General features: G+C 46.9%; 1 protein-coding gene across 2 annotated transcripts; it reads left to right on the forward strand.

The window, feature by feature from the left end:
* Positions 1 to 2576: 2576 nt before the first annotated feature.
* CDC42EP3 (CDC42 effector protein 3) lies at positions 2577 to 26725 on the forward strand. 2 transcript variants are annotated; one of them, XM_026479086.4, is made up of 2 exons: positions 2577 to 3204; positions 24706 to 26725. In XM_026479086.4, the coding sequence occupies exon 2, from the start codon at positions 24946 to 24948 to the stop codon at positions 25708 to 25710; it is 765 nt and encodes a 254-aa protein (XP_026334871.1). In that variant the 5' UTR covers positions 2577 to 3204; positions 24706 to 24945; the 3' UTR covers positions 25711 to 26725. The 2 variants fall into 2 exon arrangements, with proteins under 2 accessions (XP_026334871.1, XP_026334866.1); XM_026479081.4 differs by lacking the exon at positions 2577 to 3204 and adding an exon at positions 3567 to 3873.
* Positions 26726 to 71774: the final 45049 nt, after the last annotated feature.

A 71774-nucleotide genomic window follows, 5' to 3' on the forward strand; every position in this document is an offset into this window, starting at 1 on the left:
ACTACGTGCCAGGGCCCGTTTTAGGTATGAAAGATACAAGAACCAAGTCCACACATCAGAGGAAACAGGCCATAAATGAATCTATAAGTAAATATAATGTAATGTCAGGTAATGAAGAAGTTCTTGCTTTAATTAAGCCCAGGATGGGAATGTGGGTGGGGCTGCTATTTTAGAGAAAAAGACACTCCCCTGAAGTCTCATTTAAATAAAGACCTTAATGGTTATCTGGGGAAGTGTCGGAGCAGATGGAGTGCCCCAGGCACCGCTGGCCTTCCTGGAAAAGCCTGAAGGCCACGTGGAGCGAGTGAGAGGGATGGCTAGTAATCGGAAATGAGGTCTTACAGGAAACCATATGTCATTGGGTTCCTGGTGTCCCCGAAGTGAAAGGGCCACCGAGCCCGGTTTCATTTCCTGGAGCTTCAAACGATGATAATCAATGACAGGGAGAGCCCTCTACCAAACTGCAGTCTCCTCATTAAGTTTCCCCTTACTGCATGCAAAAATGGATGTTTGCTGTTTTATCTCCTGGGCCCACTTATCTCTGCATTTCTCCCGCCCGAAATGCCCCCTTGACTCCTCTCCCTATTTAATTTCTCCCGCATTCCAAAGCATAATTTAAGCTCTGCCTGCTGGAAGGATGCCTCCCTCACTGGGGACGCTGGGGCTGACAGTGAGAGTGGTTCTTCTCCTGCAAAAACTGGAGGCTTTTACTGAGGACTTCCTCACCACCCCCAGTCTGGTGTTCAGGACAACTGGGAAGTTGAGGGTGGAAGCGTTGGTAGGTAGTTCCCTGTGTGTCTTTCTCTGACAAGGGTATTCCTAAGTCCCATGAGATTTTAAAATGACTCTCATTTAAAAAGATTGAGAACCACTACACTTCCCAGTGCTTCTCAAACGTCAAACGTGCACACGAACCACTGACGTTTCATTAAGATGAAGACTGCATTCAGTAGCCCTAGCCTGAGGCTTGGTGCTGCTGGTCCCAGGGTCCCATGGCCACACTGGGTGGCAAAAAGCTAGAATAGTCTAGCCAGCACTTGCTTGCATACACTGGCATGTGGCTCTGCCCCTTAAGGAGACTGCAGGTTTCTGGACAGCAAGGGAAGCGCTGACACTTCTTGGCTCTTCTCCCGCAGTTGGGACTAATAGAAAAAGACCCACCATCGGGCCTGCCAGATGCCTGCTCTCTACAGATATGAGTGCACTAATTGAGCCTGATTAGAACATCTTCTCCATGCCCGCTTTCTTAGTCTCACTTAGGCCTCTAAGGTTACCCCCAAGTGTTCAAGGCTAAACTTTCCCATAATTCAGAGAAGAATCCCAGAACCCCTAACCTCTTCCTCAGGCAAACCTTTTCTCTCCCCATAAATGAAATAAAAATCCGCCAAGCCTAAAAGCCTTCAGAGTTACTACATGGAATGTACTCATTCGGAAGGATAATTCACTGTCTGTATGAGGGCACTCGCCCTCCCTGAGGTTGTTCAGTATCGAAAAGACCGCCCGGACAAAAAGTGTGGAGGATCGAAGAGACCAGATACATCAAACCAGCACCACCAGCCCTAGAAGGAAGGGGCAGGTTCTGGATCAACTATTTTGAGCCCGGAAGGGCAGAGAGGGAAAGTTTCTAGAAGGTGAGGAATGGTGTAGAAAAGTGAAAATGGGGTTTTGGAATAAAATGGCTACCCCAAACAACCTGCCACTCTATATTTGCACAAGCTATAAAAAAAGCTATTTACTCAGTCATGTGGGGGGAAAAAGTGTTTTCAGCAGCAGCTAACTACAGAGCAAATGAAAAAAAATTTTTACACGTAAGACATGTGTAAAGAATGTCTTTGTGTGTGCAAAAGGAATTTTTCATGTGGTATTTAATAAATATATACACATATTATTTGTACTTATAAAAATACCACATGCAATGAAAGCTATGCATAAATATTTATAAAAATCCCTTTATCTAAGTAGGCCAGTAACATTTAATATTTTTCAATAAATCCATACATAAAATATATACATTCGTGCCAAATGGAACATATATTTTGAAATATGAACCCCAAGCAAAACTCTGAGGAATCTGGAGTAAAATCCAGGTATCTGCCAAAGGAAACTTTGGAGCCGTTGTCATTTGAAGAAAAGAAACAACGCTGGGTCTCTTATCTTCCTGGACTGTTTTGCTGGTCAGATTTCTAACATCTCTTCAGCTGAGTTTTGTATTTGACTTCAGCCTGACGTCCATTTGACCTGCCAACTAGTATTTTCTTTGAGGGTTTTACCACTCCACCCAAGTCTTCTGCTCTCCAGAGCAGTTGTGTGCGTTTCCTTTTTCCTTTTCACTTCACCTTAACGTCAGCCGAGGCTTACAACGCCGGCTCATTGTGCCTCCTGAAGGTTTCAGACCCGGGGGGCGTTGCGGTGAGGACCTGAAGCTGATGGCGCTGGGGAAAGTCAAGGTCCTCCGCAGGGTATCTGCTTTGTGCCAGGATTTCCGTCCAACCCGAGAGTCCCAGGGCCCGGGCCAGGCCCGGAGCGCCCGACTCCCCCCCGCCCCCCCGCCCCGGGGTTCCAGCCGCCTCCCCAGGCCGACCGTGCAGGCTGGGACCTCGCAGCCGGAAAACGCCGCCCTTTCCTGTCGCCTACTCATTAACCCAGGCGGAGGACTCGAGAAGGAAGAGACGGAGACGGATTAAGAAAATTAATTAACCGGGTCCAAGCTGGGCCTCCGGGCGGAGGGGCGGGGCGTGCCCCGGCGGTCGCGGGAATGACCGGCGGGCGCAGGTGCCTCCAAGGACGGAATTTTAGGCTCCCGGGCCCGCAGCTGCGCCACTTGCGCCTCGTCGCGCGTCGGGGACCGCCGCCACCCGCCTGCCCCAGCTTCAGGCAAGTCTCGTTAGGGACCCCGCGGGAGAGGAAACACCTCCCCCTGGACTGGAAAAACCTGCAGCGTCGGCTGTTCGCGTGCCCACTCGCTCGGCTCGCAGCCCCGGGCGTCTCCAGTGCACCAAATCCACTCTCCGGGTTTTGGCAGCAGCTCCAAAGGGAGCGAGCTGGAAACTGACAAAACACGACCTTTCCCCTGAGCCGGGGCCACGAGTGGCTGGGGGACCCGGGGCAGGGTCGGCGCGGTCAGGTGGCCGCCTTCCTCGAGAGTCACCCGTCCGCGGCGCCCGAGCCTCGCCGGGCTAGATCGGCTTGTTGGGACCAGGAGAGGTGGGCGCAAGAGGTTTAGTGCAGGTGTCCGGGTGCGGGCGGAGTCCCTTTGTCCTCAGGCACCCAAGGCGCTAGCACCCCGGCGTCCCTCTTTGAACCGAGTGTCTCCCGCGACCTCTCTTTGTGCCGAGGGAGCTGAACGCTGCGGCTCGGATCAAAGCCGCATCCCTAAAGGTGGCGCCAGGGCGGTAACGATGGGTGCCCATTGTACTCTGGGGGCCCGCAGGCGCTGTAGCGGCTGACCCCCGCCCGCTCTGCCCGGCCCGGGCACAGGTACCGCGGCGGGGTGGGTCTTCGGGGCCGCGCGCACCCTCCGGCCCGCCCAGGCCCGCCCCCTGCGCCGTCGGCCCCGCCCCCAGCGGCCCCGCCCTTCACAGGTTCAGGCTCAGCGTCCCGTCGCTGCGCGCTCAGTCTGGCTCGCACCTTCCCTCCCGAGTGTGGCCGGAGCGGTTTAAGGAGCCCAGCGGCGGGGCTGGAGCGCGGGCGGAGCCTGGAGACCCGCGGCCTTGGGGGCCTTCACGCCGACTCGGAGTGGATAGTGCTGTGAGGTGCCGCGCGGCCGAGCCGGCTGAATCTGCGGGTAACGGACCGGGACGGCGTGTGCCCTCGGGAGGCGTCCGTGTGGGGCGTCCCGCCGTGGGGCAGCGGCTGGGTTCGTCGGGGTGGCTGGTGAGTTGCTGCCTGCCCAGGGCTCCTTCCTCTTTGCTTGTGAGTCTGTCCGATCCGCGGTAGTGGCCGCTTCCGGCGTGCGCCGGGTACTAGGCTTGGAAACGCTTAGGGAGCGGGGATACCGAGAACATCGCCTTCCCAGCTGGTGTCCAAAGGACCAAGGGAGACCATAAAGCAAACCGGGAGGGGTTCGGGTGGCATGACCAGGACGCAGAGCTCCACCATTTGTGCCCACCACTTTTCAGGGTGGAGCTGCACGGCTACGCTGCACCCTCCGAGCTATTGACAGCCATTCTGGGCGCGTATTGCATTTTTCCATCCGAGAACAAACCGCACATGGCTACCGCTCCCCTCCCATCATGGGTTGGCACCAGGGCCGCACATGGGTGCACCGTGCGGATCTGCGGTGGCAGTACCCGCCGGGTGCCCTCTCCTCCCTTGACAGAGGGCATTGTGGCTGGAGCTCCAACCTGCAGATCTGGCAGTTTATAATGGGTTTTTTTTGTTTTGTCTTGTTTTGTTTTACTGTGGTTTCTGAACAGCTGAAGCGTTTTCAAGATTTTTTTTCTCCTTGAAACTGTCTTGACACAGACGAGTATCAGACATGTGAGGACGAATGGATCTGGCCAGTCATTTTTTTGTTATGAATTATTGTACTCCATCCCCCTCTCGACTTTGGGAGGCATGTGTTTCATCTTATAAATAGAAAGTAGCATATTTTTTGGCAGGACCTCCTTTATACTGTACAGTCTAGGAGAGGTCAGTTTAAAAATAAATATGCACTTGAATGTTGAATTACCGAGAGCCAGGCTGTGGCTGGGACAAGCTGCGTGGACAGCAGCATCAAAGCCCGGAGCGCAGCTGTGTTGAAAAGAGTAAAAGCCCCAGAGTGCAGCCCAGGCTGACAGTCAAGTAATTACATTTTGTTTAAAAAAAAAAAAAAAGTGAGTGAATTAAAATGAGGGCGGGAATAGGAATGTCAGGAGGGTATTGCAACATGAATCCTTCCAGCCGTGGTATATTTGGGGGAGTCGCTGCTTGTGTATACTGAGGGTGTGTGTGGGGGGGGGGTTCTAGGGAGGGAGGTGCTGGGAAGGGTGAGGGAATTGATGACTGTGTTAGGGAGACAAAGATTTCCTCCCAACCCCCAACTTTTAGGCCTCACAATATTCAAGAGTTTCTTGGGGGTGCTGCCTTTTAGAAAGAACAAGAAATTAAGGGTGCAGCAGATGTCCGTATTTGAATAGCAAAGCCAGTCTTGGAGACTTCCCCTTCACATCATAGGGAGACAAAAGGCTCCACGGGAAGCTGTGATGATGCCCCAGGGGTATCTCAAAGGCAATTTAAAAGACTCCTGTAATGTTCTAACTTAGAAAAGATCTTGCATGTAACAACCAAGAAACGCAACTTCTCCTTTTTTCTGGACACTTCTAGAGGTCTTTGACACCACCTGTAATTTGTATGAGCCCTGATTGGCAGTTCAAGAATCAGCTAGACTGTAGGTGTGTGACACGAACCCTTTTCCGAAGAGATTTAAACACTCAGGAGATGAGTTGGGGCAGCTGTGAAATGTTCAGCATTGTCACATGTGGAATCAGGGATTGGGCGTATTTGTATAGTCGAGGAATGGTGGAAAGTTCTTCATTAAGTCTCCCAAAGAATGTCGATTTCCCAATGGGCCTCGCTCACTGAACGCGACACTTGAGTACCAGCCTCTGGGCTCGCAGATAAGAACTTTACAGAAATTTGGAAGTGTTTCTGGGTCCATGGCAGTTTCTGTTTTCCAGTGGTATCATCTGCAAGAGATTTACATTATGAATTCCATGATTGGAACACGGCGCTGTGGCCGTGGCAGCGGCTACAGACATGAAATAAGATGAGCTCCCCCTTCCCTCCCAATCTGAGCAGGGAAATTCTGTTTTCTATCTGAACTTAACATGTAAAGACAGCTAAAGTAATGAGTGTTGCACTTTATTTTTCTTTTCATTGTAAATATAAATGTGCAAGAAGAGTAAATACAAAGCCCTAAAAATTATCGCGGAAGTGCTCACATGCGCTGGTTTGTCTGTCTGCTGTCCAGCTTTTCCTTTAATGTGGTGTTTTGTTTTATGTCCAGCATGCTCACAAAAGCTGCCCTTTTTTGCTTCTAGAATTCGTGGTATTCAACAGCAGTGGGGACAAAGTTGTTTTAACCCATATCACCCCCAAATTTTTACCAGGCCATCAATTTTTCACCAGCTCTGTGCCCAGTAGCCACGGTGTTTATCCAGTGCGTGAAGTACAGTTCATAACCTGAAGAGACCCTCCAGAAAGACCCCTCTGATGTTTTCTTTTTAATTATTAAAATTCTTATTTTTGGTCCAATTTCATTTCAGCCTGGCCTAATTCTTTCTAGCCAGAATCCTGCGAACCTGATTATTCATTGATTGAAGAAGAACTTCAGTCTATTTTTAAATGCAGCATGTTTGCCAGAGAACAAGGATAGTCATTTGAAACTGGTAGATTCAGCCAGATACAAAATCTCCTTTAGCAAGCACTGAAGTCCAAGAATTCTGCTAATATATCACTTGTTCAGGACTTAGGATGATAAAGGTACTTCCTACATGGAGCCTGTCCTGAATGCCAAGCAATCTTCTCGGCCCTTTACCTCGATGTAACTCACTTATTTCTAGCAATCATGCCGTGGAGGAAAACTGGTCATATCCCCATTTTACAGATGTGGAAGCTGAGGGCAGACCTGTTTTATACTTGCCCAAAATTACACTGAAAGGAGCAAACCTAAATATGCCTATGCAATGTAATTGGCATGCAGGAGTGGCTAATCCCGCCTGAGTGTCAGCACCTCTCCGGGGTAGGGCGATGGGGAAAAAGCCCTGAGGTTAAGAAGCCTCTCTGAGGCTGCCCTGGGCTCATAGCCTTGCTCTGGCACTTAATACCTATGAGACTTTGAGCAAATTACTTAGCCTGCATACCACAGCTTAGCAATGATAAAATAGGGATAATAATATTAACTCTGAGAATGAAATGAGTTAAAAAAAAAAAAAAAGTGATGCATTCCGAACAGTGCCCAGTCCAGAGTAAGCACAACAAAAGGTTGATGCTTTCATTGTTGCTTGTATTTTTTTCCTAGGTGCCTAATACTGGCTCTCTTGTTTAATATCCATAACTACCCTTTGAGGTAGATAGTATTGTTCTTATTTTCCGGATGAGAGCACAGCCTCAGAAAGGTTTGGTAATTTGGCCAAGGTCACACAGCTGAGTAAGTAGCAGAATCAGGTTTGAATTCAGGTCTAGTTGAGCTTGTACTGAACACCACACCCCCACCACTAGGGAGGAGCGGCGGGGAGGCTGTTCCATATGACTCTTGTGAGGGTTTTGGAACTCCTTTCGTAGTGCTCCATATTCAAAGGAAGCTGGCAGTAATTGCCAGCCTTGGGGATACCATGTGAACGATTTCAGTTTTGAAGATGGTCTCACTGGTATGGCAACAGTCTTCTCCTGCAGTGGATCCATCATCAAAGTGCTAAGAGTTAACCTGAGCATTTAATTTATACCATAAATGAACAGATGTGCCACGTGAAAATGTAGGATTCAGAAGTGAAAAGGGGAAAGAAAAGCCCGAGACATCCAGGAACGAGCCCAGGATGAAGTGGAGCTTAAGGTGGACCACATCCTCGCGTTGAAGTTCTGAGAAGCCAGGGGTTCCAGTGTCCCATAACCAGTCTGGATGGTCACCTCCTTCAGGCCAGTGACCACACCCACAGTGCCGGGCCCTTCAATCCCGTGGCACCCAGTGGACGTTTAATACATGTTTCGTAAGGACACTGCTTCAGGAGGGGCTAAGCAAGAGGCAGGAGCCACCAGTAAGCTGGGCAGGAAGGTTCTGTCCTTGGCGGAAGTCGGGTGGCATTAACAGTTCCAAGTTCTACACATGCCTGGGGCCCTGCCAGATAAGCTTCTGGTGTGACAGAGAGAGGAAGGGGGCTTGGGAAACCCACTAGAGGTGCCCTGGATAACCTGGGGGGGGGGCAGCCTGGCCTCCGCTGCCTTGGACTTACGGGATTGTGAGTAGCTGGGGGAGGCTGCTCAGACCCAAGTAGGGGTTCTAGAAAGCATAGCTCGAAATAACTCAGGTTGCCTCAAAACCAGGAGCAGTAGCCTTCCAGTTGTCTGCCTCCATTTGGAATCTGCCCTTCTCCTGCCCCACTCTTTTAAAGGTTACAAAAGGAAACAGCACCCCACAAACCAGAATAAATAATATAAGTAGCCAAATAGTTTTACAGCAACAGTTGGGTATGTTTCTTTCCCTACCAAAAAAAAAAAAAAAAAATAGCCTTCCTTGGCCTTGATACATTTCTTCAATGCCAAGTTCACCAGTGTCTCATGATGATGGTCTGAGTTCAACAGTACCTCTGGTGGAAAAGCCATTTTTAAAATGAAACCACAGTTTTATAATATGAATCATGATATTGATATTTTAAAAGTTCTCTGTTTCTGAATAGCCAGGCAAACTTGGAAGCTGGTGCATTCCAAAATAGTATATGTTGAATCCTTGTTGCTTGCCCAAGTCATGGATTAATAGTAGAATCCTCCTCGAGTCTCAGATTTGAAATTAAAAGAACCTGATTTTCAGTGATTTCAGTTTTGTTTGCATATTTGAAAAAGTCATTATTCACCTTCTAGGCTTCGGTTCTTTGTTACACCATGTTGCAGTGATAACAGTCTGCAGTTAGCTAGGACAGCACCACCTACCTCGTACCCCGAGATAGGAATAGCATCAGGAAAGGATTCTTTGGGAAACTAGCTTGATTAAGGTCCCTTTCTGCAGGACTTTTCAGAGCATTTAATATGTCACTGTGTTTAGTGAATCTCCACAGGGAGACGGTGTCCAGAGTCTCTGAAATCATTAGCCCACAGAGCAGCTGGCAGGTTTAGTCGGGCAGGAAACACACTCTGGGAGCCATCGAGCCAGAGGCAGAAGCCACACACCGCAGTCTGCCCTGCAGAGCTGAAGGAACCCAAGGACTTTTTAGAGAACCACAGGGTTAGAGCCAGCCACAAGGACACACCGGAAGGTGTGAGCACACCTGTCATTCTGCTATTTGATCAAATTAGTGCAAGACTGATGAGAACAATCACAGAGGTACTCGACGTGCAGCAGCAGGGTCTGGCCTTAGCTTTGATCCAGATGAATGGACTCCAGGGTCTTTTTCTCATCTCTTCGATGAGGCGTTTGGTGCTAGATCACCTCTAGCTGCAGAGTCCAGTGAGCCCGGAGCAGTGACACTTATCAGCATAGCTCTCTTACTGCTAATATTGTAAAACCCTGGGTGAAAAAACAGACCAGTGCGGATCTGCAGCGAGGCAGCCTGAGCCAGCGTGCAGGGCAGAGAACTTCAAAGTCAGGCCTCTATTTAGACAGCTTACACACTCGGGAATCTGTCATGTTCTGGTGACAACTCGAAGGTCATATTTGTGGACACATCATGCCAATGATAAATCGCTGTGTGTTTAGTTGAAAAAGACCTGTTCTGTTCAAATTCATTACAATCATTTAGGCTGCACACATTTTTTAAACAAGGCATTTTTGGTTTAATGTGGCTTTGCCATTTCAGGATGTATTTGATTTCTTACCCTTTTTATTTATTTATTTATTTTTTAATTTTTTGGAGTTTTTCTTTTTTCTTTCTTTCTTTCTTTTTTTTTTTTTTCTGCCAAGGGTCAGTTCAGGCATCTAACGTTGATTTTAACACAGCAGGAGACGAGGCTCGACTGGCCAGCTGTGTCACAAGGCAAACCCCAGCCCTTCTCTGGGTAGGCTCTGCCCCCTCATCTGTGAAGCCATGGAAGGGGAGGGATGGGGGTGCAGAGGAAGCAGATGGATGCTTTTCGGGCTGTAGAGTACTGTCATTCTCTGACTCTTCCTCCCCCTTGTATCCGCGGCAGTTCCGCAGTGTCTTAACCTTGTGTTGTGACACTTCATTTAAGTGATCAGTTACTGACCCTCCTGGCTACCTAGCCAGCCTGCTGGCTCCCTGAAGGTAGGGCGGAAGCTCGTTTATAGCAGCTTTCATCTTTTTTTAACAACAGAACCTAACGGAAAAGCAGACAATCTAGCCCCAGCCTGTGGCATGATTCTGCCTCTGGCACCGTCTTCTCTCAGTGTTGTCGGGCCAGAGGTCAGGTTCACTTAGCAGCTTGTTCAAATCCTGCCCTAGGAACGTTACTGTTTCCCAGGCGACAGAACACGCACGTTCAAAGGGAGGCCACCTCCGGTCCTTTCGGTTCTAGAGGTAAGGAGCCCACAAGCCAGCCCCAGACCTTGCTGCTCGTCTTCTCGGCTGGGCAGCTGTCGGTGGATGCGAGTGACTAGCCAGGGGCTGGATGAAGGCAGGTGACCTCTCAGTCCATCCCCTCAAGCCGCGTGCGTGCCTGTCATAGCTCCAAACTGTCTTTCTTGCCCTCAGATGGCTTCAGAGTGAAGGGTCTTCCACAGTAATGTTGATTTTTTGGCTTCATGTAATTTTAGTCTAAGTTTCTGTTCATGGGTGGGTTTTGTTCTGTCTTCTCGTGGCGAAGCCTTCAGCCGTGGGCTCCCCTGTGGGACAGGTGGGGTGGGGCGCTGCCGACATGTCCCCGGGGCAGTGCGGGGAGGGAAAGGGTGACTTCTTTCCAACTCCAGTTTTTTTTTCAGAATGAGGAATTACGCTTGGAACCAGAACATGTGGGGTTTTTTTCACACAATTTAAAACAATCAGTTTATGCATGTGGCCAAATCCCAAGGTTTAAAAGAAATAAGGTTGGAGAAAAATCCTACCAGGGAACTTCTGGCCTGTTGTTACTTATGCAGCTCTGGTTTCTTGGAATAATTAGTAATAGTTGCCTCTTCCACTGATTAGTCAGCTCATTGCCTAACAGAACTTTGTCAAGCCCTTGACGTGTGTTGTCTCCTAAGAAGATACTGTTACTGTCCCCACTGTGCAGATGAGCAAACTGAGGCTCCCGGAGAAAATTACTGGCATTGCTTTGTACCTTTAATTTGGTACTAGGAAGGATGGGAAAAGATGAACGTTTTATAAGCTGGTAACCAATATTTTGATTCTAAGGATGCTCTTAACTTCATTAAAAAATATTCCATTTTTTCCTTAGAATTCCCTGGGAACTAGATGCTTCTGCAGAGGTAGAATCACAGACCCTAACATTTCACAGATAGAAGGATCCTTATTTCGGCCCTCCTCCCTCATTCTGACAAGATAAAACTAAGGCCCTAAGAGTTGAGAGACAGAAAACAAGTCCCCCTTCTTGGCCCAGTTCTCTTTCAAACTTTTTTTTTTCCTAGCCAAAGCAAAGAAAGAAATATAAACCCAGTCTACGAACAGATTTTAGAATTTTTTTAGTGGAAGAGGAGGAAGGAACGGGTAGGGAAGTTGGCCCTACTTTTCTCAGCCTCCCTTCCCTTCACCAGTGACCAGAGGTGACTTCCTTGAGCTCTGAGCGTTCCGGGGGACACGGGGTGAAGAACCACCATCATAAGGTACTTGTAATACTAAGGATAGATAAATCTTACACCCAGGTCTATGATTAGATCATCTCTGCGTGTCCGTAGCTTGCATGCACTTGCCAGGGACGGCTCCTCTCAGGGGCCTGGCCTAGAGGGTACGTACCCTAACTTCCCCAGGCAGGAATGCTTCCTCTCTCCCTCCCCTCTGGAATCCCCACTTGGGAACTCAGACTCAGCGGGAAAGCCTCTCCCTTTCTTCAAGCTGATTAACTCAAGTTGTCCTAGACTTCTTCCTCAGACACGGCCCCACCTGGCCTCGCCATGAACTTTTATCACATGGCTCCTTCTGTCCCTGGGACCATAGAGATTCCCTCTCACCTGACAGCGTACCAGATATTTAAGAAAATAACTAGAGGCCCTCACATTTTTCTTTACGTGATCAATAACGGTTGATTGTAATTTGCCCAACTCCCAAGAAGTCCCCTTCGCTCTCAAGGCTGGGAGAATTGTACCTGGAGAGAAAGGATGCGTGTACATTTGTAGGGGAAGTTGGCGTCCTCTGAGCAAGCTGGAGGTGGGAGTTGCAGTTGTGCAGAAGGTTCACACAGCGGACACGACCATTTTCTTGATGACCGCTACAGACAATGAAGGAGAAAGTGAAAGTCGTTATTTTGTCAATAGAATGCTTCCTTCCTGCATGTTGAATCTAGGAGATGCTCTGGTTTTTAGTTTGGTGTAAAGATGATGCTTGGTGTTTGCATAGCTCTCAGCTCTTATAAGCACCTTTAAGAGAAGCGGGTTTGGGGTAATTATGTCCATTTACGCAGAAGGCAACTGGCACCCACGTGTGTCCGGAGTTCTGCAAGGAGTTCTGCAAGGAGCCTGCGAGCCCAGCTCCAAGTTTTAGCCCAGGTGTCTTCTCCCCTAAGGCCTAGAACCGCAGTGAGAGCTCTGTCTACTGTTGTGTTTGCCAATATGTTCCTTCATTCGATAGGCGTTTTTCTTAAGTACCTGCCCTGTGCTGGTCCCACATTGCTATTCAAAGCAGCCATTTTCTGTAGAATGTCCATTACAGTTTCTAGAGGTTTCTTTGTACCTCTTGGGCCAAATAATCCAAATTTCCCCTTAACCCATTTCCTTTTGAAAGGAAAGGTCTGGAGAGCGAGCTCATTGTTTCTCCAGGGCCTCATTCTTTAAGATTGACTTAAATAAAACTAGCGAGTCTGCAGTCAGGGGAATGTATTGTCAATTTATTCTTGAGTCTTGCCTGTCTCTCTGAGACGCTATTTGCACGTTGCAGTCGAGGATAGAAGCCCTTTCCCTTTCAAATAGCACGATGACAAATATTCTCTGCCTTAATCCCAAAGATCTGTAAGAGCCTGTAGAATTACAGGAGCTTGCATGGCTAGCCTGTAAGATCTTACCCTGTGTGGATAGAGAAAGGTTAAAATGTCTTACAGATGGAAAAAGGAAAGAAAGCCTTTGCCACAAGAGGCCACAGCTCTGTCGTTCAATGATTTTATTTATTTTTTTTTCCCCATAGGGGTCCTAGAAAAACTCCATCTTGCATTTTCAACAGGACAGGCAGGGAAGGAAGTCAAGGCAATCTCATTTGTACATTCATTCAACAAACATTTGTTCAGTGCCAACTATGAATTAAATCTAGTTGTCTCCGCAGAAGGCAGCCCAGTGGGAGACCCAGTAGTGATTGCAGCCAAGTGTGATAGCTGGTGGGTTTGAGGGATAAACAAGGTACAGTAGAGGCTCGGAGTAAGAGGTCTTGGGGGGGCTGGCAGGAAATATTAGCTGCAAGAGTGGGCAGGACCCTGACCGCTAAAGTGGGCCTCACACGAGTTTTATGTCCAGGCTAAAAGGGTGGGCCAGCCTTTGAAGACCAAGAGTGACACGGTCACTTGGGCATTGTAGCTGGCTCACTCGAGGAGATGAGGTTGGAGGCAGGGAGACAGGTGGGGAAGCAAATGCTCTCGTGCAGGAGAGCGATCTGGAGGCCTAGGAAAGGCTGAGGCCTTGGGGTTAATCAGGGGCGACAGCAGTGGGCCTTGATGTGGAGAATGAGGCAGGGGAAGAAGTTGGGGGTAAGAGCCGCGTTTTGGATTTGGGTGACTTCCTGCCATTTACCGAGAGGAAAGTACGGGAGGCTTGTGCTAGGGAGGCAGAGAAAGGTGGCACATTCGTGTGGAACAAGTTCAACAGGAAGTGCCTGGGGGGAGCCAGCTGAAGTCTCAAAAGACTGGGGGGTAAAAGTCCGATGCTGTCTGTGCAGGAGCGGTGTTTTCTTCATGTCTGCTTTAGAATTTCCAATCCACTGTAGACTGGTACTAGCAGTGTGCACGAGTACCTCGGGCCCACACCCAGCTCCCAAACGTGTCAATAGCCCATCCAAGGAGAAAAAGCCACTGGTCCTGTCCTCGATGGTTACGGCAATGTCAAAAGTTTCTAGTAGCTCACTCTTGATTTCTTTACTCATCTTTTCATCCACTGGCCGTGGTCTGCAGAGCTATCTTGAGTAGTAACTTGAGACTATGTTATGTGTGGGCTGAAGACACTGATTTGGAAGTTATTGTTGGAGGGGATAGTTGAAGCCACAGGCAGGGTTGTCATTGCAGGGGGATTGTTAAGGTTTGGGGGATGAACAACAACCATCGAACCCTGTGGAAATGCCATAGCTAAGGCAGGGGCTCAGACTTTTTCTGTAAAGGGTCAGTTCATATCTTAGACCTAGAGGGCCACATAGCCTGTCCACAGCTACTCGGCTCTGACCTTGTCATGTGAAAGCAGCTCTACCAGGGTTTCCCAACCCCAGCACTACTGAGAATTGGAGCCAGATAATTCTTTGTTGTGGGGGCTGTTCTGTGCATTGTAGAATGTTTAGCATTTCCCCGAGCCCCACCCACTAAATGCCAGTAGCGCCACCACCCCCAGTCATGAGAATCAAAAACATCTCTGGACATTGCCAAATGTCGCCTGGGTGGGGGTGTGAAATCACCCTCAGTGGAGAACTACTGAGCTGGAGACAACATATAAAAGAATGGGCATACATGTGTTCTAATAAAACTTTATTTACACAAACAGGCCAATGTCTGGATTTGGCCCACTGAATATAACCTGCAGACGCAGGGACTAAGGGATGGACAGAGGGAAAACTAAAAGGGTTTCTTCAGTAACATTTGAGGGCCTCTGGTGTTCATTGCCCAGAAGGAGGCTGTCGGGAATCCATCATAAAGAGGAGATTTGTATCCGCAGTGGCTCTTACTCATGGCACGGTTGCCTACCTCCTTCTTACTGAGCTTAGCCCCTACCTGGAGATGCGGGACATAAAATCACAAAACAAAATAACAGAAACAAAATAATCAGAAAACAAAAATAACAAATAATAGCCTCGTTAGAGTCCTCAGAAAGCCTCTGCGAGTGCAATACTGAGCCTGGATTACGTGAGGTGACTGAGGGAATTTTCTCTGGGAAGGAAGTGACTAAAGCGGATCTTGGGGGATGTTATAAGGAGGGGTTGATGGTAAGAAGGTGGGAGGACATTCCATGTAAGGAACACAGGGTTCTTAGTTTCAGAAAGTTGCGGGGGAAGTGAAGCGTCCCCAGTGAGGGAAGGGAGCCATTGTCCCCAGCGAAAGCCGTGTGGTGGCCGGTGCACGTGCTTCCTCTGGGAAGAGTTAACGGCACTGAAATGAACGCTGTTTTCTAGAACAGGATGTTTGTTTTTCTCCTCCAGCCTCAGGGGGCTTTTATAACTGCAAAATTTTAATCTTTTGGCTTTTCTTTTACATCAAGTCAAATTCCTTTTGAGATTCTTTTTGACAAAATTCTTTCAGCTGGTGTCTAGGACCATTTTATTCATTCTTGTTTCCTAACAAGGTGCAGTTACCCTCTCTGCCTCTCATTGATGTTGAGATAGTGTGTGGTTTCTTCTTTGTCCTGTCAGACCTGGAGGCAGGTAGCCTGCAGTGGCCACTCCATTCTAAACTCACTTGCGTGCCAGTTGTCACGTTAGCCATCCAGCAGCAAGTAAGAGCACAGACTGTGGAGTCCGGTGGTGGCTGAAATCCTGGCTCCTCCACGGCTTTGGCTGATTGACCTGAGATACGGGCTTAATCTAAGATTGTTTCCTAAGAGGTGTGTTGTAGTGCCCGCCTGGCCCAGGGCAAACACTCACCTGTTAGCCATTCATAGTCACAAGTGTAAATTCTCCAGAGAAACAGGCATTTCAAACTTGCCACTTCCTTGCGGAGCCCCTGGAGACTTGGACTGGGGCTTGGCACTCGGGAGCAAACCAACTCATCCCTCATGATGGAAGGGGTCGCAGGGGTTATGGATTTAAAACCTTCTTGGCTTGATGTTCCCTGCGTGCTGTGTGTAGTGGGAGGCAAAAAGAGAAGAGCCCGTTTGTGTCCGTAGAAGAGCTCTCAGCCTGGTCTGAGGGGACGTTCATTCATTTATTGAACAAATATTTGTGTACAGATATTTCTGTACAAATAACACAGGGGAGCCTGCCTTGAAAGTGGGTGGAGAATGGAATGGCCACTGCCGCTTCCAAATATACCCAGTGCTGGTATGAGGCGGAGAAGCCATGTGTCAGCCCATCCAATGAGAATGAATGATTATCAAGGGCTGGAGTAGGTTGGGAGAATAACGTGGAAAATCCCATATCTGTCCTTTTACCCTATTAGAGAAATAGAGTAATCAAGGGACCTAACCTTTGGGGGCCAAATTCTCTTTCTGTATTGATAATGTCGTTGCAGCTTTGCAGATCAGGTGGGATCCATTAGTTATGGAAGCACGCGAGTAGTTCACGGTAATGGGGTCATGTGATTCGCATCCCCCAAACTAGAGTGCTGCCTTGGTCCTTCCAGCCCTGAGACTGGGCCCCATGCAAAACTAGCTGTGATGAGTGAGTCAGGAGAACCTGTCCTCCTCCTGCCTTGCTACAGCACCCAGGGATCCATGTCCATGTTGCGTCCTCCCCAGTAACGGATTTTAATAGGGAGACAGGGTGTGTAATGGCCCATCTTCAAAAGTGGGGACTTTCGAGGTGGAGGTGCCGTCTCCCAATTTGGCTTCTAAAAAATCTTTCAACTAGTACAATTAGATGCTATAAATGTGAGGTGTGTACACGAGTTAGCAGTGAGTCTCCCATATGGTATTTTGTGGGTTTCTACAAAGCAGGTCATAAAAGAAAAATAAATACAAGCTGTTGCTGAATCATAAACGGGAAGTCCATTTATAAATAAGCGAAGGTGAAATGCATCAGGCTTTTTGAGTGGGTCCGTAAAATAGAGTCTGCTCAGTCTGGCTGTGAGGCCCTTTGCACGAGAGCTGAGCCGCTGGGGCTGGAGCTCGTGGAGTGCCCCAGCCTTGCAGCGGAGAGCTGTGTTGTCCTCAGTTTGGATGATACGGGAGAGGATAAGAATCTAAAAATAGAAACGGCATCTTCTTATCTTCTCATGGGTGGAGTAAATAGAATAAAAATATGAAAAGCATCTCTTCAGGATGCCATTCATTGGGTGTTCCTCTGCTTACATTTTTTTTTTTTTCTGTCTTAGATTTTGATTGAAGTTCAATGTGAAGCTTCTAATACTATGACTTTTTTCCCATGAATTTCACATTCTTTGTCTGATTCAGAGAAGCCCTCCTACGGAGGTTTGCGAAAGGACTGGCATGAGTGCCCACACTGTGGTAATATTTTAGTGTTTCTGATCCAGGAGGTTGGCTTGTCATCCCTAGATTAGTAAAAACATGGCCATCTTCAAATGGAAAGTCTTCTAGCTAAAGTCCAGGAGCGTTTTCACAGGCGAATGTGACAGGAGGTCATGAGGAAATTGGCAGTAATAGTATCCCTGGGTAGGAGACTGAGAAGGAGCAGGGACCTGCCATGCACCACCGAGGAGGCCTGGGATCAGGGCTGCTCCCTGGGACGTCCCCAGACCTCGATCACACACCCCCAGCCACCTACTCCATCTTTGAGAAAACTGTCTTTTCCAAAATCTAGGTCCTTGTAGCTTCTGCCCAGTAATCCTAGGGCCTCAGAGAACAAATTAATCCCTTTTCTATTACAGTTAAATGAATCCTTCAGATTCCTAAAGATCTGTTTTCCCTCCGTCTGGAGTTTTTGTTCAGCTGCTCCCCTCCTTCAGCTTCTCACATGTCATGACCAAGTTCTTTGTCTCCCTGTTGGACTCCTCAGAACATACAGGAACATGTTTCAGGTAACGCTTATCCCTTCTAAAGTGTGGAGTCCATGGGGCACCTGGGTGGCTCAGTCGGCTGAGTGTCCAACTCTTGGTTTCAGCTCGGGTCGTGATCTCAGGGTCAGGAGATCCAGCCCCGCGTTGGGCTCCGCACTTCGCTCAGAGTCTGCTTGGGACCCTCTCTCCCTCTCCCTTTGGCCCTCCCCCCTGCTCTCTCTCTCTCTCTCTCTCAAATAAATAAATAGATATTTTTATCAATCAATGAATGGAGTCCAGGGTCAAATACAGTTTTCTGGGACTTATCACAGTAGTGTTATCTTCTTGTTGGCGGCAGAGAGAAGTGCCCTGAAGATGGCTGGGGTTGGAGAGGTTCTTAACTGGTTATCATCCGTCCCTGGGACTGATGGTTCTGGCTTGAAGGAGGACCTGTTTCATATTTCTGCTTGGGGCCCGGGTGGTGCAGCAGTGCTGGGTCTGGATGCTAGGAAGAAGGGAGGCAGGGTGAAAAGTGATCAGAAGCTAGGATGTCCTTGAAGGATGTGACAATGAAGCAAGCAAGGGGAAGTCCGCGCACACTGACTTCCCGAAAGCAGAAGAAAGGAAAAAGCCCGAAGGTCCCTCGGGATGGTTTCCCCACCCCCCACCTGCCCCTGTTTTTATACGTGTGTGTTTCAAATTAACATTGCAACCTGTTTCGTAGGATGCAAGAACTTTTTTACCCTCTCTCTCCACCAAGAATTACTCTAAAAATAATTAGTGGACTAACCAAACATTTCCTTTCTTAAAATAAATGGGATTTTTAAAATCTAAAGCTCTTTGTTCTTTTCAGATGAGTTGCCAGTCCCGTCAACTCTCAAGTGATTCAGGAACTGATTCGTTCATGTGTCACTTCTTAATGAACCCTGTCTTTGCCCACCTCCTGGCCACTGCCCTGCTTTGGTCTTTTTGGCATCATTCTATTTACCAAAAGGATGGTAAGGAAATGAATCAAAGGGCTGCTTCGGGGTTTTTGTTTTTTGTTTTTGTTTTCCATTGACTTATCCCTGCTGCGATGATTTCTCTTACTAACACTATCACTTATGCTTCATTCAGTCACCGGAAAATGAAATGGGCTAGCCTAGTGCTGGAAGGACGCCCCGACACTTGGCCGTTCTTATCAAAACCGTGACTTTAACTTCCCCTCAAGCCCTATTGAATCCTGGAACCCTTGGATTTCTCATAAATCCCTGGAAGCTGGGGCCTGTGCATTTGCAGCTGGGCTGTGTGCGGCCACATCTGCCGGACGTTCTCTCTCACCTTGATAGAGGGTGACAAGCCACTGACCAGGGAGTTGACCCCTTTCGTTGGCGAATCTATCCTCTTCCAGTGCCCAGGGACTGGGACCTTCGTTTTCTAAGGGATCTAATTTCCCAGATGAATATTATCTCAAGTGTCATCGAAGGGGAGAAAGAGGAGCAAATAGTGACCCAAGAGCGCACAGGTAGGGATTAGCGATCGTGGAGAGTTGAGATTTCAGGGTCAAGAGGAGGGTTTTTGAGAAAAGGCTCCACATGGGAAGATTTCTTTCTGTTTTCTGCTCTTTTTCTTTCTTGCCTTCCTGCCTTCCTTCCCTCTGACTTTCTGTCTTTGGATTTGAGGAAGACGGTGGGAGTAGGGGAATGATGGCAATACAAGAAAGCTGGAGAGCCGGGAGAGCCCCCAGGTGTGGGGGGGCAGCATCCTGTGGGTGGTCCTGTACCAGGGGGTCACGATGGTTGGTAGAGTCTTGCCTGATAGAAAAAGGCTAGCAGTTCTCTTCATTTGGCCTATGGAACACCCAGAGGGCCTGCTCCCCAGTCCTGGTGGAGTAGTTCACATCCGGCCTGTAAGCCCCTCCTTCCTCTCTCCCACCCCATCCTACATCCCCTCCCAAGCGATCCCACTTCCTTCTGGGCAGAGGGCAAAGCCTCTCCAGTGTCAGCCTGACTCAGGCTCTCCCCCTGGGATTCGCCCATGCTCTGCCGACTGCCCCACCGGTCAGCTGCCAGCAGCCTCCCGGAGCCCAGGTCTCCTTTTCTGAAAATGGTGAGCAGGGATGGGGTTTCGGGTTGGGCATGTAGAACCATCCCGTCGTAGAGCAGTGTCTGTGTCGCTAGCCGCCGTCTGGACAGGAACCGTATGCCCAAGCCCCAGGCCTCTTCCTGCCCATCCTCCTTCCACATGGACACTGGCTGCATCCTTATGTCTCTTGCCTCTTCTCATTTCTTTCTGACTAAAAACCTTTTCTTGTGAGATCTTTTCCATTCTGCCAGATAACATTGGTGCTGCCTCTTGAACGCGACTGCCTGGTCCCTGCAGGAGGGGGTGGTTTGTCCCTGGGCCACGCCCCGGCGAGACAGGGTCAGCCCTCTCATGAGGTCTCACCCACATGCCACCACCCTAGATTTTGGCTTTTGTTTTTTTGGTTTTTTTTTTTTAAGATTTTATTTATTTATTTGACAGAGAGATAGACAGCCAACGAGAGAGGGAACACAGGCAGGGGGAGTGGGAGAGGAAGAAGCAGGCTCATAGCAGAGGAGCCTGATGTGGGGCTCGATCCCGCAACGCTGGGATCACACCCTGAGCCGAAGGCAGACGCTTAACGACTGAGCCACCCAGGCACCCCTAGATTTTGGCTTTTGAACACAATCGCCACAGAAACATTTGCGTTAGGGTCCAGTTGGCCAGACGCAGTAGGCTTTCTGGGACCTGTATATAAAATTCGCTCCAACGTGCAGCCTCAGCCCTAAGCAGCACTTTTTTTTCCTTTTTTTTTAAATAGCTAATTGCTAATTCATTCACATGGTTCAAAAACCCAAAATCATAAAAGGATATACAGTGAGAAGTTTCTCGCCCGCCCTCGTCTGTCGTATTCCGTCCACTTCGCCCCGTGGGCGGCCCCATGCTTAGCTTCCTGTGTAGCTTGTGGAGAGGTTTTACAGACCTGCCAGCCCAGACAAGTGTGTCTGTATACTTCGGCACCTGTTTTCCCCTCGAAGATAGAGATCTTTGAGCTCTTTCTATATCGGCATACAAGGAACTGCTTCGTCCTTTCTAAGACCTGTGTGATATTCATTTGTACGGGGTGCGCCTTAATTCAGTGTAACCCGTCCTCTGTCAGTGGACAGTTAGGTCATTCCAGCTCCAGACCGTTGGAAGTTCCTGCGTGGACGGTCTTGTGCAGGTATTATTTCCCACATGGGTAAACCGGGTAAATCTCTGCCAGTGGAATTCTGGTGTCGAAGGCACGGGCCTTGCAGTCTTGATAGATACTGTCAAACCACCTGCCACCCAGCTGGGGTCCTTTGGGGCTCCCACCACGGTGTATGCAGGGCCTGACCTCCCCCTCATCAGCCCAGGGTGTTAGCACACATTTGTATCTTCAGCAGGCTCTGGGATGCACCCCCTTCCTAACTGGGCCGCCGACGGAACTCCCGGCAAGTATGCTCACTCAGCGTCGAGACCTTCAACTCTGGAGCCCGGCCGCTCGGCTCGGAGCCTCGGAGCCACGTAGCCTTGGCAGAGGGACTCAAGACCCATCGTCCGTACCGCAGAGCCTCATTTGTAAAATGGGGCTCCTAACGGTAGCAGCCTGGTGGGCTCTGGTGCAGGGGCTGCGTTGGAACCGTGCCCGGAACACAGAGATGCCGTCAGTGACGCCCACTGGTGGCTCCCAGGGGCGCGAGCGTGCCCTCCCCGGGCCCCGCTGCTTTGTGACCGCTGAGGAAACCGCCCTTCGGTTTCCGTACTAGCGAGGGCAGAGGAGATGCGGAGAGAATAGTCCGGCCGGGAAGGGAAAGGGGCCATGGACGTACATCGGCGAGAAGCCCGGGAGCCCAGAGTACCCGAAAAGGAGGGGAGGAAGCAGCCAGTGTAAGACAGGCTCCTCACCAGATAGTGATCTGCGGGATGAAGCGTGGGTGCCCCTGAGCTGGAGAAGGACGGAGAAGATAGGGGCATGGGGTCAGAGCCCCATTTCCCCAGCATTCCGTCGCAAATAGCTACTCATCTAAAGTTGTAAAACTGACATTTTCGTCCAAAATTCCTTAAAAAAAAAAAAACCCAAAAAACAATTTCCAGTGTATTTGGGAGCTCGTAGCACTGGCACATGGTAAAAATTCAATACAAATTATTGTTTGCAAAGTCCTGGAAGCCTACGTCCCTGTCAGGCAGTAAACACTGTGTAAATATTTATAGAAAGGAAAAGGCCTTTTACGGTATCTTCTCTCTCTCCCACTCCCGTCCCACTGCCCGCAGCTTCTGTGGCCCTCACTCACCAACCCTTTCCTTACTTTTTGTTGCCTCCTTCCCACCTTTGTGTCCATGCCACTGACCTAAAACCCAGCTTTGACCAGGCCGAGCTAGCCTCTGGCGAGGGGCTTGCAGTGCCCGTGGCAGTGGCCGTGGTCGTGGCCGTGGCCAGGGAGGGAGGGCTAGGCGTTCCTCACCTGAGCCTTCCGGGTGCAAGCGTTTCCCTTGTCCCCAGCTCACGCCGTCCTTGTTCCAGTGCAGGGCGATGGTGCGGGATCCCGTCAGCAGGGCGGCGACCCGTTCGCTTGGCTGCGTCTTCTTGGTATTTTTCTGCATAGTTTGAAGTGCTCTGCCTCGGTTTCTGGCCTCGCATGACCCTGACTCCACCAGCTGACCACGGGCAGCCCTCGCTTGCCCCTGAGTTGTGGTGGACACACTGTATCTTTCCATGGCAGCTGTCCTCCTGGCCGTGTGTGCTGAGGACACCGCGCCAGTGGGCAGCTGTCCCTCGGGGCTGTCTCCCACCTTCTGTGGGCTCGGCGCCCCGGCGGCTCCTGCAGGCTCTCGTCCACCACGCTGTGCCCAGAAGCGCAGGAAGGCAACGCCCGCTACCCTGGGTGACAGGGGCCCTGGGGTGTTAGACCCTTACCAGGAAGTTCTGATGTTGGGATCCAAGACTTTAGATTTGTAACATTGGTGACTGCCACCAGACTCAAATTCGAGTGAAAATTGAGAGAACATCTGGACCCACCAGCCTGGCTTCTTACACACACAGTGTCCCCTTCTTCGGTATCAAGCCCCTCTGTGAGTGACACAGTGTTTCCTTGGGATCCTCACCTCAAGTGGGAAGCAGAACCTCGGGACACCCTTGTGTGGCCATAACAGCAGCACCTCGGGGAGCTTGTTGGAGCCAGGGCCTTAGTCGGGACTGAAGAGAGGGAGAGATGGCAAGTGTGTGGTCCCAGGTGGCAGCTTCAAGGTCAGCTAACTCCGGGTGCAAATCCCCTCGTGCTGTCTGGGCCTCCTCCCCACACACAAAGCCAGGGCACGGTGGGCCTCTCCAGCTCATTGCTCCCTGCCTTGTCGAGCCTGGGTGCAAGCCAGTTCCCAAACAGAGCTAGTTGGTACCTCGCCAGTGGGTGCCAGGGCACAGTGCCTTCCACCTGCCACGGGGAAATGAATTTAAAACTCTCGCCAAAAGGAAAGAAGTATGCAGCAGATACGTACGGCCTCCGGCTGCTACAAAGCACATGTGGCTGGCTCTCTTCAAGCCACCACCCAACTCAGCCCTTGGAGTATTTACTTATTTATTTATTTATTTGCTCTGCTGCCAGTGGGAGGGGTGCCCGATGGGAGAGGTCTCACCGAGCCATTTCAGGAATTCCTGCAGTGGGAAAGGTTTTACCTTCCCCACATCAGCTGATGTGATTGAAGAGTTAGAGGGTTATTCTTAAGAGATGAAGAGTTTCTCTTCTGTAAGATGAGAACCTGGAGCCCCACACCACCTAGCTTAGCATGTGCAAGGGGGGTGTGTGAGTTTTCCATGCTGGTAACACACGACCACAAGCTTGGTGGCTCACACCACCATCTAGTAATTGTCCCACAGTTTCTGTGGGTTGGGAGTGCAGGCAGGGCTTTGCTCCAGGGTCTCATCAGGCTGTGAGCCAGCTGTCAGGGCTGCGGTCTCATCAGAGGCTCAACTGGGGGGGGGATCACTTTGCCAGTTCCCTCAGGTTATTGGCAGAATTCATCTCCATCGGCCCTCCCTCAGCGCGGCAGCTTACCTTTTCAAGGCCGTTGAAGGAGTCTTTCTCAGTCTGCTAAGATGGACTCTTTCATAATATAACCTAACCAAGGGGGGCCATCCCATCCTCTTTGCCATATTCTGTAGGTTAGAAGAAGGTCTTAGGCTTTGCCCACAAAGGCATTAACACAAGGAGCCACATCATGGAGGTTTCCTTGGGGTTCCTTCCACTCGAGGGAGAGGATTTGAGCTTTATCAGTAAATGTTTCAGAAGTATTCCCAAGTGAAGACCCAGCCTGTTATAGGTGATCACACTTTTTTTTCTGTGAAAAGAAGCAGTTTAGTTCTTTTCCTTCCATCTCAGAATGCCTCAAGTCTTGAAACCCTTGACAGCCTTGCTCTCTGTGCCACAACCTGATTCCAGCTACAGCTCTTCTGGCTCTTACAGCTCTCTTACTGGCTGGAGGTGACTGAGAAAGGGCGATTTATTTTTTGATGACCAAATCCCTGTTTTCTAATGTGTGCGAATGCAGTTTGCTAAGATTTTGTTGACCAGTGTCACTTAGTAAATATTTCCAGTCCCTTTGCTTTTATAGGACTATTCACTATGTTGCATTAATTTTATTTGGACACGGAACTCAACAACAAAATACTATCAGTCTTGCTAGTATGAACACCAAACAAAAGAGAAAACACATTTTAAAGCAAATCCTCTTGTATCTAAGGAGCTGAAATCACTCTGGTCATGTGCTGACAGCAGTTCTTATAATAGAGGAAAAATCTAAAATCTTAGACATGTGCAGAAAATTGTGTCCATGGCCATATTTAGAAAGTGCTGACGTCATAGGTATGAGGTTTCTCATCTCTTTCTTTCCTTTTTTTCTTTTCTCCCCCTGAAATAAGACTAAGATTAGTGGACCCCTAGTGAAAGACCCGAAGATTAAAGTTTTTATCCCACTTGATGGAGGGAGAAGACAAAATCAGGCTTGGCTCTGGATGGAACTGGGCCTGCCATTATATATAGGCTCTTGTGGAAAAGGCAGGCCCCAGTGACCCCCGCAGGGCCAGCTAACTATAACCTGCTTTGGTTTCCTTTCCAGGTTTCTCCCCATCGTGGAAGGGGTTGGATGATATGCCTGGCTCTCCAGGACACCGCACTTGGCTGTAACTTCAGGAAGGCCTCTTAAACCCCAGCTCATTTCAGAGACCACTTCTGGAAGCTACTTGAGAAAAAAAAATGATGTGACAGATCCTATCAGAAGAGGCTTTTCGGAAACAGAACAGCTGTGAAGAAAGTGGCCCTTTTCCCTGTCGCAAAGTAGACATTCTCCAATTCCAAAATGCCAGCCAAAACCCCAATTTACCTAAAAGCTGCCAATAACAAGAAAGGCAAGAAATTCAAACTGAGGGACATTTTGTCCCCCGATATGATCAGCCCTCCCCTCGGAGACTTCCGCCACACCATTCACATCGGCAAAGAGGGCCAGCACGACGTGTTCGGCGACATCTCCTTCCTGCAGGGGAACTACGAGCTGCTGCCCGGGAACCCGGAGAAGGCGCGCCTGGGCCCGTTCCCGGGGCACAGCGAGTTCTTGCGGGCCAACAGCACCTCCGACTCCATGTTCACCGAAACGCCCTCCCCGGTGCTCAAAAACGCCATCTCCCTCCCGACCATCGGAGGGTCCCAGGCGCTCATGCTGCCCTTGCTGTCGCCCGTGACGTTTAATTCCAAACAGGAGTCCTTTGGGCCGGCCAGGCTGCCCCGGCTTAGCTGTGAGCCCGTCGTGGAGGAGAAGGCCCCGGAGAAGAGCAGCCTGTTGGAGAACGGGACGGGCCACCAGGGGGACGTCTCGTGGGGCTCCAGCGGCTCCGCGTCGCAGTCCAGCCAGGGCAGGGACAGCCACTCCTCCAGCCTCTCCGAACAGTACCCCGACTGGCCGGCCGAGGACCTGTTTGACCACCCTGCCCCGTGCCAGCTCGTCAAGGAGAAGACGAAGTCGGAGGAGTCCCTCTCTGACCTCACGGGGTCCCTCCTGTCCCTGCAGCTCGACCTGGGGCCCTCCTTTTTGGATGAGGTGCTGAATGTCATGGATAAAAATAAGTAACAGACACCGCCCACTCTTGTCCTTTGGGGTAAAAGGTATCAAAAAATAAAAACTAAACCACAGTCGAAGAGAAGAGCTTCGCTGGCTATGTGTGCAGTTGTGTGTGATGGGTTTTCTAAACTAAGGTTCCTACGAAATATTTTTTGTACCTGTTATGCCCTGTTTGCAAAAACAATTAGGGAAAAAAACAAAACAAAACAAAAAAACAACCGTCCTGGCAGAAAGGAAGTGAGTCAGTCCGAACCCATTTTCGGCGGGTATTGCTTATGTTCAGCTCACCTTTTTTGTTTCCGGGCACGTAAGAACTCTGGCTCGGCCGGGATTGGCACTAGCTACGAAGGGCTGCACAAGTCACGTTAAAGAACTTGACAGAACTCCAGCGTTTTCTGAGCAAGAAGAAGTCAGAATTTATTTAACACCTAAGCCTTTTTTCTAGACTCTTTTCTATGTTACATTATTTGGGCTCACCGTAGCAAATTCTTCAGTGTTTAAACTGTTCTCTGTTTTCACATTTGAACAACTTGATGGGTTCGGGGGATTTTCTCGTAGCTCTTATATATCCCTACATATTATATCTATCTCGTGAAATTTTGACCGTCGGCTACATGTTGGTAAGACACGAGCAAAGTATTACTGTAACTAAGTTATTTTTAAAGTTAAAATATATTTTTATGTGCCTTTGGCTTTTTATTGCAGAGTCTACATTTTATAGATATTACATCAAATGTTGTCATTTGACTTGTTTCCATTGGGTTCCATTGTAAGCTGCGTCTGTATATGTTTGGAAAAGTGTATTCATACTTAGCTTTATTTCTTTTCCTTCGTCTGTTAGCATACTTTTCACAGCACTCAACAATGGATTGTAAAGCATAAAGGCACAGGTTACTCACGATGCTTCTGCAGAGACTGTGGGCTACACCATATAATGTTATTTGGAAATATAGGTATTTTAGTACAGTACATACTTGCATTACGTAGGTACTTCATGCGACACAATAAAGAGTAAATGTTAAAATGAAGTTGCTTGTTTATAGTAATAAACAAAAGTGTAAGAGAATAATAATATTTTACTTAAGTCCAGGGCTAGAAAAATTGCTTCTCTAAAGTGTACGTGAGCCTTTAAAATAAGAGATGATTTCCATCCACTCTGCAATTTGGACCTTTGCCCAAAGGTTTGAGATTCCAGAAACAGGCCCCTTCAGTTTTAGGAAAAATGAACATGTGAGATCAGAATTTCTAAGTCAACGCTGGTGCCAGCCTCTCAAAACTCATTTCTGTGAATCTCCTAACCCTTACATTAACACAGTCTGTAGCAAACTCTTGTAGCCCCAGTCCCATCCCTGTTGGACGGAGTTTCCTTGCTGCAGGTGCCATGTAAACAAGGGGAAGGAGGCTAAAAAGAGGGCAGTGGAGAACACTCCCCCCGCCAAGGAGAGTTGCCTGGGGACGTCAGTTAAGGAAACAGGAAGAGGAAATGTACACAGCAGTTCCTGTCCTGCTGTCAACCACCCTTCCCCCCTTCAAAGTCAAACACTTGCACAGAATAACTTTCATTTCTCCTAGAACTATAGCCCTGAAATGACTTCCTCTCCCAAGTACGTCAATGACTGCCCCACCTGGTTTGGAGTTGTTGCAATTCTATCATCCGATGGCCTGAAACAACCTCTGCACTTCGTGGGGGAAACACAAGACAACTCACCAAGTAGAAGAGGAAACCAGTTTCCCTGGAGCACCGAGTGTCTGCCTTAACTTCCCAGCTGCATTTCTATCCCATGGTTTTCCAGCATTCTTTTTCTGTTCAACCAGACCCTTTCAACACTTTCCCCATCTTCATTAGCGGTCACGTTTATTGTCATTTTACTCTCCATCTGCAACATGACCTCAAGGAAAAGATTAAAGTATTAGGTGAAACAGTAATGTTTGCATATTTCCTCCACTTGGGTTTGTTTGATAGAATCTAAGTAATAAGGTACCCTCACAGGTATTTAACTATCGCACATTCTCTGGCCCCCTCACATGAGGCCTCCAGTTAGGTTAGGTGTAATTGAGAAGGCACAAGCATGCCCCTATTAGAGAGGAAACAGCCACATCCTGCTTATGATTTTAAGTCCTTTCTCCTGGGGCAGCCCTTCTGATACCTGGTTCCTTCTCCAAGGAGCAGGTGCAGAGCTGGTGGTGGCTTTTTGCAAAAAGGCACTTTCAACTTGCACCTGCTGAGAGCTGAATTGACGTTCTCAGCCTGAACGTTCTCCCACTTTTAACCTAATTTATCAAGATGCACTTAATTTGCAAACTCAGAATGGTGAGCCACCTGTGACCCAACAACCAGAAAAGAGACCAGCAGTTTGTGAAAGTAGCGACTCTTTGTGTCGTAGGCAAGGTTCTTGGAGGTGATCTTTTCCCTGGGCAATGAGACCTAACAAAGGACACGATACATTATTTCTGCCTCAAAATATTTGCTTAAAAAAAAAAAATCAAAACATCAGAGTACTTAGCTCTTCACAAACATAAAGTCATTACGTAGCACATTTCAGTGAGTCAGGTCACTGTCAACAAACACAGAAGACTAAACCGGTCGGACAGAAACCGAGGTCTCCAGAATCACAGTCTTTATATTATTCAAAATTACAATTTTTCAGGTCTCCTCACAAAACCCTTGAAGTCATGAAATGGAGGAAGTCATGAATCCATTAACTTGATACATGTTTTTAAACAGACAAAAGTCTACACTCCATGATGGCTTTGCTCCTTCTAATACGAAGGCTGGTGAGACTGGATCATTTTACTGTGAAACAAACAATAAAACAAGTCGGCATGATGGTTTCTCTCCAATAAGAGCTTCTCCTTTGGAAACTGTTGCCAACCTAGTCCCTAATTTAGCAGTTCTAATAAATAAAGTCCTCGGACTTTAGAATTAGTCTACCACACTAATATGAATGATTGACTTTTTTTTTTTTTGATAAGTCAATAAGCCACATACATAATTAGGTTTTTGGCTGATGCCCTGTGACTCCACCCATACTTTTCGGCCAGATCCAGCCACATAAGAAAATTTTCCAGATGCTAAATGATAAGCTAGCATTGACTCAGATGGGTCACCTTCTGGTTTATTTGGCTGTATGGGGCTTGAGAATGTCACAATACCCAAAACGATACTCACACATTAACTTATGTGTGGCTAAGCAATACGATTATTTTCTAAAGAAGAAAATGATCTCCCTGGTTGGTTGCTTGCTTGACGTGTTTCCTGATGATAGCTGGAGAGTTGCGTGCTTCGTTGGGATAGATAGCACGTGATTTCATCCAGTCAGTCTTCCATCCGAGAACATTGAATTCTCCTTATTCTTAGAGCAAGCGATTAGTAAGAAGTAGGCCTAACCATTTCTTACTTGAGTTGTAAGGGAGTCCTCGTTCTGTGGTAAAATGCTGCAAAGAAAGTCATGTGGAAGAATGGGAACCACGCTTATTCTGTGAATAGATGTATAACAGGGAAGTCTGTGTCACTACAGTAGTCCCTGTTATCCGCGGTTTCAGTTACCCATGGCCATCCGGCCTGGAAGCAGATGAACTTCCTGACCAATCGCCAAAAGGTCAACACTAGCCTAACGCTCTGTCACAATGCCTATCCACCTTACTTCATCTCGTTCTGTCGGCATTTTATCATCACACATCACAAGAAGGGTGACTACAGGATAATAAGGTGCTTTGAGAGAGAGAGACCACATTCACAGAACTTGTATTACAGTATGTTGTTATAATTGTGCTATTTTAGTATTAGTTATTGTTGTTAATCTTACTGTGCTTAATTTAGAAACTAAACTTTATGGATGTTTTGGAAAACATACATAGGGTTTGGTACTGTCTGTGGTTTTAGGCATCCGCTGGGGGTCTCGAAACGTATCCCTGTGGATGAGGGGACAACTGTGATATACTGCTTTTAATTGTCCGCCATTTGTACTTAAAGCAAATCTGATCGTGAATTCACTTCCATTGGCTTCCAAATGAGGTCAGTAATCTTTATACTTTGAAGGTCAGCTAAATGTCCTTCATGGAAAGCAGATCAACACTGGTGACAGATACGTAAAACATCTGCCCAAATCAAAGCCACTTTGCTGAATACAGTTAATATTCTAGAGTCTCCTTGTGCAGACAGAGATGCCTGCCATACATCAAAATTAGGGAGGTTGAATAAGGAAAGTAGGTATTATGTTTGCCATAAAGCAATTACTGGAGTAAGTCATAAGATGTGTGTGATTCATTGCCAAAGGTCATTGGGGAAAAAAAGACCTTTGAGTTCTGGGGAGGGAAAGATCTGGATGGCTTCACAGAAGAGGAGGACCCAGATAGATTTGTTTTTCAGGAGAGGGAGAATACTCAGGAGAGAGAAGATTATGAGCAAACTACAGGATACACTGCATCCTAGAAGGCTCTCTACTCAAAACAGTCCAGGAACAAGGATCAAAGTAGGAGATGCTCAGGTTCAGGCCTGGAAGAATTGGGCCCGTGCCTGAGAAGGGTCTCCCAGTGGAATAAGAAGACTCTGGAATCTGAGATTGCTGAACAGGTAGCTCCCAAGGTTAGAAATTTATATACAATAAGCCACCATCTTGTGAAAGCTCATGTCCAGTTTACAGTGCCTACACTATGACCCGAAGCCCAGCCTGGGGACACTTCAACCGTGAGGCCAGTGAGTGTTCAGGGAAAGTCATTCATGATGATGGAAGAAGCAGAAGGGGCAAAGTATCTCCTGAAATGGCACAAGATGAAACAAGTTCTTACAGTCCCTGGACTGAACCAACTTGGGCAGCTGTCCCACCAGCAGAACCTCCAGGTTGCTTCTTCAAGACCCTCTTAACCATCTTTTCCCAGCGGGGTTGCAATTTCTGGTTGAACATCCCCAAGATTAAGGGATAAAGCTCCTCAGGAAATAGAAAAGTTTAAATGTCATTGAAGAGTCTCGGCTGAGAGGAAAACCAGCTCAATGGAGTAGAAGCAAACAGCCCCTGACATTCTCACAAATTCCTTGAAGTCCACACTCACAGAACTGAGGCCCAGAAAGAGGCAGAAGTCCTGGACACCCAGACTCAGGATTCCTGTCAGTACCTGCCTCTTCCCAGCTGTGACTTCTGGGCTGCCCGCCCCTCAGGGAAGACCACATTCACTCATTGGATTAACCCTAACCCTACAAGGTACATCAGAAAAACAGTCATCTCAGCACAGCCCAAAGTCCCCAACATGTACACCACAAATAACCACCAGTGAGAAGTGGGAAGATCTTTCCATTACATTTGGGTCTTGAACAAAGACACCCTTGAGGTACTGTTTCCATGGAAAATTCCATCTTTAATTTGAGTCACAAAAAATGTGGATTCAAACCCCCAAAGGATGTGTTGTCCCCATACCCATGACCAGAGTTGTTTGTAAGTGAAATAGGCAGAACTCGAGTGACCCCAGAAAGACAATCCCGCTCAAAACAACTTCTCCTTTATGTAGCTACTGCAGGGCCCAAAATTCGGCCATTGGAGATGGGTTCTTTCAGATGAGGCATTACGCTAGGCAAGGAGTCCCCCTCGAATACTCCCTGGAGAATCAGCATCTTAAAGCCTTTAACAATGGGGTGTGAACTTGTTTATCAGCCATCTACTCTGGGAACACGAACCTCTAGCAAATGGACTGGGGCAAGGGACACACAGAGTTAAGAGGCACCGGGGGGGAAAAGCATGAAGAGGGAGTTCACTTAATGCAGAATTTTGCCTGGAACCCAATAAAAGAGGGGGTGGGGAGACAGGCTTTTCTAAGATATATACCTGTCACGAAATGTGGCCTTCACCAGAAGAGGTAATAAAGGTTGGCTGGTCTCCCTGGTGCTAGAGAAGTAAATGCAACCACTGCAATTAAATCTCATTTTGAATCAACACAAATTAGTTAGTACAGGAAGAGATGAAAGTAAAGCTCTCGGTGATTGACATGGTTCCACTCACCCTACAGGCTACAAGGCATTAATGCCTTGATGCCGAGTGTGGATATTTCTGAATCACTGTCTGCTCTTCCCTCCGCCTTTCCCCTCTTGCCCCTAAACAACGGCTCTTTAGTGATGTGGCTTCTTTAAGGAGATCATGGTTTTCTCCGTAGTCTCCTTTACGATACTTTTTCTGCATTCTGAGGTCAACCATTAGCAATGCTCCAGAAACACATGAAACTTTGAAAAGCCTGGAACAACATTAAAATTACATATTGAATTTTTCAGAGTAAGCAGGAACGTTCAAACATTTCTCTGTAAAGTAAGCAGAGGCGTTGTTAAACACAGGATAAGAAAATTGCTAATTGTCTTCTAACCCCTACTCCCACTGCATGAAAATGAACTTGGGATGAGACTAGACGCAAGAAGGAAAACATTTACAGTGTTCTGGCCTCGGATTTTTTTTACCATAAATGGCCAGAAGGAAGAGCAGACAAACATGAGCTTAGATAGGATATTAGCACCCTCGTAGCGGACCACGGGTCCTGTGACCAAATACAGCACTGTTTGTGAACATTCACTCCACGGTAACCCCCTTCTTAAAAAAAAAAAAAAAAAAAGCGGTGGCTTCACTGTTAGTAAAATTGCCAATTTTCAACACAGCTGGCCCTCTGGACTTCATAAGCACATTGAAAATTGATCAGGTGTTTTAGGTAATTAAGAGGGGAAATTGTGTCCTGATAGGAGAACAGAGAGGAGGGGTATCATGGTCTTCCTAGTGGAGAATCCACTCTCAGAGATGGCTTGAACCCGAAGTGAACAAAGTACTACAAGTGAAACAGCCCACCGTTCTAAGCATGAAACGGGGTTGCAGAGAAGACACTCTCCTTCCTTCCTACCCCTGGTCATCTGAGTGTTTCCTCTCCAGGGACACCCCCACCCAGCTCCCAGTCCCCAGCCCTCCCTTCAGATCCCCTGAGAAGGCTATGGGAGAGGACAGAGCCAGCTGTCTGGAGGATGCTTTGCAGGGTGTGATGTCGCCTGGACATGCCCAAGAAAGACATGTTCGGGTCTCTTGTCCTTCCAACAAAGGCTCCTCTCATAGACCGACTCCCCTCTGAAAACACTAAATGATGGCCTACGAACAGTATACCTGGGGTAGGCTGAATAATGGCCCACGAAGATATCAGGTCCTAATCCCTAGAACCTGAAAATGTTACCTTATTCGGAAAAGGGATCTTTACCCATATGATGAAGTTTAGGGTCTTGAGATGGGGAGTTATCCTGGATTATCCAGGTGGTCCTGAAATGCAATCACAATTGTCTTTATAAGAAAGAGATGAAAAGGTGACACACAGAAGAGGAGGAGACAATGTGACTACAGAGGCGGAGATTGGGGTGATGTGGTCACAAGTCAAGGGATGGTGGGAGAGGCAAGGGGCAGATTCTCCCCTAGCGCTCAGAGCTTCTGGAAGGAGTGTGATCCTGTTGACAGCTTGATGTCAGCCCAGGGATACTGGTTTCAGACTTCTGTGCTCTAGAACTGTGAGAGAATAAATTGCCACTGTTTAAGCCACCAAGTCGATAGAAATGTATCAAGGCAGCATGGGAATGTAACACCCGAGCACTGGACGGAAGGCAGAACAAGGGAGTGTGTCGAGGACAGAGCAGGCTAGGGACTGAATTGTGTTTCCCCTTAAATTCCTATGTGGAAGCCTTAACCCCCATGTGACTGTATTTGGAAAATAGGGCCTTTAAGAGATACTTAAGGTTAAATGAGGCCATAAGCGTGGACTCTAGCCTGCCAAGATGGGTGGATTTACAAGGAGAGGATGAGAGAAAGATCTCCACCTCGCCACACCCCCCGTCTCTCCACCCACATACACAGGGCAAAAGTCATGTGAAGACACAAGAGGAAGCTGCCATCTGCAGGGCAAGGAGAGAGACCTCTGGTGAAAATAGCCCCGCCGGCACCCTGATCTTGGACTTCAGTCTCCGGACAGTGAGAAAATTAATTCCTGTTGTGTAAGCTGCCGTGTGTGATGTTTGCTGTGGTGGTCCACGCAGACCAATAGAGAGTTAACAAAAAAGACTCCCTTTAAGAGGGCTTCTTTAAGAGGAGAAGGCCAAGCATGACCCCATCTCCCTGGACCACAGTCTCACCATAAGATGAGGATTTTACGCCGACTCAGGGGTGCTCTGGCTGGTGGTGAACAAGGGGAGAACATTCCAGGCAGGAGATCAGCGGGAGCACAGTCTAGTCCTGCGTTACCATTTCCAGAAAGCTCCCCCGCAAGTGCAGAGAAAGCTGCTTTCATGTGCCACATGTGTAGACGGGTAACACGGTGTCTAATCAGACCCAGGTGTGATGCCTTGGCCCGTGGGGCCACGGCGGCTACCTTCAGGAGTGTCACTGTCGCTCCCAATTGATTGTTGCTGTGTGACGTAAGTCAAGCGTGTGCTTGGTGGGCAGATTTGGGGGAGAGGGGGAGAAATAAAGGATTTAAAACATGTTTTGAGGCTTGTTTCCAGGCCAGACAGTAGTTGATGTGGGCAGGGGCCAGATTACCCCTGTCATCCAGACAACAACAAAAGGGGAGCAGAGAACACCTCAGAGGGGCGCTCGGGTGCTGATAGGGACATATCCTTCAGTAGCTCTTGGCCTAAGACGTGTTGCTTCCCGCACGAATGCAGGCAAACATAACTAGGCCTTCCCAGTCTGCAGAGAGCAAACCTAGGAAGAGGCCAGAGAGCTCACGGAAACCCGGGGGTGCAAACACTCTCCAGGGAGCCGACTGGCACAGAGCCAGCCAGACTGCTGGAGGCGGAGCCCCTTGGGCCAGCGCTTCCCACAACATGGCGCACAAAGGAAACGGAGGCATTCGAAGGACACCCTGGGGAATGAAAGGACTATTACAGCTGAGGCAGGCCCCACCTGCCGCCACAGGGGCTGTGGGTTCAATGTCTCAGCACCCTGGTAGCACCTGGACACCCAACAATGGTATTGTGGGAAGTCCCACCCCAGAGAACCTGTCATTCCACTGACCCCTCTGACTATGGGACCACCCTGAGCTCTTCATTGGACTCCAAGACTTGGGACCTGTGTGTGGCCCCAGCAGATGAAAGAGAAAGGTGACCCTAGAGGGATACCGAACATGGCGTGCCATGTGGTGGTGGTGGCAGTGGGGACACGGCAAACCCTTCACCTGTAACAGGACAGGACAGGGAGCCCAGGAGCTGAGCCCAGGGTGTTGAAGAAAAGATCTAAAGAGCAAAAAACCTTCCATCTGGTGATGGGAGAAGCAGCTCTGAGTCTGCCTGTGACTTCCCGTGGCTGAAACAGCTCATCCACGTCATCGACCACTGGAGAATGAGATGGAGACCACGCTCAATTCTCACTCTGAAAACCAAACAGCCCCACCTCGAAACTGACCCACTCTCACAGCCTCGAGAGGGTGGTTTGCACCCTTGACCCCATTCCTCACCTCATGTTCACTGAAGCCACTGTCCTCTGGCTTCCACCACCATACTCCACCCAAATGGCCTCAACCCCCTCACCAGTGAACTCTGTTCCTAAAGTCATAGGCATTTCCTATCCCACCTTCCTTCCTTCTCTGCAGCATTGGACTCAGCTGCTCCCCTGCTTGTTCTCTCCCCTTTTCTCTCCACTCCACTCTGGGTCTTTTCTGGTCCCTCTTCCTCGACTGCCCCGTTGTCAGCGAGCCCTCTTTCTCCACTATAGATCTCAACAGTCAAACCTGGAAATAGACAAGACCGCTTAATTCGTGCTCTAAAACCCAGTGTGCTTATTTCTGATTGCACTTTCTTGAGATATTGACATTTTTCAATGACCAGAACATTCCAACTACCAGACCAGAAAAGCCCTAATAGCAACAGAATGCCCAGAAGCCCACAGCCCACACATCCCCTTGTCTGCCCAAGATCATGAGTTGAACACCTACTGCCCCCCAGAGTGCTTTCTGCCTGCTCTATCGCCATTACCCCCCTGAACCTCTCCTATAAAACTCCAATGTCCATCTTGCAGGTGGAGAGGTTGGTGGTTAAACCTTGCACTTGCCACCTCCCAGGGCTGCTGGCACCTGAAATAAATTTCTCCCTTTCTCTTCTCCAAACCCTCATCTCTTGAGTTATGGCTTCTATTGCAACGAGCTTATCTGAGTTTGTTTGGCCACAGCATTGGCAAGTCCAGCCAGGAGCTCTGTTTCTGATTTGTCCAGCCCCCTTGGGATTCCCCAGGAGGAACAGGAGGTCCCAGCAGGGCCAGGGCTCACCATTCCTTTCCTGAGTTAGAGGCTACGATAGATGGATCAATAACACTGTCACAACTGCCCCCCCCCCCGCCCCGGGTCATCCTTGTCCTTCTCTTTGTCCCTCTGTTTGTGGCATAGCTGCAGCTCCCAGCTACTTACTAATGACTCCCAGATCTGTATCTCCTACTCAGACTCAAATCTTGGGCTTCATACCTGAATAGCCAACTGAGTCTGTCCTGCAAGAACCCTGAATTTACTGGATTCCAAACCGAGCTCACCATCACCAACAACATGCTTCCCTCCCCTTCTCCCATCCCAGTGAATGACGCCACCAGCCATCCAGCTGCTCAAGACAGCAACGTGGGAGCTGACTCCTTCCTACCCCCTCCTTCCACCCCCTGAATATTTCTCACATCCAACCTCTTCTCTCCGTTCCGACGGCCACTAACTTAGTTTAGGTCCTCATCATCCCTTGCTTCTGTTACAGCAACAGCTCCCAACTATTTCCCCGTCTTCATATTGACCCCTGCCCATTTTGTGTTATTTTGCTGGTGGTGGGTTTTCAAAGTATTTTTTAATATTAAAAAAAATTTTTTTATCTAATACCTCAACTCATAAAGTTCCAAGTTAACAACCTTCAGAGACTCCCTCTTACCCTATAAAGCCCGAACTCCTCGGCAGCCGTGTAGGGCCCTCCACGAACTCACTGTGTTAGTGGCAGAACCTGAACATTAAAAAACACAAATTCGTAAACGGCTTACACGAATCCAGGCCTACTGCTTACCCCCTCCACAACACCCTAATCCATATCCAAAGAGGTAAAGTTGGATCTATGGTGCTAAGGGTTTAATTTAGAAGATAAGCATCCTTGCTTCTGGGTGGGTTCTTCATTCAGAACTTCTTCCTTTAAAGTTCAGCTTTCTTGAGGCGCCTGGGGGGCTCAGTCAGTGGAGCATCCAACTTTTGGTTTCAGCTCAGGTCATGATCTCAGGGTCCTGGGATGGACCCTGTTGTCGGGCTCTGCGCTCAGTGCAGAGTCTGCTTGCGATTCATTCCCTCTCCCGCCCCCCACCCCTCCCCCTGCTCATGTACGCTCTCTCTTTCTCAAATAAATAAATAAAAAATCTTATGCTGGTGGGATAAATGGGTCTGGGGTCTCCTTCTGACTGTAGAGAAGCGTCATCTTTCTTCCCTCTCTTAGAAAGTCAAGCAGGAACCAGGTCGCATCCAGGAGAAAGGAGCCAGGGATGTCCTCTCACCCGCTTCTGGTCTTGAGATTAGCGGGGGGTCCTAACATGTCACCCAAGGCTCATCCCATGCATAAGATACCCAGAATTGGCACCCGCATAGGTGTGAGGGCTAAAGCTCCGGCTGCTAACAGCATGTCCCTTTCCTGGGGACTGGTAACAGGGATTAGCACAGGATTTGGGGTTTTAGGAACCCACCTATCTTTCTCTTTGTAGATGTGACTTACCAACCTCCTTCACACCCCTGGCTTCCGTCCTATCAGCTACTGCTGACCTCCCCAAACGCCCAACTGTTCAGCCTCTGTGTCTTGGCAGGAGCTCCTCCTCTATGGCAAACCCACTGACACCTTCTCTGTGATGCCTGCACGAGAAACCCTGCCGGTCAGCTGCTCTCTCCTTTGTGGCCCACCGCACTTTGCGCAGGCCTCTCTCTGCAGGCCTTCTGCAGTGTTATAGCTGAGCCCATCCTCGTGAAGAGATGGCACCGTCCTCACACCCAGCGCCCAGCCAGGCGCAGGAGCTGTTGTTCAATGAAGGAAAAGATGAAAGAATGAATAAATGGAGAAGAAGTAGGTAACTAAAATTAATGCTCGCCAAAGAATTTTTTAAAAATTTGTCCACAAGATATAAAGTCCACAAGAAGTTAAGGCTTTTCAGGAGCCTTAGCTAGATGAGAGCCGTGCCATAAATTCTGAAAAAGAATTTATGAGAAAAAGAAAACAAGGTATGAGACAAGTCTCTAATGTATTAAAAGAAATACCGACTAACAGGACTGAGGCTTTTTAAAGAATAGATATACTTGCAAATGTTTCCATGGATCTGGATTGTTTTTCCATATTTACACATTTTTGTTATCTACCTTATTAAAGAATATAGCCCTATAGAAATTGAATATTGTTTGCTACGATAAGACAGAACCATTACAGCAAGCTTTTAAAATGGTGTTGGTTTAAAGAAGGGCAAGAATGTGATTTGGAGCCCGTGGGCACTTACGGTCCTGAACAAGCCTAAACAAACATTTTTAATCAGCGTTAGTGCTTTATGAAATTTTTAATCTGCCACTTAAGAGACACTAATGTGCAAATTGGCAAAAAAGAAAAAAAAAAAAGCTGTCACCTTCCCCATACATTATCTAAATTCTCTGAAGCAAATGCATTTCAAGTGCCCTTCCCTGCTGATGCATGAACACATAATAGGACAGGGAGTCAGCAGCAACTGATTGTATGTCCTAATTGGTGGCATCGGCTGCTTCTAGGACAGCCAGACAGTGCCAGGAATAAAGGCATGTAAATTACCCACAGTAACAAAGAGAAACGACGTATAAAAATTGATTGTATTGTCTCCTGGTAGGAACCAAAACTGGATCTTAGGCTATCCAAATATTTTTAATGCTGTAAGATGTGATTTTAGTTCAATAGCACTCTATAGTGAAAATGTAGACACACGGCCATGAATTACACATCACACCCTTATCTCTGCGAACACTGCAGCTGTCACGAGTCCCAGGACACTTGATCCACAGGCAAGTAAAGATTTACAGAGCCAAGTTCTAACCGCAGACTGGAGCACACAGCAGGGCATCTGAAAGAATTCCCACTTGTGCCATCCTGACATCTTGGCATTCTTAGCATGCAATGCATGACCTCATTGTCACGATGCTGGATCTGAGAGTGAGGGTGAGTAACCCTGGACTCTCTTTCCTGTACCAGATAGAAGCCCTTTATTTCATGAGTTTCATAGTTCCTAACGCAAGAACAAATCCCACGGAAACATGCTGCCTACACATCAAAGCATTATGTTTATTAGCTGTGCACGTGCCTGCGTGATGTGCTGTGTGTGGGTAGAGTGTGCGTGCGTGTGTGTGTGTGTGACAGAGAGAGAGAATGGCTGACAGGCTAAGGCAGATGATCAAAGAGACAGAGAGAAAGGGTGGCAAATTGTCTGCTTGAAAAGATGGCAAGGGATACACAGTATTACAAAGCCTAAGTCGATTTTTGCAAAGGAGTAAAGAAAGAGCAACCTAAATGAGCAGAAAACATACAGGAAAGCACTAACCCGAAAAGATGGAGGAGAAACTCCGACTTCATTGGAAAGAAAATAAGGTGACCCCAAGCAGGACTATCCCTAGACTGTGTGCCCCCGGGGCATTTTTTTTGTGTGTGGGGGGTTCCTGTCTATGCAAACAATTTGATCGTTAAAATGTTGACAAATTGGTGGACCTATGTGAGGCATAAGGATTTCTCAATGGGAGATTTCGGATAACGGGTAGATTATTATTCATATTTGTTTCTTGTCCAGTCAGTGTACATGGCGATTATTCACAGTCCCTAAGCCCCAGTGCTTCCTGGGCGGGTGCCAGAACCGTCTACTCGTGTTCTTTATCGTTAGATGTGCTAATTTCACCTTTCCCACTGGGAGGAAAGGGTAGCAACGTTGTTATCACTCACGCCATGGTTCTTCAGAATATGTTTGTGTTGAAACAACCTAGATCTTCTTGCCTCTGCTTTTCCATAATACCCTTTATTTCATGCTGATTTATCGTCACTCAGGATGCCCCATCCATCCTGCCACCGAAGAATCTCCGTTTCCAGCGACTTTCATCCCTGGGTGAGACTTTCTGGCATTGCGGATGATGACTATACCCCGGCGGTCTCCCCGGAGGATGAAGGGAAACGTGAATGTTAATTTATTTTCTCATCAGGTGAAATTCACTGCTTGAAACTGTAGAGAATAAACATAAAACAGCACATTTTTCTACCCTTATCTTCTCTTGAGCTGCCTGGGGTAATCACTGAATTCCTAGAACGTGGTTTATTTCAATGCTGGCAGCACCTCTGCCTTCCACCACCAGTGGGAGGGGGGGAGAGGGAAGGGACTGCAAGTAGACAGAGAAGAGCAGTCCCATTTGTGCAAGGAATGTCTGTCTCTCACCAAAATGGCTTAAAGTGGATTTCGTTGTCAACACATTGATTGGCACCTGGACAGGGCATCCGTCAGAAGGGGCTGCTGCCATTGCAGGGCAGTGGCTTGAAAGCTGTTGGAAGAGAATGATGTAGCCCCTCTGGAGGAGCGCTCAGGGAGGGGGTTTCACCATCCCAGGGCCTGTGATGACAGGTGTGTGGGATGAAGGATGTACACTGCCACATCTACGGTCCCAGGATGCTATAGACCAGAGGCTGCAGTCTATTGGAACACGGAGCGGGGAGAGCTGACACATGGACCCAGCATGTGGCCACGCAAGGGTTGGTGGTGTGCCATGGGTACCCCGGAGCCCTGAACTTGTGTCTTCTACCTGACAGTCACCAAAATCAGTGTGTCTGCACCTATAATGGTGGCTCAATCTCATGAAGTCTCCACAAAGAAAAACTGGACTATCCTGATACCAATTTCTTGTCAGGCCACCCTTCCGGAATCAGGGCCAGACCAAGGGCCCCAGAATAATCTCACAGAGATGAGTCCTAGAGCTCTTTGGGGCATCTGGTTGATTCCAGGTGGTGTATGGAGTAAAGATCAAAGAACACCCTGAAAGGGAGAGATGGGGACCAGAATCCATAAGGATGTCGATCCTAGGATCTCGCCCAGATAACACAGCCGTCCCAGTTATTCCCAGGTACCTGGAGGGAACTTGAAAAGTGTTGAGGAAGGCAATCCAGAACATGGGAGGCCCTGAGGTACAGGGCCTGGGACAGACACGCTGGGGTCCAAGGCCTGTGCTGATGTCAATGAGGACCGGTGACATCTGTTAACAACCTAAAGAATTGTGGAGAAATCTAAGTAAGACACGGGGCCGTTAAACAAGATGTCCGACCCACAGCTTCTAAGTGGTGGAGTCTCGTTTGAGCCCAAACAGTCGGGCTCTAGGACCTGTGTTCTCTGCTGTAGAAATAAACTTACTATTCAGACAGACTTGGGTTTGACTCACCCCCCTGAAAAGACCAGTAGGGGGCCTTGGAGACAAATGGGGCTGATAGTATTTACTTCACAGGACTGTTGTGCAAGGATCGGCTAACTTGTTCTGTGAAGAAGCAGATTATAAATTCCTTAGGCAGTCCATAGAGTCGCTGTTGAACCTACTTGTTCTCCAGCACGAAAGTAGCCATAGACAATGCGTGAGACTTTGCTGTGTCTCAGTCGCACGCGTACAAACACAGATGGTGGGCTGGATTGGGCCCACCCAGGGCTTCCTTTGCCAACTACTTGCTCTGAGTATTAATTCAGATAAAGCCAATAGAAGTTTCATAAAAGTTACCCACACTTAATAAACATTCAATAAATATTATTATTATACCAACAAAATGATACATTCTAAACTTGTTAGTGTTAAGATTCTAGTCTGCCTGCCACTTTTTTGGGGTCTCATTATTTTACAGTTATATTATTGTATATACTTGGGGGAAAATAGGTGAGTATATATTTAATTTTTTAAATACTTCCTCGTTACTATTATTTTTAAAAACTTTACATTTAGAGTTATTTGCCATCTGAAAACTGTCATTGTCTTTGAAATGCGTGAGTCAAAATGAACGGGTGCCGTATGATTTCACTTATATGTGGAATTTAAAAACCAAACCAAAACAAAAATACAGAGAACAAACTGGTGGTTGCCCAAGGAGAGGTGGGTGGAGGGTTGGGTGAAATAGGTGAAGGAGATTTAGAGGCACAAAATTCCAGTTATAAAATAAATAAGTCACAGATGAAAAGTACAGCACAGGGAATATAGTAAATAATATTTAGGGGTACCTGGGTGGCTCATGTGCGTCTGCCTTCGGCTCAGGTCATGATCCCAGGGTCCTGGGATCGAGCCCCACACCAGGCTCCCTGCTTAGGAGGGATCCTGCTTCTCCCTCTCCCTCTGCCTTCCGCTCCCCCTACTTGTTCTCTCTCTCTCTTTCAAAAAGAATAAATGGTAGATAGATAGATGATAATAGATAAAATATTATAATAACACTGTACAGTGACAGATGGTGACCATACTTATGTGAGCCTGACTAATATATAGAATTGTTGTTATAGTCAAATCACTATATATAGTTGAATCACTATATTGCATACCTGAAACTAATATAACACTGTATCCTAACTATACTGCAATAATTATAAAAAATGAGCTCTATCTCTGAAGTGTAGCTTTATTATGTATTTAAAATAGAATTTTTTCATCCATTCTTTTTTCTATTTCAGTAACATAAAATAGTGGGAATTTTAGATGCTACAAATCAAATTTTTCCTTGAAACCTACAGTTTACAAACACATGTAACGCACCAACAAAACAAAAAGACAACCTACTGAATGGGAGATGTTTGCAAATGATATATCTGATAAGGGCTTAATATCCAAAATAGATAAAGAACTTCTACAGCTGAACACCAAAAAAAAAAAAAAAAAAGAATCCAATTAAGAAGTAGGCAGAGGACCCGAGTAGACATTTTTTCAGAGAAGACCTACAGTTGGCCAACGGACACATGGAAAGATTCTCAGCATCAGTAGGCATCAGGGAAATGCAAACCCAAACCACAATGAGACATCCCATTACACCTGTTAGAACAGCTAAACTCAAAAAGACAAGAAATAACAAGTGTTGGTGAGGATGTGAAGGAAAAGGAACTCCCGTGCACCATTGGGAATGTAAACTGGTGCAGCCACTACAGAAAACAGTATGGAGGTCTCTCAAGAAATTAAAAATAGAAATACCAGTTATTCCATTAGTGGTTTTTTACTCAAAGAAAACAAAAACACTAATTAAAGATAGAGGGACCCCTATGTTCATTGCAGCATTATTTATAACGCCAAGATACGGAAGCAAACTAAGTGTCCATTGATAGACAAATGGATAAGGAAGATGTGGCGTATACATACGGGGACTATTATGCATCCATAAAAAAGGGATGAGATATCATGCATTTGAGACAACATGGAGAGACCTAGAGGTATTATGCTAAGTAAAACAAGTCAGAGAAAGACAACTACCGTATGATTTCCCTCACAGGTAGAATCTAAAACTACAACAGCAAATGAATAAACAGCACAATGAGACGTATAAATATGGAGAACAAACTGATGATTGCCAGATGGGAGGGGGTGGGGGTTGGGTAAAATAGGTGAAGGGAGGCTGGAGATACAGGCTTCCATCTACTGAATGACTAAGTCACAGGAATAAAAGACGCAGCATAGGGAATATGGTCAATGATATTGTAGTAGTGTTATGTGGTGACAGATGGCGAGCACAGCATAATGAATAAACTTGTTGAATTACTATGTTGTGCACCTGGAACTAATGTAACACTGTATGTCAATTATTATCAGATAATAATAAAAAGAAACATATTTCTTATATGTTTGATCTTTGTCTATGGTTCCTGGCTCCCAGCTCCTAAACCCCTTGGAATTTCTTACGTGGTAAGAGCAACAAAGGTGTCTTTTTTATGTTAATGAAGTGATTTGGGGACCACACCTAAGGATGGAGGCTGGTAGTCAGGAGAAACAATGGGGTGATTAGACGGTTGGAACTTTCAGTCCCTCCCAGACCTCCAGGGAGAGGACAGGGGTTGGAGAGGAGATTCAGTTCAATCATTAATGGTCAACGAGAAAAGGACGGACGGACAGACAGAAGGAAGGATGAAAGGATGGAAGGGACACGTAATACAGAATCAGCTTTATCATTTATTTGTGATGTCCATGGTCATCTATTTGGAATCTATACAGCCCCTTTCTGCACTTCTTTTAAGAGCAGCATTTCTTAACTTTGGGACACGATCCCTTCCTTCATTCTGTTCATGTGGTTTACAGTAGCTACCATCAATGCCAGCTGGTTTCGGGGGTGAGCTCTGGATCCACGCACTGAGCTGCTTCTGCTGGTCTTATTTCCAGCTGCCAGGAGGACATTTGTTGGAAAGAATGGAATCACTGAGTAGCGAATAGCAGGGGCCAGGTTTGGAAGGACAGAGGCTTACTATGATTGAGTCTTCACCCAATCACCCCCAAAGCTTAGCCACAACCCTGTCCTCTCCTGATTTGTTATGAGAGACAATGAATTCCCCCTTCGCCTAAGCAAGTCTCAGCTGATCTTGGACCGTGATGACATCACCCTTGGGTGCCGTGAATCATCCCCGTTTGGCTTATCCCAAAGGAAACTTTCCCATCTGCCATTCCCCAGACGTGTGGCCTTGGCATCATCGAAAGTAACTTCCAAAGACTAAAGCTCATTTGAGAACACTTTTTTCATCTGGAGGACCAGATGCAACCAACTAGGTCAAGAAGAGAATTACTTTAAATGACTGGGCACATTTTTTGCATTTATCTTTTATAACTAATACAGTTGAGAACATTGTGCCCAATTACGGAAAATTTTCTAAAGGGAAACTCCAAGCCGATATCACTGGGCTAAGAGAAATTATGGATTGTTTTATAGCAAGAGGCGTGTACTTAGGGTTTTGTAGCAAACCACAATTTTAGGAAAATCTAGCGCAAAAGGAGAATTCTCGGGCTTTTTAATTTTTTTTTTGCTCTTTGTTTTCTTCCTAGTTCTCCCCTGGTTTCTTGGGTTCATCAGGTGGACGTTTGCTAAACAAACAGCAGATATGGGTACACGGCTCCATGTTGGCACAGTGGTCCCAGGGTCAGTGTGGGCTGCCTTATCAAAATACCGATGACTGGGTGACTTGAACAACAGAAATTTATTTTTCATAGTTCTGGAGGCTAGAAGTTTGAGATCAGGGTGCCAGCAGCTTTGGGCTCCGATGAGACTCTCTTCCTGGCTTGCTTTCTTGCTGTGCCCTCACATGGCCAAGAGAGAGAAAGAGAGAAGCTCTCTGATGGCTCTTCCCAAAGGGCACTAATCCTGCCATAAGCACCCCACCATCACGACCTCATCTACAACTGGCTATCTCCCAAAGGTCCCAGCTCGAAGTACCAACGTGTTGGAGGTCGGGGCTTTAACACATGAATCTGATGGAGCTACAATTCGACCCATTGTACCCCCTTAGATTGCTGATTTTTAGAGATGAACTTATTGGTCATCCTAAAAGTTAAGAATTAACTATAAAAATAGATTTTCATCTGTTGTTCAGGCAGCAGAGTGAGAGGGAAGGAACTGGCCTCTGGGAGCCAGAGATCTAGTTTCAAGCCTTGCCTAGACTATATATTTAATTAGGTTACTTGAGTTTTTTGAGCCTCAGTTTTCCCTTCTGTAATATTGAGGTAGTAAGATTATCTGCTTTGCATGGATGAACAGGATAGTATATGTGAAAGGATAGATATGAAATATTCTTAACCACTTGGTTCTGAAAGATCTTCTATAGTGAATAAGCACCTTAATTTTCCACCCCCCCCCACCCCAGGCATCAGTCCTTCACATCTTAGTGTGAATTAATCAGTCTGTTTGCTTCTTCTGGGATTAGTCCTGAGGAAACAGACATTTTGAAGAGATGGGGCTAGGAATCATTCTAGAAGGTGGGGTACATACAGTAAAAGAAAAGACTTTGATGGCGTCGCAAAAGAAGATTCAATTGGACATTTAGGGAATTGGGCAAATTATCTGTCAGCAGTGAGGATAGGCTGGTTGGGAGGAAAGTGCCCCGAAAGGATACAGGAGAAAAAGAAGTAGTCGGCCTCATGGTTTCCTAAAAATCCGTTCTGGAGACCAGGCTCCTGGCTCTCCAAAAGCCCGTTATGCTCCCTTCCTTTCCTCTTTGACACAAAGGAATCCCTGTCACACCTTCTAAGAATCAGCGCATTTGGGGCAGGAGAAGGGGAACAGAGGTTGGAGGGTCCCCTTTGGCTGAGGCCCACGGCCACCACCTCGGCTCCTGATCCAGAAAACAAGCAAGCCATGCTCCGGGCCAGCTGTAGTCTGCTGAGCTCCTGAGCAGATGCGGCCGGCCTGGGCTTTTCTGTGAGGCCCCATTGTAGCTCTCTGCCAGGAAGTGCCTCTGGAAGGCAAAGAAACACAGACCAGACACCTAGCTTCATAAAAACTAACAAGTGTCTAATCCTCCCAGGGGCTTGCTTGTACAGCTGTACCCGCTGCTTGTGACATCTCCTTTAGCCACACACTCGCCAACCCCAACACTCAAGGAGAACGCTCTTTCACAAAGGGACAGAGGAAACCCAACACCACCAGGGATTCTTTCCAAAAGAGATTGGAGAATGCCCTTCCTCTCAAGATTACTTGATCCAACTACATTCGTCTTACTAATATTCTTCTGTCAGAGACTGTGAATTTCAAACAACAAAACTCTGTTTTCTGGAATCTTCCATGTTGTAACTGCCTATTAATTACCTCCGCTTGTCAGCTGGCCCCACACACAGGGCTTAAATGTTTAGTCTGCAGTTTGTACAATCATTCTCCTGCTTCATAATTACTTGCCAGAATTACTTAGCTCTGCAGACAGCTCCGCAAAGTCTATGCTTTTCATTGTCTTATAATAATGCATTATCAGGTCTGCATGCATAGGCCTTGCTCAGGGATTGGGCTGAATCTTTATGCGATACCTGTCCTTTGAGCAAATTCCCAATTTTACACCTACTTCTCAGGCTCTTGGGTCAGGGGCAAGCTGAGAGGGTTCTAGGGGCAGTGAGGAGGAGAGGACTTCTCTGTGTCTACCGTGCACACATAGGTTTCCACACACGCTGAGGCTCCAACAATACTCACTCCATTTTCTAAACCGGGCCTGTCCAAGTTGGACTAGTAAAGAGTTTTAAGGAGCTCTCACATGGCCTTGCACACTCACCTGCCATGCCGAGACTTGTGTCAGACTCAGACCAACGGAGTCTGGAGGCACAGGCCTGGTCCCTGGGAATGGACTCTTGGCTTCAAGGTAAAAGCAGAAAGGGAATGAAGGCCCCGATGACCTGAGAGAAATGTGGATTCGAGAGATTGTTATCATTTTAGAGCAAGGCTTTCATGGGGCATCGTGAGTCTCCTACCCCAAAGGTCAAGACGCTCCATAGTCCAACACACGGGCTACTTCCAGTCCTCTAATGATTTACCATCTGAAACTCCACTTCAGCCAGACTGGCTTATTTGTCCTGCTCTCCTGGACCCAGATCTTTCGCCGCCTCTGTGGTTCTGCTCATGCCTTCTGCTGCCTGGAATGTTCCTTTTCAATACTCAGCTCAAATCTACCACCTCCACAGAGGCTTTCCCTTCCTGCCAACCCCAAATAATCTCTTGCCCCTCGGAGACAGCTCCACACATTCCATTTATAAAGTAATCACCCTGCCTGTCTTATGTTGTTATCTTCAAGTGTCATTCATGTCTTTTGTGGTCACCTACCTTTGCACTGTCGTTTTCTTTACAAATATAATTTCCTTGAAGGCAAGGATCTTGTCATATTACCCTCACATCTCTCACAGCATCAACAGCAATACGCAGGAAGTACCTTTACTGGACTTAGTTCACTGGCAGCGTCACTCTCCGAGTTCACAGATCCTTTGCTTTCTTAGCAAAGGCCAAGTAAAAATCAGTGGAACAGTGATTCGGCCCCTGTAGCAACCGTGCTTCCTCAGTTCCTTTACTGATTGGTACTGTGATATTAGGGGGTGCGTTTTTCTTCTCACTCCTGCATTCCGTGCGCCGGCTACCAGAATGTGCGCAATAAATTGTTTGGGGTGTATGTGTGTGTTTTGCTAGAATGAGAGCCAACTCACTCTCTACTCTCTGTGAAAAGGGGAATTAGTCATGGTTACTGAAAAGAGGAGAACACATTCAAAGTAAATATCAGTGCATAAGATTGCTTTTCACTGGAATTCTGAACACCCACATAAGCCTGAATTTGTAAATATTTACTGTAAGTTATCGTAAAAAATATTGGCTTCCCAAGCTCTATTGCTGCCAAAATATTTCTTTCCTGCGCCTACCCAGTGCTCTGGCTTGTGGCTGGCAACGTAACCTCTGTCTTAAGTTAACCTCATAGCAATGGTAAAGCTGTAAGTGTACTTTTGTGTAGTATGGAGGAATACAGAGAGAGAATAAAACAAACTTGAAAAAGAATTAAAATAGCAACATAATGAATAACGAACATATTATTTCTAATGCTGTCTGACATCTACTGTATGAGTTATGCAAAACATTTTACCTTTAAACACAAAAATCTTATAAAGAGCCTGGGCAAAGACAGTTAATCCCCAAAGCTGACAGATTCACCTGGGCTTCACTCTGCACATAAGTGCAGAGAACGCCCTCTGTTCCCCTACCCCCAAATTCAGGGCCATATACACTCACTCTCTCAACCTCACAGGGAAGGTCATGGCAGAACTGGATTTGTACTGAGGCCACCCACCCAGAAGCTAGTTGCCCACTGTCTCTCTGTCTTCTGGTTCCTGAGCCCACATGAACAATCTTTATTTTCATGTTGAATCAACTGGGATTCAGAACTTGACCCTTTTTTGAGTTCTCCAAAGAAAGCCACTAACACAACACACAAAACACCTCCGCTGAAGGGGTTATAGAAGAAGCAGGGGGAGCCAGATAGGTTACATATCTTACAGAGACAATTGACCCCACTAAATCCTTTTGTTCAGCCGAAGGCCCTTCCTTGGCCCCTTGACCACTGCGAATTACCCTCTCTGCTCCTCTCCGGGTGGAGCCCACCTCCAGCACAAGGGTTACACCAGAGCAGGCACAGAAGAAGGGTTCCCCATCCTATCGCTTAACCCTTCCAGGGTGCTTGGTCTGCACTGACCTCAGTGGCCTCTCTAATGGGATTTTGGACCATGGGGAGATATTTAGGGCATAATATCTTTCTGCAATGATAATCTTTCTGCAACAAATCAGACCACCTGGATTGTTGTGCCCATCCCTCTACTAGGTATAGCCTCAATAAGACTTAAAGCCAGCTGAGCTTGGCCGCAGGAATAAGGCAGAGGCCAGTGCCAGAGGGCTCCATTATTTGCGGAGTCAGTGTAAAGGGAAAATGTGGGGCCCCTTGTTCAGAAATTATTAGCGATTTTGAGACAGTGCCCTCAGATCATTAAATCAAGCGTAGGCCCCATGCTCAGGAAGGGTCCTGTGGGACTGCACAAGCTGCATGCCCGTAAAGCTGGACCTGTTATGAAAGTCACCAGAATTACAGCCATATACATGAAATGTGTACCATTTGTGGTCAATTACTCTGCAGCATAATAACGGTTGTGCATTTCATAATTATGTAAGTAAAAATATGTAATCATTACATAAACACTGCTTTGTAATAATACAATGCCAGGTATTGTTTGTACGACGTGCAGGATTTACTTTGCTGAACGGCATACTAATTGGACAATGAAGCCTGTTCATAGGCAGATAGTTTTCAGAGGAGCCTCGTGGCAACTTCTCCGCTCACACATTTCACTTTGAAGAGTCTCCGGATGTTGTGACTCGAAAAGGCATCGTCTTAAACAGCACCAACCAAGACCAGGAATAGTGGAATTAGGAGATGAAAATCACTCTCCCTCCTACCATTTCGTTCACAACACACTAGTTAATTAAAATTATACTAAGGGTCAGTCACATTAAGAGAGGTGGTTCGTACATTTTTGGATTTTCTATACCAGTGAATTTTCCAAGCAATGTAGGAGATGGGCATAAAAGTTGACACATTTTAATTCTGCCACGTCAGGACATCTAAAAATAAACACTAATTTATAAAAGAAAGGACATTTATAACAAAAAAGATATACGAGAACAGGATTTCCAAAAAAGGTTCTTGAAATTAAATGAATTTAGTGTTACAAATGACTCACTCTCATTGCCATTTTTCCTCACTTGGCCAGAGACAGAGAAGTGAAAGCTTTTCCCCTATCATCAGCATGGTCGGAGTACTGACATTCATGGACTCCAGGTCTAAGGGTCAGTGGCTACACCAATGTCTGTAAAGAGGACTGACGTATCATTTTGCTGTAACATGCATGATTCCTTACAATATTTCCCGGCCAATTCTTTGCTCTGTAGAAACAATTCATTTTGATACTGTCATCAGGATGTCAGCTTCTCCTCCCTCTGCAGCCCCCCTGCCCCCGGGCTCTATCCCTTAGAGATTTGGTTAAACCTGGCCCAAACCCCAAATCTATGTCTTTGGACCCCCAGAAGTCCTTGTCATGAATACTTTTGGTAGTACCTATGCCTTGCTTTTCTCTTTGCCTCCCTGTTCCAGGATTCACATGGAATGTCTCTGGTTCGAATCCACCCATCGTCTCCATGAAAACAGAAGCATCTATTCGTTTCAAGCTCTTCAGGATTTAGGCAACCTCACTGAAATCTGTTGGCATGTGGTCTTGAGCTGTCGTCCTCAGTTCACCTCCATCCTCCCCTTTGTTATCCCTTCCTCATCCCTAATCTCCCTGGGACTTCAGCTATGCTCCTTTCCTCTGCACAACAGTCCTGCTGCTAAGCAGATCCCTTGAGTCCCCAGCAGTATTTAGTGTCCACCATAGCTTGGCTTCCAAACCAATTCCCTCCCTACAGGAATTCTGGTGGATTTAATGTTTCTCCACTCATTTCATATCATTAACTAATTCCACACCTGGTTACCTTAACTTTCAATAATCTCCCGTTCATCTGAATTTATGCACGGCTAAGGGTTGTATGTACCGTATCATATAATCTATTATCCAGCATGTTTTCCTCACGTTTCTTGTGTATTTGTCTTGTCCCTCAATTAGGCTGTAATGTATCTGCGGGCTAGGGCAGTAATTCCTTCATCTCTAACCATTCACCCAGCAAGCAAGCCTTTGGGTGTCTCCCATGTGCCAGGTACACTTAACCTAACCACGGCAGTACCCGCCCTTGAGGAGCTCGTGGCTTAGGAAGGGGCAGAAGCAGATCTGTAAACAGACGGATTACAATATGCTGCGGGAGGCGTTAAAATAGAGATGTGAACACAGTGTACGGGAACCCAGAAGAGGAAAAATTAACTCTACCCAGGAGATTGGAAAGGGCGTCTGCAGGATGCATAGGAGTTCCTAGAGGAAGGGCGTTGTAGGCAGGACGATGAAAACGTGCAAAAGCACGGAGAGAGCAAGTTGTTATGCAAAACTAAACAGTTCAGTGTGACTAGGGCATGGGGCCTCTAGAATGGATGGCAACGAGGTAAGGAAGGGGCGGATGTCAGGACAGACTATAAAAAAGTCTTCTGAGTTTCTCATAGCTCCTGGCCCATTCCCGGATATAGAGTCTGTCCTTAATAAATAACAGCGGGGTGCCTTTGCAGAGCACTATACCGTCTCCCGAGAACTTTTACGTTCGTGAGCCTTGTTCTCACAACAACCTTGTAGATAGAGATCTCCCCCCGATTTACAGACGATCGAACCGAGGCTTGGGAGAGTTTACTGATGTGATTCCAGTCACTCAGCCTAAGTCCTATCTGGTGAGACTCTAATCCAGCTCTTAATTCTGGGTCCGAAACGCTTTCCACCCCCCAGATAGCAGGTGAGCGGGCCCATGGTTACTGTTGCTACCAAGCCCCGCAGAGCGAGATTCAGAGCAATTTAATGGGAAGAAAAGGAGTTTACAGCCATCATATCCAAGTTCAAGCCCTGGCTCTATCACTTACGACCTATGTGACCCGAGGCGAGTGACAAAACCTCTCAGCCTCTGTTTTGTCATCTGTCAGCAACATAACGTGAAAAACCTTCTTCACAGAACCACTGACGAGATCAGAGCAGCCGGCCCTTACGTAAACTGGAAGTCACTACATCACCGCCACAAAACTATTTTTAAGCAGTTATTCAATAGACAGAGGAAATTTAATTGTACATTATGTTTCAAAAAATAAATATAGACCTATTTTAAGTTATACCAAATATTTTTATTTTGGCCCAAGTATCCGATGTGTCTTTAAGGCTATTCATTCTTCCTATTTTTCCTGGACTGCACTTTACGGGGCTCAGCTTTATTTCTACAATGAATTACAAACTCACGTATGAATCATTTGCTGTCCTCATGTCACACCACAAGGTCTATTTTTGGCATGGAGGGGGAGAGTTGATAGCGATTACAAGCTTCTGTAAGAATTTGTTATTTGCTCAGATAAAATGAGTCCTTTCTCTATGGGCTCCCCTTTGAAAGAAACTGGTGAAGAAATGCCATTTTCCAGGATTTTTGTACCAGTAAAGTACTGCCACCCGGGCGCAGGGTGGGGGGAGAGGACATAAGGAAATGCCACGCAAATGTCAGTCAGATCTGTCAACACCCGCCCCAGGGATTTGGCAGACCCTTAGTCAGCTTTTCCTCCAAGTGCCAACACGCAGGAAAACCAAGCAATCTACTTAAAATTAAAAATTACCTCTGAGACCAAAACAATAGCTAAGTAATGAGACTTAGGGTTGAAAATAAAATAAAGACACTGCCCCCCCCCCGCCCCCGCCAACAATATATCAAAAATCACAAGGTCTAATTTTATCCGTTCCCCTCAGGGCACCCCACCTCCCTCCAAACAACCAAGCCGTTCAATCAATTAGTGCCATCTAGCATGGAAAAGGCAAAAAAAAAAAAAAAAAAAAACAAAAACCACAGGCGATATTTTCCACTGAGCCAGCCACCCCCTTTTTTTTCTTCCCTGAGGTTAATACTGAAAGTTCTGTTTGTTTCACAATGTATTAATTCTTACTGCTTGCAAGAAATTATTTTTGGAGGTATCATATTTTAATATAAGTTTCCATTAATCTTTCCACATGATTCCCTTGCTTTTAAGTGCGGCCCTTCCCACCAGGCTCACCCAACAATGCCCGCGCTTCATGCACTCTCTGCCCCGAGACAGGCCAAACCCCGTGTTCATCGCCTGGAACACAGCCCCCGGGTGCTGGAGGGGATGGAGAGAACATTTGCAACCGCGCTCAAGTGTCATGGTGGTTTTCAGCTGGCAGGAGCCACTGAACATGAGTCGTTGCACTTTTCATGCTCATGAAGGGATTTTCCAAAAATCTAAGCTATGTTTTGAAATCTGCATTATTACAGGGGATAGCTCCCTCCACTCCCCATTCTCTCTCCAGCTTTCTGCTTCCCAAATTGTTCGGGGGAGAAGTTTTGGAAAACAGAGAGGAAAGACTGACTCTTTTTGCCAAGGCTTAAAACAAGAGGCTGATGAAAAGAAAAGTTGCATTATATTCTTTCACATTTTGATTAGCCTAATTATACCCACTCTTGCTTACTGACTGTGTTCTCCATTCCAAATGCCAGAATTACAAAGAATGATTGCCAACAGTACAATGGCCAACTGGGGACAGGAAGGCCCCATCCACAGGAGAGCACCCTGCACAGAAGACCACGGACTAGTACTTTTTTCCTTCCAAATTTCAAGGCCTATTGTTACATTCAATATATCCCCCCCCCCTTTTTTTTCCTTTTTCTACAGACCACCCATCTCTCTCTTGTGTTAGACCTTATACATAGAATGACCAGTGTTTAAATTCACTCTTGTCATCTGTCAGGTCATTTTGCGTCTCCAAGCCTCAGTTTTCTTTCCTATCGCCTGACCATAAACGTAGCAAACCGACAGGTTGTGTTACTACGATGATGAAAGAGAAATCACATTGACTGGCACGTGGTTAAGTGCTCAGTAACAGAGTGCTACTATTGCTATTATCACTGCCATGGTACAATGTCACATTGCCGCGTCCCCAGTAAAGGAGACCAGGTGGTATTCATCCCCTTGTAAGGGCCCTCCTACATTAAAAAAAAGAAAAAAAGAAAAAGCTCAGCTTGATCATGTGACTTAATTCAGCCAATGAGGTCTTAACACGTGCTAGAGCAGAGCCTTGATAACCGCTTAGGGGTTGAGGCTTGTCTTCTTGGAAAGCTCCCTGGGATACCGGTGGCCAGGAGTGTAGGCTGCCCTGCTGGAGAGAGGCCACATGTAGGGAGAGACCATACAGAGCAGAATGGAGGTGGCCAGTGCCACGGAGAGCAGAACTGCCCGTAGAATTGCAAGAAAGAAGAAATCCTTACTGGGGGGTGGAGGCTCAGCTGGTTAAGCGTCTGATTCAGCTAAGGTCATGGTTTCAGGGTCCCCCAGGCTCAGTGGGAAGTCTGCTTGTCCCTCTGCGTCTCTCCCAACTCGTGCTCTCTCTCTCTCTTCCTCTCTCGCTCTCAAATAAGTGAAATCTTAAGAAGAAATCGCTATTGATAAATAACTAAAACACCTAGGAAGGAGAAGAAAAAAATTAGAAGCTGAGTTTTACTCAACTGATGAAGACGCCAGAGGCTGACTCCATTACGAACTATGGGCAAATTCTCTCTAAGCCTGTTTCCTTAGCTCTGCATGAAACTGATGGTTATTTCATAGGGGTGTTGCAAGGATCAAACCAAATAATCCGTGTAAAATATTTAGTTCGGTGCGAGGAGCACAGCTAGCATTTAAAACCGTGGTAGGGATAGCACCGTTGTTCCCCTTGAGGTGGAAATAGAAACCTAGCGATTTTGCTGGAAATACAAAGATGTCTTGTTACTACCGAGTTGGCAAAGGGCACTACCCCGCTTTGTGACCCCGAGGACACCGCGCCGGTGGAGAAGCCACCCGTTGCTCTCGGGGGCATCTCCGCTGCGGCCACTGAGTCAAATGACCGGCGCCCGTGCGCTCTTCTCCTTTAAAGAAAGTATGGACGTTGAGTCCCTGCAGGTGCTCTCACTTTCCTCACCGGGCCTGGGTGCAACCACCTGTCCTTGTTTTTCCTCCTGCCTGCGGGGAAGAGGTCACGCCCAGCCCAGCAAGCCCGATTTAGCTCCAGGGAGCCAACCCACCCGGGAAAGCGCAAGCATTGCCTTCTTACCAGAATGAGGGGGTCATCCGAGTAAGCACGGCCACAGCGGGCTGGGGGCGATTTCACTGCCCGCCCCCCCAGGGCAGCCGGCCCCGGTTCAGCCCAACCAAAGGCCAGGGCTTGACACAACTCCAAGTGTTCCTGGAACCACCTAGCCAACAGGAAGGGGGGTGCAGTTAAGGAGAGAGGTTTCTAGCAAACGCAACCAGTGCACATTAGAAGGCGCCGAAAAGATGTTATTTTAAAAGAAACCGGGCTTGACCACGGGCAGCCGTAAACCGCGAACATCTGCGCCACGGCGCATTCGATTTTTAGGGGCGAACATAATGTTACCTTGGCTGGCAGCGCGGGCCTGCTGATAAGGAAAGCTGGAATGTGTTTCAGGAGAGTTCTATTTTCTTAGCAATTTAGAAACTTTTCGGTTGGTGGAAACAGGCTCCAGGACGGGGAGGGACTGTGGAGCTGATATCCACAGCGCTGTTGTCTTGCTCAGAATCTTTTAAGGCTTTAGAACTTACTGGTGGCCAAGTCCTCCCTCTGGGTAATTCTGTCGCACCTGAAGGCAATAGGGCAGTTTGCTGGAGCCCGTCGGCTCCCGGCAGGCCCGCTGCGTTTCTGCAGGCAGCTCCCCCTCCTCCTGTGGTCCTAGTGGCGTCTGTCCTCCTGGTCTTGCTCACTCTGGGCAGACCCCTTGTGTCTGCAGATGATTTCTGGGGGGAACTTCCTGAAGCCCCAACTTACCCCAGGTGCAGAGATTGCCCGGAGAACCTCTGCTTCATTCGTTTTACAAGGTTGCCCAGACACTTTCAGCATAGCAAGTAAAAGGTGGGAGGTGGAGTTGGACCAGAAAAAACAAACCAAAGCCAGAAAGACCGGTGCCACCAAGAAGCTAAGATTCTATGAAAAGGGAACAGATGATGTGACCCTATAAGGACGGGGCAAAGGCCTAAGAGAAGCAAAGAGTGTCAAGCCAATGGCAAGGCGACAGGGAGGAGAGGGTGCTGCAGGCTGAAGGGGGCAAGGGTTCTGCTTTCCCTACCCCCAAACCCTCTAAGTCCCGGCAGCAAAATCCCTGCCAGCCTTACTCCCTGCCCCCCCCCCCCACACACACACCAGGGCCACTGAGCCTCTGCTACCACCTGGAAGAGAATGTTAGCTGGTGCTCCCTCAGAGTAAAATGCTGAACTGTAGGGATAGGATTCCCCCATGCGGAACTCACGGTGGGAATGTCCGTTTGTATCACTTAAAGAATCCAACCCAGGCATGCTTTCAGGAAGGGGCAGGGTGACCACCATGGAAAAGTCTAGAAGCTGTAGTTAGAGGGACCCCACAGGAGACTCTCTTGAGGTGTGCTGGCCAGAGGAGAGTGGAGACCAGTGCCAGATCATACAAGGGCCACCACGCAAGAACTTTCCCCGTTTCTCCTCTTCCCTTTCCCTACCATACCGAGTGATTTGGAATCATGGACATGCTCTCCGGGAAACACAGAAGAAAAACTGAATGGGATGGAATCAGAGAGGGAGACAAACGCTGAGAGACTCTGGCCTCTGGGAACCAACCTGAGGGTTACAGAAGGGAGGGGGAGGGGGTAACCGGGTGATGGATGTTGAGGGCACGTGTTGTAATGAGCACTGGCTGTTATACACAACTAATGAATTATTGGACACTACATCAGAAAGTAACGATGTACTATATGCTGGCTAACTGAACATAATACAAAAACACAGAAGAAGGCAGGCCTGCCCCCCCCCCCATCTCATACATGTTTCCAGGCTAAAGCCCACCTGTGCAGAGGATGGTGGGCCCCTGTCCTAGTGTGACTATTATAGGTCATGGACACATTTGTATTACAAATAAGATGTGTTTTACAGTTTTTAATTACTATCTAGGAATAACCAAAAAGATGATGGCATCTATGTGAGATTTCACCCAAAGGTGGGAGTCGGAGAAAGGACCCAATAGGTTTGCAGGAGCAGTCATGAAAAATAGCCCTTTGTGATCACACCAGCTCAAACTCGATGTGTTCGCTATATTGGTTCCCTGTTCATTTCAAGCAGGGGCACCTGGGGGGCTCAGTCAGTTAACATCTGCTTTCGGCTCAGGTCATGATCCTGATCCAGGCTCCCTGCTCAGCAGGGAATCTGCTTCTTGCCCTTCCCTGCCCCACCCGTGCTCGCTCTCTCTCTCTCTCTCTATCTCTCTCTCTCATAAAAATCTTCTTAAATTAAAAAAAACTGGGGCGCCTGGGTAGCACAGCAGTTAAGCGTCTGCCTTCGGCTCAGGGCGTGATCCCGGCGTTATGGGATCGAGCCCCACATCAGGCTCCTCCGCTGGGAGCCTGCTTCTTCCTCTCCCACTCCCCCTGCTTGTGTTCCCTCTCTCACTGGCTGTCTCTCTGTCAAATAAATAAAATCTTTTAAAAAAAATAAATTAAAAAAAACTATTTCAAACAGGCTTTGGGGAAAATCCAGTTTGTGAAGTGAGGGAGGGGGGATTATGATGAGTCCTTTCAACAGATGAGTGAAGTGCCTCCAGGAAAAGTCCATCCTTGGGAGCCTTCTGGAAGATGGTTGAATTCACAGGGTCAATTTTTGTCTTTTCAAGGAGTGTTCCTTTGCGTAAAAAGGTAGCATCACAGCCAAATGCGGTCTTTCTTTAGAAGCATCCATTCCAGAATAGCTGCTAGATTTTACATTTCCCCCGGGACCCGACACACTCCAACGTGAGTGGGCAGGTCTCCTATTCTTCGGGGGAATCCTTGGGACCGCACTTGCATGAGAATGAGAAGCGGCTTGTCTATTAATTCAACGAGACGCATCTGGGGCTGCGAAGCGCTGCTCCCTCCACCTGCACAGAAAACCAGCAACGCTGATCTCCTTCTACCCTCGACCTGAATCAGGACCTTCCCATCCCCACCCGGGTTCTCATTTAAAAATCACTTATCAAGTGGGGGCACCTAGGTGGCTCAGTCGGTTAAGTGTCTGCCTTCTGCTCAGTTCCTGGGATCCGGTCCCACATCAGCGGGGAGCCTGCTTCTCCCTCTGCCTGCCTCTCCCCCTGCTTGGGCTTGCTCTGTCAAATAAAGTCTTTTTCTTTAAAAAAAAAAAAATCACTTATAAATGGGAAACCTGCCTTACAGACTGTGAAATGACCTACCTAAGTATTTAATATTTTCCCTGTGAACGAGCATCTTCCCAGAAATTAGCCTGCAGGGACGCAGCCGTTCCTGATAGAAACCCCTGCCTGCGAGCTGCCAGTCCAGCGGCCGAAGGGGCCTTCAGACACCAGCAAGGAAATCAGAAGGGAGCCTACTTCCAAGTTCTGCAGTAACAGAGAACACCTGCTGAATATTATCATCAGAGACCCGCTTCTCTGTAGAACAGCCCAGAAATACGCTTACTTACCGAGCACTAGGCAGTGCGAACCACGTGCCAGGGACCGTCTCACACCGCCTTGAGCGGGGTAGGATTATTTTCCCCGTTTGGTAGAGAGGAGATGGAGGTACAGACAAGTTAGGTAACTTGCCCACGTTACTCTGTAAGCGACAGAGGCTGAAGGGGGACCCAGGCGGGCCGTTCCAGGGACCGGTTCTTATCTACTGCCCTGGCGCTTCTCAAACCCGAGCCTGTGTCCGAACCCTCCGAGGGCTCGTTAACCTGCCCAGCGCGGGGCACTCGCGTCACCTGGGGGGATGTTTAGAACTGCCGGTGCTTCGAACTGTGAGAGCCCCGTCTCGGATATTGTGAATTAATGGGAACAGCTTTTAAAACCCCTGGGGGCACATCTGGGGGTGCAGTTGGCTAACCGTCAGACTCTTGGTTTCAGCTCAGGTCCTGATCTCATGGGTCCCGAGCTCAAGTTCCGCCCCAGGCTCTGCACTCAGTGTGGAGTCTGCTTCCGACTCTCTCTCCCTCTGTCCTGCTCACTCGCACGTGCATGTGCGCTCTCTCTCTCTGTCCAATAAATAATTTTTTTAAAAAGCCCCTGGGCATTGAGCATCAAGTTTCTAAAGACCCTACAAGTGACCCCGATGTGCAGCAACGGTTTGAAAATCACTGCTCTAAATTCTTGTCACTTACAGAAGCCGTCGGTTTGCTGATGCCCAGCTGTGTGGGTCCTCAAGGCTCCTCACTGGTCCTCACTGAGGCACGACGATAAAGTGAGCCCAGGCCAGAGATAAGCTGCTGATACCAGAAACCGACTTCTAGTAAATGTTTCTACTCAGGGCACCGATTTTTTTTTTTCTTTCCCTCTAACCAGTGGGTTCCCTCACCAACGGGCCAATTACACTATTTATTCCCAATTCAGACACTAACTGGATTTTGGCAAACCATTGAAATTCTCCCTCTTCGTATTCTCTCAAATTTGGAGTGGTGTGGGGCGCCTGGGTGGCACAGCGGTTAAGCGTCTGCCTTCAGCTCAGGGCGTGATCCCGGCGTTATGGGATCGAGCCCCACATCAGGCTCCTCCGCTATGAGCCTGCTTCTTCCTCTCCCACTCCCCCTGCTTGTGTTCCCTCTCTCGCTGGCTGTCTCTATCTCTGTCGAATAAATAAATAAAATCTTTAAAAAAAAAAAAAAATTTGGAGTGGTGTGCCTTCCAAAAGGATTTTCTGTTTCGCAAAAGAATTCCTGGAAATTTTTCTTGCAAGTGCACTTAAAAATAATACCTGGTTGGCAGTAACTCCTAAATTAAGATCGGGGCTTTTGCGGGGATGATGGCTTCCACGGCCTCTGATCTGGGCAGAAGCACCTTTCAAAACCTGAGTTTGTTCTCACTGTAAGGTCTGCTCAGGACTTCCCCTCGGAGTTCCTGGTTACTTCTGTGCCACCACCTGTGGTGAGTGATAAGAGCGTCAGAAATCCCGGAGCTGTTTGCCCAAACTTCCGTTATCAGAACAGACATGGGCACAACTCAAGAACAGCTCAGGGGACCGTTGATTTTGCTGGGGAACACGCAGTCCGAGTAACTCATTCATTAGTCTCACGAAAGGGTCTGGAGCTGATAAAATGACTTGCACTCACCAGCTTATGCCCGCAGAGATCGGTCCCCCAGCATGTGTTCTGAACTCACACTGATGTTCTTTTCTAGAGTAAACCCGCTGCAGGTTACTTGGGAAACATTTTAACAGACGACAGCATCACTTCATAAAGAATGGCAAGATGCCCACAGAAATTCAAAATTACAAGATAGCCACTGAAGACCCGATTTTGGTCCTTATCTATGCTTCAAATTGGTCTATAAACGTAGTTCCTGCAAAACAAACTCTTCCCTCTCTATACCCATATTTATAACTGCATCTAAATCTATAAAGATATTGTCTTTACACATTTCCTACTCAGTTGCTTAATCCTCTCAACCTAGCATTGGGTTGACGGGTTTGGGGAATGAAATACAGGATACTCAGTTATTTTGTTGAATTTCAGGTAAAAAGCAATTAACAAATTTTTAGCATAAGAATATCCCAAATATTTGGCAACCCTAGCTCTGCACCTTCTCTGAAGATCTAAGGCTGGAGTGTTTATCCTTTTCTTTTTCTTTTTGCTCCCCCTCGCCCAGCTTTTCTCTCAAAAAAATGAGGTATCAAAGAGATATCTGTATTTCTACATTCATGCAACACTATTCACAATAGTTAAGGTGTGGAAACAACCTACGTGTCCACTGACAAAAAAGAAATTGAAGAAATGTAAATATGTGGGGTGATATCAAATCGTCATGTTGCACACCTTAAATATCTTCAAATGTTATTTGTCAATTATACCTCAGTAAAGCTGGATAAAACGCGTTAAGAAGGTTGTGGTGGGAAGGATTGCCAAGGGAGTGGACATGTGGCTTATCCCGACGGCAAAGTACAGTATCTCGATCGTGTTGGTGGCTTCATAGGTATATGTCTGTCAAAATGCATCAAATTGCATATTTTAAAGAATCATTTATTGTATGTCGATTGTACCTCAATCAAGTTTTGAAATCCATTCCAAAGCTGAATTTGAAAAAAAAGAAAACTTAAAAAATCAAATAGTGGCAAATGCTGACTCAAAATAAATACAATCTTGAGGCGGACCTATGACGTTAGAAGAGAAACATGTCCGCTAGACCATTCGGCGGTGTCAGGGGGATAAGACATGCATATTCTCTCTCTCTCTCCTTCCCTCTCCCTCTCCTCAGTCAGAATTTCCACTGCTCATCATCGCAGGTATCCAGTCGCAAAATGGGCTCCTCCCACAGTCAAGACAGAGTAAAGGTGCTGAGAAACCACTGCTTTGGCTTCTACTCCTTGTTGATGGGCCCTGATTTCCTGTTCACTTCAGTCCTGTTCTCTGGGGCTCTCCTGGTTGCTGGCTTTTACCTGGACACCTGACTTCCTGCTTTGTGCAGTTTCTGCAACATCCCTTAGTAGACGTTTGCAAGGACTTTGTGTCCCCGCCCCCACCACGGCTTCACCCAGTGTCTGGGCCCACTTCTGTCCTGATTCTGATTCCATCATCACCACAACCCTTTTCTCCATCCCAATGTCCAGACTTCTCTGCTTCCTTAGTACCCTCTAATGATACAGTCTGTGACACAGGATGACAGGAACTCTCAGGATAGTTGGCACACTGGTCAACAGTTGTCAGGTTACAAAATACATTTTAAAACCCCAGTCATTGCTTCAAACATCTGTTAAGATTTCCAAGTTACTTAGGAAAATAAGACTTTATTTCAAACATGAACTTTAGAGTTTGAAAATAAAAACAGCAAAACTACTTCCCAGAACAAAGGGGACCATTTTTCAGAAGTTGAAAAGCCTACCAAAATTGCAAAGCACAGTAGTAATGTCTTCCCCAATGCCCTCAGTCCAAAAAGACAATATTGCCCACCAATGCAGTGTATCACTGCTTTGCTATCATCAGAACCAACTAAATTTCCTTCTTCTACTCCCCCACCTCGACTTTCTATTCTTTTATTCTCCTGTGTTCCCTCTGCTGTAGTTCTAAATTCTCGTCGTATGTCTCTTCCCAACTTCCTTCATTCTAACGGCTTCTGATATGGAATTTACATTAAATCATCTGTTCTATTTCTAGAATATAATTTTTCTATATCCTATTTTAGCTTTAAGAGTATAAATTACAATTGAATCATGGTATTTCCCTTTCCAGTATCTAACAAAATGAGAGAAAAAAAGCAAAAACAAAAAATTAAAAGCTATGGGGAAAATTACTAACAACCACAAAGAAAGGAAAGGTTAAGTGGATGCTATTAACTTTAAAAACTGGTAAATAAGGAACGCTACAGATCATGAAGTGAAACCGAGAGGCAGCACAGCTTTTACCACGGCCCAAACTCCAAGTTGTACTGCTGAGTTGATCAAATCGAACATGGAAAGAAACCAACTCAGTCATTACCTTTTCCTTTTTCAATCTGAGTACTGGGCATAGGGAGGATATTAGGGGGAAAGGAAGTGGAATTAGGTACTGGCTGTACAGAAAAAAAAAAAATTTCCATGGTGTGTAGTCTAAGGACCAAGGCTACATTCCCACTGGAAAGGAGCACACCCATCAGGTAGACCTTGACGCAAGACCATTAACAAAATCCCAGCACGATAGCCGGACCCATGTTATCTAACAAAGACTGTAAATATCCCAGCTCGACTCTCTCCTGCTGTTGTTCTCTTGAGTTACAAAACCGTGTGTAGAACACAAGAAAATTCAGCCATCAAGCTAGAGCTGGGAAGAGCAAACAAATTATTTATAAACGATGTGAAAAAAAAATCAAGATCTAACATTCAGTGCATTAGAACAAATAGAATGTCGGGACAGAACCACCCAAACATGAACATGGTAAAAAGAAACGGCATGGCAATTATTTTAGTATTATATGGTAAGGAAGAAAGAAAACAAAGGAAAGACAAATAATAAGAGAACACTAAGGATCAGAAGGAAAATTGCCTCACACTATAGAATGACTTGGGAAATATGTGGTCTAGATAAAAGAGGGATTCATAGCCTTGATAATAACCATAACCCCACCAAGATAAAAACAGTGACCACAGACCCAAGGAAATAACTAGAAGCTTCCAACAACAGCATTAAGGAATTAACAAGATAATTTAGAAACAAGAAGAAACACAGTAGTTTGAGCTATAGATCAAATACTGACATAGAAGAAAAATGAACTACTCATGCTGAATAAAGTTCAAAAAGATCAAAACATTCAGAAATATGTATGGAAGACAGACAAATACTAACCAACATAAGAATAATTGGTGTCCTTGGAGTAGCAAAACCAACAAATAAACAGAAAATGAATTTGAATATATGATGCAAGAGAACTTCCTTGAATCCAAGAGGGGAAGAAAAACCCTAAATCTGTAGCTTGAGAAGGTCCTCTATTTTCCAGAAAAATATGTCACAGAACACTCTACACTGAACATAGCCCAAACACATTATTAAATTTAAAAGATAAAGAAATAATCCTTTAAGTGACCAGCCAGGAAAGTAAATCATGTACATTTGGGGAAAAAAATCAGACTTGTCACAGCAGTAAATGCCAAAGACAGTGGAGTAATATTCACAATGCTTTGAAGAAAAGAAGGTGTGATCCAAAAACATGGCCCCCAGACCAGACCCCCACTTGACTGAAGAGTAGTGGGCACACTTCCTCCTAATCCTGTAATCCAGGGAATACAACATTCATAAGCACTTGCTGGGGGGGGGGGGGCGGGGGGAAGGGATAGTCAAATCAAAATAAGCATAGAAGTAAAAAGTCCATATTTTTAAGAATCTGATAGGCATTAAATCCATTTAAATATTGAGCTAAATATGGGACTGATTTAACGAAGAACTACGGTTACAGAAAAAAAGGAAATGTTTTATTTCTAGACAATATAAAAATACTAACAACATTTGGGAAGCAATGGGAGAAAGTTTGAGAATGCTAAAATTGAAACACAGTGCTTTTACAGTGTTCTGATAATTGTTAAATTTCTTTTTTAAAATTTTATTTGAGAGAAAGAGTGAGAGTATGAGAGGGGTAAGTCAGAGGGAGAGCAGACTCCCTGCTGAGCAGGGAGCCTACCACGGGACTCGATCCTGGGACTCTGGGATCATGACCTAAGCCAAAGGCAGTCGCTCAACCAACTGAGGCACACAGGCGGCCCAAATTTCTCTTTTTAATCTGAGAGGGGACTTTTAGGGAATAATGTGTCTTGTCTAAAGAAACATTTATTTGAAATTCAATCACCCCATCTGTTTTTCTTCTAAATTCAAGTAATACACTTTTCTCATTAAAGTGTCTCCCATAATAAGATTTCATCATAATAAACATTTCTAATTGGTCTGTCTCAATACATACATAAAAAGATAGACTCTAAAATAATTGTCCAATGTTACCAATGATTTTGGGGGGCTGGTAGGATTTGGGTTGAATTTTTTCATCTTTATCTTCATACTTTTCTCAAATGTTGAATTCCTTATAATGAGTTTCTTTTTTAAAAAATAAAAACAGCGTTTTTTTTAAAAAAAAACATTCAAATACACAAGATGATAAAAATTTATCACAGGAAGTAAAAATATAGATGATTGTTATTTTTTGCACATTTTATGTATTTTTTAAAACAGAAAAATTACACTGATAAACTACTTTCTAGTCTTCCTTCATTATTACTTTTTCAGGTCTTTTTTGATATTTCGTCCATGGTTTTGTGGTTCTTCATTTAAAAAACAAAAACACTTGTGCTCTTCCCTAGCGTAGGAGGAAAAAGAAGCAATATCTACAAATTGCCAATTAATAATCAGCCAAGTACATGCTGCTTTACTTACAGTTATAGGAAGAAAAAAAGTAGGTTCTGGAAAGTTGATGTCAGGAAGACCATTTTATATAATTTTATTATAATTGGACCTGTAAACATAAATTCTCCCAGTGAACAGGCACACTATGTAATAAGCATCTCCCAGATACATTGTCCCAAATAGGTTAATAAGATTCTGCACCAAAAATCCAGTCCCTTCCTCTAAAAGGAAAATGTTCACAGGCACCAAAAAGTTGCCACGTCTGTGTAAAGAGAAATACCAACCCCAGACCAAATTGAAGCACATGTTTCTCACTGATATCCCCTCTAACCCCTAGTCATTGGTTTTCCATCATCCTAGAATATCGTGTTTTTTATTTGGGGTTTTTTTATTTTGTTGGAGCAATTTTAGAAGACAAGGGAGGAGGTGGGTTTAGTGGTGAGACCCGTCCACAACGTTGTCAAAATACTTGTTTTCTCACAAAGCCTGGTACGGTGCCAAATGGAGCAACCAAGATGTCCGAAGGATTTCACCATGTTGAAGCTTCTCTTCACGAATCTTTGGACCCCGGCAGCTTGTTTACTACATCCTCAGAGGGGCCCAGGAATGCAGCTTGGAGTCCAGGCAGTCGCTGGATTCTTTTCTGGAAGGTGCTACACCACGTTCCTCTGAGTAACGGGCTGTTTTAAGTTTTCTCCCTCACGTACAACCACAGCTGTACCACACAGACGGCAGACAGAACAGGAGAGACTCCGAGGCCAAACGGTTTCGGAGATTCTGCAGGAAGCGATTTACCACAAAAATGTCCTCACAGAGCCGGCCTGACTCCTGAGTATTCTCCTTTCATCTCCCTGGGCTCCCAGCCTCCTGAACGGGATTTCTAGCTGGCCTGACTTCTCGTTCCATCGATGACCAGTGCGCTTCTTAGCTGTTTGTCCTGTCTCGGTCTCTCCTGTCACTTCCAACCATGTCACTGAATCTAATTTTAAAGTGGGAACTGCTTTTGGCTTATATTTTCTGTCCATTAATTTCCTTTAAAAAATGAAATAGGAAGGAAGCCCCGTGCAGAGGGGGAAAAAATCATACACATCTGAACAAATTTCAGACTCCGATCCTAATCTGAGTGGAACAGAAGGAGCCCTTCCTTCCACAGATAACCTGAGGAAGGAGACAGTTCACAGGGGGATCCGGTGGTTTTTGTTCCTAAATTCGCCACATTATACATGCCCAACTATGAAATATCTTTGAGGGAACGCTGTGCCATGTTTTGTGTAGACAGTCATACGGTTATTCGGAGATAAATAAGAAATAACTTTCTACATCAAGAGGCAATATCACATGTCTCTCTAAGGGTAAGACTTCAAAGCAGAATGCAGGGGTGGGGCAATGAGGGGACAGAAGTTTCAGGCTCAGAATAGAGGTTGGCAAACATTTTCTATTAAAGTCTGGAGGGTGAACCTTTTCGGCTTTGTGGGCCACAGGGCCTCTGTCATGGCTTCTCGGCCACCAGACACAGCAAATGAGGATGGCCATGTCCCGATAAAACTCTTCACGGACCCTTGAAATTTGCATTTCCTACAATTTCCGTGTGTCACGACTAATATTCTTTTGATTTTATCTAAGCACTTAAAAATTTAAAAGCCATTCTTCACTCCCAGGTGACACAAAAAATGGGAGGTGGGCCGGATTGGCCTGTGGGTCAGTGTGCCAAGCTCGGTGTAGAGGAAACTGCCCCCCAGAGAGAAGGCAGCCCTTCCCACTGCATCCCACACGAGGTAGCGATTCCGGTTAGCAAAGCGCTTCCTCGTCCCCCGCCTCGGACAGGCCTCACTGCAATCGAGATACACGGGGTTCAGAGAAGACAAGCATGATGGAGCGTTCAGTTAACAATTACAGGAATCTGGGCTTGCATTGGGCCCTATGGATATGGCAACGACTCAGGCATAGTTTCTAGTTGCTTAGGGACCAGTGGGACGGCCCAAGACAGCCCATGATTGCAACACAGAACGCAGGCTACAGAGGCACAGAGAGGAAGCGTTTAATTCAGTTTGGGGGCTCAAGGGAAGCATCCTGATGAAAAGACCTCCAGCTCAGAGGAGGAAGAGCTGGACAGGCAAAAAGAAGAGAAGGGGAAACAATGGTGCAGATTCTAAGGACCAGCAGGAGGAGAAGCGTAGAGGTGTGAGAGCACAACACATGGAGGACCTTCCGAGCAGTCGGGAAGTTTGTATCGTGGGCAGATGGAAAGGGTACAGAGCGGAGGCGGCACAAGAGCAGAGGAAATGCGACTCTAAAGAGTTGGGCAGGGATCGTTTTACATCATGTTACAGAGGGCGGGGTTTTATCCTGGCAACAGTGGGGAGCCCAGGAAACAGGTGGAAGCAAAGAAGTGATATGGTTCAAATTCATTTTCCAGTAAGATCACTCTGGCTACGGAGCAGAGAATGGATTGTAAGAAGCACGTTCAGCCCTCCCATTCCACAATAAAAAAAATTACTGACACCCCCATCCACTCCTAAATAATCTGACTTGCTCAGGTTCACTGAGCCGGTGAGACATGAAATCAGTCTGCTCAACTCCGTGCCCGGTACCCTCTGTCCACGTGTCACAATCTTTCCCACACACTCAGGAGTGGACACACATATCAAAGTCCTAAATACATCTGTGTACTCAGTTTCGTGAAAATGGTATTTAGAAACCAAGATCTAGCTCTGGGCTTCATTCATTGCTAGAGGGATGCCATGAGTTCTAGAGATTTCCAGCTGACAAAGCTGGGCAAACAACCACACGCCACAGACCCTTTGCATTGAGCTAACGTTATGTGAATAATGACTTAATGACTTTCAGTTAGGTCCTGAAAATGCCACATTCTCTGCCAAAGCAAACAAGGAAATACAGGAGTGCTGACGAGAGAGTCAAGTCCCTAGGGACGCCCGTTAAAATTTGTAAACTGGGGAGAATTGTAGTGGATTTCACACCAGGGGCTTTATAACAGGGTGAGGCATGCCATCATCCTACTAAGAAGGATGAGAAGTAAGGTAGGGTCTAGTAGGTTTTTATAATAACAGGTAGAGGTTATAATTCTAGGGCTCAGCTCACAGCTGTCATGGAGATAACAGTTTTGTGGGGTTGACTTTTTTAACTCAATGATCATTTAATCTCTATATTTTATGGATTAGGACCTGAATCTGTAAAACCGCACATATCTGGGGCTTGGAGCCCTGCTTCTGGAGTCAAACACACCTGGGTTTGCGGCCCCTCTCTACCCGTCACTTGCTGTCTAGCTTTGGACAAACAACTTCTCTATTCCTAGTAGAGGAATAGAGAACCTCTCAGGTTTGTTGTATTGAAAGGAAATAATGCATGTTAAGTAATTTAGCTCAGTGCCCGGCACATGGGGCATGCCCTATAAATGATCTTTACAATTATTATTCATCATTAGAATAACAAACTTTTCTAATTGTAATAATAGGCATTCACAGAGTGCTACCTTCCTACCATTACTGCTTGTTGTGGCTATTTACTCAAGGTCACAGAAACGAAATTGTCACTGGACTCAAACTAGAATCCTCTCTACTCCAGACCTAAAACTCTTACTCAAAACCTCTTTCCACTTTACTCTTTAAAAGTAAAAAAATCGGGGGGCACCTGGGTGGCACAGTGGTTAAGCGTCTGCCTTCGGCTCAGGGCGTGATCCCGGCGATACGGGATCGAGCCCCACATCAGGCTCCTCTGCTATGAGCCTGCTTCTTCCTCTCCCACTCCCCCTGCTTGTGTTCCCTCTCTTGCTGACTGTCTCTGTCTCTGTTGAATAAATAAATAAAATCTTAAATAAATAAATAAAAGTAAAAAAATCGGGGCGCCTGGGTGGCACAGCGGTTGTGCATCTGCCTTCTGCTCAGGGAGTGATCCCGGAGTTCTGGGATCGAGCCCCACATCAGGCTCCTCTGCTGGGAGCCTGCTTCTTCCTCTCCCACTCCCCCTGCTTGTGTTCCCTCTCTCGCTGGCTGTCTCTATCTCTGTCGAATAAATAAATAAAATCTTAAAAAAAAAAAAGAAAAAAATCGATTCATTTGAGAGCGTGAGCAAGAGAGCGCACAAGCGGGGGGAGCAGCAGGCAGAAGGAGAAGCAGACTCCCTGTTGAGCAGGGAACCCAGTGCAGGACTCACTCCCAGGACCCTGGAATCATGACCTGAGCTGAAGGCAGATGCTTAACTGACTGAGCCACCCAGGCGCCCCTCTTTCCACTTTAACAGTGACTTTTGACACTACATTCCCAAAGAGTTTTGGGGTTTGGGGAAGAGCCTAACGGAGCAGCCGGGCTCTCAGCTCTCGACCTTTGATCCTGACTTTTATTTTCTATTTCTTTTGAAGCAAGAGCACCACTACTAAAAATAACTTTGAAAACCATTGCAAACCATTGAATCCCACCATACTGTCAGTAAACCGGGAGCAAGCAAGGGATAGGACCATATACCTTGATCCTAAAGAAGTAAGAACAGCGAACGAGAAGTCAAGCAGTGGGTTTGAAATAAGCAAATCCTGGCTTTCCTTTCTTTTCTGCTGGGTATGATTTTCCCAGGAAGCTCAGTGTAGAGGGGTACCAGGAGGCCTAACCTAGAGAATAGATTCTCTGCAGACATTTCTAGCCTTCACCAACACCCACATGCACCATCCTTTCTCCCCTTAAGCTTGGCCACCTTCCTCGAATCACGAACATTCCTTGGGTGCCACCATGTGCTACAGCCTGAGAGGTCGACTGTGGAATATCTCTGGAATTTGCATCTGGAAAAATCAAAACTCGGAGAGACCAATTGTTAATCTGAAGATAGTATTTCACGTGCTCTAGACTAGCCTTAGCCTTGTCGGCCTCCAAAATATCTCTCATGTGAAGATAATCGGATTCCCCGGACTCAGGGAACAGCATGAAGAAGAGCTGTGGACATGTTGGTCAAAGTGAATGAGCAGATGATTTGCGTGATCGGTTCAACTGGACTTCAGTGGCCTAATGATTTTGAAAAGCTCCTTGCAAAGCTGAATTTACCTACAGACTCGCGTTTAGAACCGCCGTCTGGCTCATCACCCAGTTATGCTCCTGTCCTCTTCCCCCGTGGTAATATTTTGGACCAACTCCTTCCGTGTAATCAATTCTCAGAGTGTAAAGCAGAAAGAGACTAACTTTCTTCCACCCTGAAAATCAATCCTTCACCTTAGAAAAAAGCATTCTGAGTCACAGAAAAAGCCAACACCCTCCAGCACTTAGAAGCAACACCACAAAGAGAAAAAAGAATGAAAACATCGGTGAATCGATTTCCCTTTCCGTACAGATCTCAGAGGTGAGAGAGTTCCCCTTTCTGCCAAGAGGCTTCCGGCTCTGACAAGTTGAGTCAGCAGGCTGCAAATTGTTCGAGGTGGTTTTTGGACCACATCTGGTAGCTGGAAGGGACTGAACTGGGTTGAGCTCATTTTTGCAAGGTGCCTTAGGATCTTAGCAGATAAAGGAAAACACTTAGCACTGTAACTCAATTTTACGGTTCTTGTAATCATCTATGGTTGGGAGCAACCCCCTCCCCCCCCCCCCCATAGCAGGGTGACCAGACATCTGAGATGGAATTCACCGATTTTTGCCTGTTTTGAGCTCCGGTACTGATGTAATCCACGGGGCGGCAGCCACGGAAAGACGCTGCTCAGATCTCCCTTTAAGAGAGACTCTTCAGTGACAAGTGTGCTTATCTGCTCACCTGCAGCTTCCGAAGCTTTGGGAGGGACCCATTGCAGCATTCACACCAAAGCCACGCTTTTCCAGAGCAGCTCCTAGCCAATGACTGAGAGCGGGGTGGGGCAGGGGTGGCAGGCGACTAGAGACGGCATTCCTGCCCAGGGAAGGGAATTCTGCTGTGGAAATTGCTGCTTTGGGGGCTTCCCGCCTGCCTCGCCAAGACTTTCTCAGAGCTGCCCTGCCTACCCAATTCTCCCCCTTCCTGCTCTCCCTTCATGGACGTCAGACTTGCATCATGGTCTGGCCCCTTTCTTCTTTGCAAGCATTTCCCCCAAGAAATGAATTACATTTCTAATCCCATCTTGGCATCTGCTTCCTGGAGGACCCAAATGGAGGCAATGGGGAAAGAGCAGAGCTTTTTCTCCCTTCCCCCATCTCTAACCTCTCCTCCACACACACAGCCTTGTCTTTCCAGCCAGCCCTTGCTTTCCCCCCCAAGTAGCAGCTGAGGCCGTCAGCAGTGTTTGCCCATGGCAGTCATGTGGTCTTTTGCCATTTACGTTCCCAACAGAAACACCAAGCCTAAGCAGATTGGAACCAGCAAAGTATCTCTAATGAATGGAAAATATGAAAAGCCAAGGAGGTGCTAAGATACTGCGATGTTAGGGCAAAAGTCTGCCCCAACTGGAGATTAGAGTGCGTGTGTGTACAAATGAATATAGATGCATTCCTTCACCTTTTCAACTCCCTTGCTTACCCCCAAAACTACCAGATCACTTGGCAAGTAGTAGAATGGATTCACTTCTATTTTATTGTATTTCCCTCGATTTTCATAACTCATTGAAGTAGTCCAAAGATGGGGGTTGGGGTGGAGAGAAGGCCAAGGAAAATAAATACAAATGAGTTGAAGGAGCCACAAACTCTTCAACTGATATTTAATCAAGCAATCGCTACAACTTGGAGTGATCATTACCTTGTTTTAATTTTTCCAAGTAATCTATCCAACTTCATTCTAATTACTAAATGAAAAAGACCTAGGAGAGCCAAGTGAAAACCACTTCTCACTACAGCTGGTTGTGACCGAGTTACCAACCTGGAGGTAAAAGGAAGATCGGGACGCCTGGGGGGCTCAGGCGGTTAAGCCTCTGACTCTTGATTTTGGCTCGGGTCAGGATCTTGGGGTTGTGAGATTGAGCGGGGTGTGGGGCTCTGAGCTCAGCAGGGAGCCTGCTTGAGATGCTCTCTCCCTCTCCCTCTGCCCCTCCCCCGGCTCATTCTCTCTCTCTCTCAAATAGATAAATAAATCTTTTAAAAAAATTAGAAGTCTCTGAAAATTCCTTCCAACAATGGATTCTAAGAGCAGGAA

This window comes from Ursus arctos, unplaced genomic scaffold, assembly GCF_023065955.2.
Source record: "Ursus arctos isolate Adak ecotype North America unplaced genomic scaffold, UrsArc2.0 scaffold_8, whole genome shotgun sequence".
NCBI classification, from domain to species: domain Eukaryota; kingdom Metazoa; phylum Chordata; class Mammalia; order Carnivora; family Ursidae; genus Ursus; species Ursus arctos.

Bases quoted from the DNA above. Each gene is read 5' to 3' on its own strand.
- CDC42EP3 (XM_026479086.4), top strand. From the start codon at position 24,946: ATGCCAGCCAAAACCCCAATTTACCTAAAAGCTGCCAATAACAAGAAA.